This window comes from Lacerta agilis, chromosome 17 (genome assembly GCF_009819535.1).
Source record: "Lacerta agilis isolate rLacAgi1 chromosome 17, rLacAgi1.pri, whole genome shotgun sequence".
Taxonomy (NCBI): Eukaryota; Metazoa; Chordata; class Lepidosauria; order Squamata; family Lacertidae; genus Lacerta; species Lacerta agilis.
This window is the reverse complement of record NC_046328.1, coordinates 39,246,586-39,307,533: the sequence shown is the minus strand read 5'-3', so window position 1 is coordinate 39,307,533 and position 60,948 is coordinate 39,246,586. Positions and strand designations below refer to the sequence as shown.

At 50.9% G+C, this 60,948-nt stretch overlaps 1 protein-coding gene across 4 annotated transcripts; it reads right to left on the bottom strand.

Annotated features, from left to right (window-relative positions):
• Positions 1 to 320: 320 nt before the first annotated feature.
• Positions 321 to 52,726, bottom strand: ARHGEF11 (Rho guanine nucleotide exchange factor 11). 4 transcript variants are annotated; one of them, XM_033174496.1, is made up of 42 exons: positions 52,422 to 52,726; positions 35,497 to 35,529; positions 33,242 to 33,333; positions 31,804 to 31,902; positions 30,827 to 30,876; positions 30,345 to 30,402; positions 28,654 to 28,832; positions 28,474 to 28,545; positions 27,608 to 27,727; positions 26,843 to 26,894; positions 25,986 to 26,062; positions 25,730 to 25,867; positions 25,223 to 25,297; positions 24,521 to 24,622; positions 22,952 to 23,050; positions 22,755 to 22,797; positions 20,178 to 20,274; positions 19,135 to 19,257; positions 18,046 to 18,069; positions 16,725 to 16,866; positions 16,504 to 16,600; positions 16,249 to 16,278; positions 15,033 to 15,159; positions 14,734 to 14,913; positions 13,193 to 13,240; positions 12,241 to 12,428; positions 10,497 to 10,643; positions 10,058 to 10,137; positions 9,815 to 9,940; positions 9,547 to 9,664; positions 8,937 to 9,115; positions 8,764 to 8,839; positions 6,983 to 7,150; positions 6,785 to 6,872; positions 6,052 to 6,159; positions 5,584 to 5,663; positions 5,061 to 5,303; positions 3,860 to 4,246; positions 3,142 to 3,216; positions 1,723 to 2,015; positions 1,213 to 1,405; positions 321 to 1,056 (listed from the first exon to the last, which is right to left on the bottom strand). In XM_033174496.1, the coding sequence occupies exons 1-42, from the start codon at positions 52,454 to 52,456 to the stop codon at positions 1,007 to 1,009; spliced, it is 4,791 nt and encodes a 1,596-aa protein (XP_033030387.1). In that variant the 5' UTR covers positions 52,457 to 52,726; the 3' UTR covers positions 321 to 1,006. The 4 variants fall into 4 exon arrangements, with proteins under 4 accessions (XP_033030387.1, XP_033030388.1, XP_033030389.1 ...); XM_033174497.1 differs by having other exon boundaries at positions 3,142 to 3,213; XM_033174498.1 differs by lacking the exon at positions 16,249 to 16,278.
• Positions 52,727 to 60,948: the final 8,222 nt, after the last annotated feature.

Sequence of the window (60,948 nt, the reverse complement as noted above, 5' to 3'; positions counted from 1 at the left end):
GCGGCCAACCTTGGCGCCACCACAGCCCAGCCCTCTCTCGCGAAGCAAGTGCCAGAGCGGAAGACAGCGATGCTTGTGGGGTGGAGGGGGCAGACACTCCGCCCGGAGAGGGTTTGGGTGGGGGCGCCGGGGGGGGGGGAGGCTGTCGCCTGCCTGATCCCTTTGGGCTGCTCCTCGATCCATCGCTGTCATGGCCCTGAGAGTTGCAAGGGTCTTTGCTGCCCCCCACCCCCACCAAGCCAGTCTGGGCTACAGGGGTCGCGGGCCTTTTCGATCTTCTAGATATCCATCAGGGTCTGGAGGCATATCTTTTTTTTAAAAAAAAAAACCAACAACTTTCTCATATATTTACAATAACTCAATGCATATACATACATATTTATATCAAATAAGGTCTGGAAGCAGCTGGGACCTCTCCAGTGGGAGGAGCGGGATCTTCCTCACCGTGGAGAGGAAAACAAAATAAACAAAATGGAAAAAAGTGCAATTATACAGAATATATTTCCAGCTTTCATGTACATTGGAAAAGCCAGCCTGGGGGGGTGCATATGCAGGTGTGCATATGTACACGATTGATTCAGCGGGGGGGGGGGGGGGGCAAATGGAGGCTACCCCCTACCCAAAATGGAAGAGACATGCAGGCAGAGAGAGAGAAGCGGGGGCTCTCTCCACCTTAAGCACACCCCCCCCCCAAAAAAAAACCACCATCCGGGAGCTTGGCTGTCCATCCTGGGAAGCCCCTGATGGGGAGAACTCCACAGATATTCTTTTTTTCAGGGTTCAAATTAATCCAGCATGTGCTTCCCAGGGATTCCAGTTTTTCTTCTGCTCCATCGCAGGTTTTGCCGCTTCTCACGTTGGCTGCCACAGGACCCCCCCGCCCCCTCCTCAGTTCAACCCAGAGACCCCAAAGGTGGGCAGGGAAGAGGAGGGAGCGGCGATCTGCCCGTGAGCGAGTCCGCCTGCCCGCCTGCCTTCAGTCCGTCCAGTTGCAAAATGCCCCTTCCTAAAGGGTCACCTCCTGGGGGCTGCTGTCTTCAGAAAGGGAGATCTGGCCTGGAAGGGAGAGAGAAAAGTGGGGGGGGACACTTTAGAGCCGCCAAGCACAGCAGGAGTATCTCCCCCTCAGGCGGGGAGGGGTTGGGGAGCCCCCAATCTCCTGCAGGTGGAGAGAGGTGTCTGCAGCAAAAGGGGAGGGGGGGCGCTTCTTACCGAACGCGGCTGCTGCCTCCACCGGAGATTGTGGGGATGGCAGAAGATCCTCATTGCTGGCTCTGGAGACTCGGCGGCTGCCAGGCGGCGTCTGGCTCAGCTCCGGCGGCACGCAGCCCACCGGCGTGGAGCTGTCTGTGGTTGAGCCGCCACTCAGGGATTGCAGCAGCTCCTGGTGGGCCTTTTCGACATCCTACACGAGGAAGACCCCAAACAGAGAGAGGGGAAGGGGCTATTAGGGATGCCTGAGAAGAAGGGCCACTGGGCTTATTCGGTCACGTGTTCCACGCCTTTCCCCCCATTAGGGCTCTTTTTCAGTCCAAAGGTGACATGACAACAAGGCTAGAGACCACCCTCTGTGCCCGCTCTGATTCTCTCCCCGTCCCAATGCACACAGGATTCATTCTCCCAGCCCATTTCAACCCATTGCCCTGTCTCTCACAACAGAGGCCACATGCAGGTGGCTGAAAGCTTTCCTGCTGGTGATAGAGCACCAAGGGTTTCCCTCACCTTTAGCCTGGTGAGCTTCAGGGAGAGCTGCTCTATCGTCTGGAAGATGACATCCACGTCCTGGACCACTTGGCTGGAGGGGGAGAGATCTGGGGCAGCTGGCGGGCCTTCCAAGTGGCCAAGCCAGCCTGCTGCCGGGCTCTCCTTGGCACGGTGCCACTTGTGTGGGGGCCTGGCAGGAGGGGAGCTCTTTGGTGGGCTAGAAGGACGGGCTGGCTCCACGGGGCTGGGGCTCCTGGCATCCGGCTGGCATTCCTCAGCACCTGCCGGCAAGCTCACGTAGAAGTAGTTTCCTTGGGGCGGGGAGACGGAGGGGAGCGTTAGTCGGAGGGGGGCATGGAGGCACAGAGCAGATAAGAGAGGGGAAGAAAAGAGAGGGGATGCCCACACTGGGGGAGAGCCACCATGGAGGACAGGCAGAGAGCACCTGCTTTGCAGGCAGAAGGTCTCAGGTTCAATCCCTGGCAGTAACTCCGAGTATGGCAGGGAAAGATTCCCTGCCTGAAACCCTGGAGAAACATGGCGGTTCATGTGATCCGATAGCCTGACTCGGTGTAAGGCAGCTTCCTATTTAAATCACCCCCTCTGGACTGAAATCTTACATTTGTTTTAGAGAAGGAGCTGCCACAATCTGAGTTGGAAGGGGACCTGCTCAGAGTCCAGCTCCCTGGCCAATATCTCCAGGAAGAGTTGCAGGCTGTCTCCGTTCTGAAACCCTGGAGAGCCGCTGCTGCCAGCCAGTGTAGGCAACACTGAGCTAGATGGACCCCACAGGTGTGCCTTGGCCAAGAATCGCTGCCCCCCCCCATCCCATACAGAGAAGCAAAGGCCAGCGGGAAGAAGGTAGAAGGACCTTCACACACACCAGACCAGCCATAGTGCCTCTGTCTGACTTTAGAGGGGTAGGGGGCGGCTGCACTTGCAGAAATGGGGCTGGTGGGGGGGGGGAGGATAGAGGGTGTCATTGGGATGGGGGACTTAGTGGGATCTGCCTTTGGAAGGATGTAAAAGAAGTGGGAAATGGCTATGACGTTCTGCTGCTTTTGGTACGCGCAAAGTTGTGACACGCAAATACCGAAGGAACGAAGGCGTCAGTTCAATACAGGTAGTACAAGGAAAGTGTTGGGGATCCTGTCAGGCAGGGATTTGTGGGGGGGGGGGGGGGCGGGGGGAGTTTGGAGTGTTGGTGGCAAGTGAGGATTGGCTGGTGGTATGAATGTTGAGTGATGGGCGCCAGTTGGGAGTTGGTGGCAGAGAGAGGGAGAGCACATATCCTGCCGGACTGCAGTCCCACAGGGGGTGAGCAGGGCCTCCCTGCACATTGCGGCCGCCCCCGAGACACACACGCTGCCCCCAGGACCCCCTCCATCTCCCCAGGCCCTTCCCAACACCAGGCAGGGGAAGAAGGGCTTTCTTTACCATCCGCATGAGCTGCGCCTCCAGCCTGGCTGCCGTCTGTCAAATGCAAAGCACCGTTAGTTCCCTCCACCTCTGCTGCGCAAGAGGAGACACCGGGGGTGGGGGGGAGAGGGGGGAGGAGGAGAGAAGCGTGATCAAAACCTTTGAATCACACAAGTGCCCAGCACCCAACAGAGAACACGCAGGAGGAAGTGGCAAGACGGGAGGGGGGAATAAGAGAATCCTAGGAGTCAAGCGCATGCAGGTTAAAGCTAAGAGAGGTCTGAGCAAGAGCAAGCTGCACCCAGGAAGGAGAGGAGAAAGGAGGCCACGATCCGCAGGCTCCCTGATCCCGGTCCCATCACCCTCTTGCGATGCCTTCCTGCACGCTGCAGGTTCCAGAGCAGGGAGGGTGGTTAGTCTGCAGCCTCTGAGGCTCTTGGCGGATGGGTTTCCCCTAGTCTTCACTTGCACAGTGCCCAGGAGTCCCCTGGCTGTCCGAGATGGCACAAGCCGCCTCCGTCCTCCAAGGCAGCCCTGGCAATCCTAATGGGCCAGGAGCTGGCGCGGGGACAGGCTGGCGGCTCGGTGCCATGCTTGCTTGGCCCTGTTCTTCAGTCACAAATATTCACCCTGGACCTGCATCAGCTCTACCCCAGGACACCCCCACCCCTCCCGTCAACCTCTTTGCCAGGCACATGCTCACCCTCCTCCCCTGGGACAGGAGTCACAGACGTACCTTTCCGCACCACTTTGTAGCTGCTGCTGTTGCCCTGCCTGTCACTTTCTGCAGCAGCCCCTTGGCCGGAGGAGCAGGGGTCTGCCGTCCTCTCATCTCCATGTGGCTCTGTCCCTTCCCCTTCCTCGGTGCTCTGGGAGCCTCTGGCCTCCGGCCCAGCACTGCCCCCCTCTGGATCCGCTGCTGAAGATTCAAGGAGCTCCTCGGCTCCGCTGCTCTCCACAGTCTCTGGCGGCTCCTCCTGGCTGCCCGAGTCCTGGCTGGCCAGCACAGAGTCCCAAGGCTGGCTGGCCCCAACCACAGAAGGGGTGGGGGTCAGGTCTTCCTCAGGGTCAGCGTCCCGGCAGGGGAGGAAGCTGCGCAGGAGGAGATGCCGCAGGGTCTCCACTGCAAGGGGAAAGAGAAGGGAGGGAGGACCGTTGCTTAAATCCCACAAGTGGGCTGAAGCCAGCCTCTCCTTGGACCAGGGAGGGGGCCTTCATCTTCCGCTACCATCTTCAAGGACCCTTTCTGGGCTGAGAGGAAGCAGGATGGCCAAGAAGGACAGTCACAATGATACTCAAGGGTAAAGGTAAAGGGACCCCTGACCATTAGGTCCAGTCGCGGACAATTCTGGGGTTGCAGTGCTCATCACACTTTACTGGCTGAGGGAGCCAGCATACAGCTTCCGGGTCATGTGGCCAGCATGACTAAGCTGCTTCTGGCGAACCAGGGCAGCACACGGAAACGCTGTTTACCTTCCCGCCGGAGCGGGACCTATTTATCTACTTGCACTTTGACGTGCTTTCGAACTGCTAGGTTGGCAGGAGCTGGGACCGAGCAACAGGAGCTCACCCTGTCATGGGGATTCGAACCAACAACCTTCCAATAAGCAAGCCCTAGGCTCAGTGGTTTAGACCACAGCGCCACCCGCGTTGGCCAAGGGTAGGGTTGCCATAAAAACCAGGACACCCCCACAAGTTGTTGAGCTTTTTTATTTACAAAAACGTGTCTAAGATCCAGAATGAAGCGCCGCCTTTCACAACCCCCCCCCCCCAGGACGTCAGTTCCACTTTTGAAATCCAGGCATGTCCGGGAAAATCCAGGTGTATGGCACAGGATGAAATCAGGCCAAAGGCTGCCCACCCCAAGCCTCTCTCCCACCCCCACTACCAGTGCAAAGATAAGACGCATAAAGGAAGAGAAGCAAGCTGGCTCTCACCGTCCTGCAAGGCCGACTCTGCCAGGCACCCGGGGAAGGCAGCCTCCGGAAGTGGCTGTGGCTGTTCATCAGGCCCCACCAGGGTCTCCTCAGGAGGAAGCTCCATCTCCCCAGTGGGGAATGGCGACAAAGCAGGAGACAGGCCTTCCTCACCCTGCTCCTTTCCCTCACTGCCTCCAACCTCTGGCTCTTCCGCCAGTACCAGGGGCCTCTCCTCAGCCAGGGTGTCAGTTGGGGTATCGTCTGCTTGGGGGGGGGGGATGGGAGAGAGAAAGGAAGTTTTGGAGCCCTGAAACAGTCGATGCCCCACCCCACCCCATGCCCCAAAGACAAAGAAGCCCGTTTGTGTGTGAGAGGGAGGTCCTGGCAACGAACAGAGAAGTCCCCCCCCCCCAAAAAAAATATCTTCCATAGGGAGCAGCAGGTTACTCCCAGAATGCCTTGCAACCCTGCTGGACCTTGGCAGCTGAGGCTGACTGCCCCCATCACCACCTCCACCCCAGGGCAACCGCCAGACACTCACCTGAAATGTCCTCCTCCTGGGTGGACACAGAGGTGCTTGGGGCCAGGTTGGGGGAGATGTCAGCATCCTGGAGCACTAGGCTTAAGAGGAAGGACAAAGAAGTCCATCAATGCAGCAGTGGGTTGGGGAGAGGAATAGCCCATCTGCAGAATCCCCCTTTTCATATCCCAAAAGTTTGCCCAGAAAAAGCTGGAGTGAGAAAACAGCTCTTGACACCCTACTGGCTGTAACTCATAGGGCAGGTGTGTTTATTTGAGGTAGGGAAGAAGATGTGCATGTTAACTGGAGGAGGTACGACTGAAGGGCATATTTTGCTCATTTAATAAGGCTTCTGCAAAGCAGGATTCACAGACTCTTTTTTTTTTAAAGCACATGCTAAATTCATCTAACACAGCTTCCCTTTGAAGTTCTCTGCAAAAGGTCTCCTGCCTCGAGGAGCTGGGGGTGGGGGGGGGGGTCCTCCCTTACCTGGAAGGAGCCGCTGGGTGCAGGGGGAGCTCCTGGGAATTCCGCTTGGCAGGCAGGGGGGCGTTCCGGGTGGACCTCTTCACCGCCTCTTCCAATAGTTCCATCCACCTGAGAGGGGAGAAAAAGAAACAGACTTGCCAAAAGCCCCAAAAAAGAACAGAGTGCCTTTGATTTGCCATCTTGAAAGGCAGGGAGACCCCAAATTTATTTCATCAGCATCTTTTAATACAGGACAAATGTTTACTAGAGGGCGGGACGTTTACAGAAAATATCTTAAAGAGCATTGCAAAAATGTGAATTCTCTGGCTGGCTTAGAATGACCCCTGTATGAACATAGAAAACCTTATCAAAGCAAAAATTTGGGAGGAGTTTGGAGTGATAATGAAAAGTGTGCTACTCAAAAGAAACCTGGGACTCTTGATGGGGTGACTGGAAGTCATGATAGAAGTTGTATTGTAAGAAGTGAATTTAATTTTTTGTAATTTGTATTATCCTTTGGTTTTCTTTCTTTGTTGACTGTTTTCTTGGGGGTGGGGTGGGGGGTGGAGACAGTGTGTTAACTGTTCTGGACTGCTTTGGTTTCCTTTTGTTTTTAAGTTGTCTGTTTGCCACACTGGGCTCCTTGACTCCTCCTGACTCCTCATGCTGCCCACAGGCCACTTTGCATTTTAATCTCCTGCTCCTTCCCACCAAAAGGAGATCGGGGTGGGAGAATAACAGATAAAAATATTACGTGTTCTTTTCTGAAGAGCTCGAAGCTACCAGTTCGTAGATCTGGGGTCCCAATTCAGAAGTGCAAATGATGAAGAGGGCTCGCTTATCTGCAGAGAGGAGAGAGACAAGCTGGAGGGAGGGTCGACCCACCAGGGCTGGCCTGTGCAGCTTCCCACCTCTGAACGAGGGCACGTGGTTTTATGGCCTCCCTTCCTACCTGTTGCCACAGAGCGGATGAGGACCGCGTTCAGTTTGAGGACGGGGCTGAATGTTTGTTTGGTGTCCGAGGAGCCCAGGGCCATCTTGCTGTGGCACTTGAGAACCAGCTTCTCATCCTGTTTTTGCAGAAGTACCAGGAGGTCTTCAAGGAGCAAGACGTGAAGATCTAAGAGAGAGGGAGGGAGGGAGGGAGGGAGGGTTGGGGGTTGTGAACCAGCTTTACGCATCCTGATAAGGACTGTGCTTTTCTGGAAGGGATTCAGGATTGGTTTAGTTATTTGATTTACCACTCTTTATCAAAAGATCCCAGGGAGGTGTAAAACATTAAGAACACATTTTTCGGAGCATAATAATAAATACATACATAATAAAAAGCATAAAAATAGATAGCATAATAATAAAATAATCATAACAAAAGTTGTTGTGCCTCCACAGATTTAACAGCCCATAGATTATGTAATGGTCAGAGGCTTGGGTAAAGAGGAATGTTTTTGCTTGGCACCTAAAGACATGCAATGATGGCGCCAGGCGAGCCTCTTTGGGGGGAGCACTGGGCAGACAGGGAGCCACCAAAGAAAAAGTCCTGTTTTGTTGATCTGCTAATAAGTGGGTGGGTGGGTGGGACTACCACTTGGCCTATTGTTTCGAGAGTGGTACCTCTAGTTACGAACTTCATTCGTTCCGGAGGTCGTTCTTAACCTGAAACTGTTCTTAACTAGAGGCGTGCTTTTGTTAATGGGGCCTCTTGCTGCTGCTGCACCGCCAGCACACGATTTCCGTTCTTATCCTGGGGCAAAGTTCTCAACTCGAGGTAACTCTTCCAGGTTAGCGGTGTTTGTAACCCGAAGCGTTTGTAACTCGAGGTACCACTGTATTGCTAATCTTGTTCATTACTGTTTACAGGGCTTCTGTTTTTCCATAAGTTCTACATTATATGAAATTTTAACATATTATATGATCCACCGCTTCCCTCCCTGCTACAGCATTATGCAGGTGCATATACTTTTCTTTGATGTAAGTCTGACTTAAGGCGTGTCTAGACACAGGAACAAGGGAAGGTCTATCTAGCTAGCTCAGGACCGATGGGCAGCAATGGCTCTCCAGGGCCTCAGGCAGGGAGTCCTTCCCCAGAACTACCTGGAGATACTGCCAGTATGGATTAAACCTGGGACCTTCTGCATGCCAAGCAGGTGCTCTGCCATGGAGCTATGAGGGCCCTTCTGAAGGCTGCTGATCTTGGAGAACCTTTTAATTTGTAGCCTGTTGTCCTAGAACTTTAAATACTATTGTGTGTTTTTAGTTTATCAATGGTTTAAATTTTTTAAAAGACTTCTATTGTTTCTAGTCTTTTGGTAAACCACTTTGAGCTTTTTACAACCTAGCCGTGTATACATTTTATTAAATAAATAACAACACATTGACAGTTTTGATCTTTCAACAGCTAAAGCTTTGCTTGTTTTAGGGACCATGTTCCAAAATTGCCTGGCTCTGTTAAATCTTTTCGGAAGCTGTCTCTTGACCCCTTCTCTTGGTCCATCTAGTTCAGTCTTGTCTACTCGGGCTGGCAGCAATGGCTCGCCAACGCTTTCCGGCTCAGGCACCTTCCTACAACTGAGCCACGAACCCCTCCACACTTTTAATTACTGTTTTAGTAGGAAAGCGGGATATAAACAGAAAAGTCGGCTGCAGAGGAAGCGCGCACAGGCCTTCACTCTGAGAGAAGCTGTGCCACGTGCGTGTGAACGCTGAGAGGAGCTGCCGTTTCTGCCAGCTACATACCCACGGTCTTATCCTTGCTGATGCGCCAACTCAGAGGGCCCTCGTGGATCATGCGACGACTTCGGAGGTCGAGGTTCTGGACAGCAGGGGCAGAAAAAGGCAGCATTTTGAGGAGGAGACGAGAAGGATGAAGCCAGGGACCCGGGTGCAGGGCGAAGGGGTGGGGGTTGTACCTTGAATTCCGCTGCCAGCGGGTTGCTGGTCCGCTCCAGCGAAGTGGCATCCAGGCGCTTCTGATAGACCTCCAGGCGCTGCTGGTTTTCTGCCCGCTTCACCGCCTCATTCACGTACCGGAGGATCTCTCGGCACTGGTCGCGGGCCTGGCAAAGCTTCTTGTGCTCCAAGGTCTCCCCTAAGCCATGAAGGTGCAGAGTGCATGTGTGAGAGAGAGAGAGAGATGGGCTGGCAGGCTACGGGCAAAGGTTGTTTCTATTTGTGGAAAACCTGGGAGGCTGCGTTTGAAACACACGGGGAGGGGGGTCCCCAAAGTGACTTCCACTACAATCCAGAAACAATGCTTCCGCAGCTCATGGGTGAGACAGCAAGAGTCCCCTGTACTGCCAGAGGCCACATGGCAAGTGGGCCTTGCCTAGCAAGCAAGACACAGAGCTGAAGAGTTGTTGTTTTTTGTGCTGGGTAACCCCAAGCAGACCCGGCCTTGACTGGATTTAATTTGCGCAATTTCAACCAGCGAGTTGAATGCACTTAAGAGGAGGTCATGATGTGTAACATTTGAATAGGAATAGACGCAAGGAAAAAGCCCAAATACGAAGAGAGAGGTACCATCTGTGTGCTTGATGATGTTCTCCAGCAGCAAAGGGTACTTAGTCAGCCGCTGCATCTCTGAGATGATGAGGTCTTTCAGCTGAAGGCGGCGGCACTGAGGGTTGCTCTCGGCTTCCTGGGAAAGGCAGGGGGAGAGAGAAACAGGCCTGTGTTTCCCTGGCATGCAGAGACAAGAGAGGGCTGGCCATTGAAACATCCCTTCCTCCCCCCTATCTGCTTCCTTCCCCTCCATTAGCAGCCTCCCGAGGCCCCATCGTGAGGATACCTGCATGAACAGCTGGAAGCGAGTCTCCTTCCGCTGCTTGGTCTTGATCAGCTCAAGCGCCATGGACTGGTATGCGCAGAAGCGGGCAGCCATCTGCTGGAACTCCTCGCGTGCAGCCCCGTCAAACTGGGGGGGGGGGAGAAGAGAAAACACTCCTGGGTTAACCTCAGGCAGGTCAGGAGATCACCTAGTGGCCCCAAGGCAGCCGCCACCTGGCCAGCCCACGAGGTCTGGGATCCTCACCCGGGAAAGCATGAGGTCCCCAATCTCTTTGACGATGGGCCCTTCCTCTCGCAGCCTCTTCATCGATTCCGAAAGAGAATCTGGAGAAGGGACACGAGGTGGGGAAGGGAGAAAAGGTAACAGAAGGGCCTAGTTTTAAACTCCACACAGTCACTCTTCATTTTCAGTGCCAGGCTCTCAGCAGTGGGCAGACAGCCTGCCTCAAAGCCGGCCATTTAGGGTCCAGCCAACATCGCAAATGGGATCAAGACCACCGCCAGCATTTCCCTGCCCCCTCCGCCCCGTGAGATTCAGCAGCTGCGGGGCTCTTAGGCTCTGTTCCAATTCTCCTCCTGAGCAGGGGACTTGTGGAGGGGAGACCCACTCTGCCCGCTGTAGAAACCACAGAACGGGGGCCTGGTCCAAAGGGGCCCCAACTGAGCAGGAGAAGCAGCCTTACTGTGGATCTCCAAGACCTCTGGGAGGTTGGGGAAGAGGAGGGCCAGCTCCTCCCGGGAAAGAAGGCTCTCCTTCCTCATGCGCTGGTAGAAGAGAACGTCCAGGACACGCAGGATCCGCAAGTGAGAGCCCTCGGTCACAAACAGCTCTGCGGAAAGAGCAGGGGAAAGGGAGAAGTGTCAGTCAGTCAGTCAGTCAGTTTTATTACGGCAAAAGCCAGCAGTACAAAAAATCATAAATCCAAACAGAGAAAAATCGGCAACATCATCACCAGAGATAAAACAATTACACAAAGGAGCTTTACAGTGTGTTATTCAATACGAGAGATTTACACTTCTGAATAGCTAAAGTGCAGAATTTAGCCACATCATATGATACTGGACTTGAAGAATCCTCCAGAAGATATTTTCGTAAAATTTCGGGGAAGGATTCCAAATGGTGTTGTAAGGGCGTAAACTTTGTTAAAAGGGGTAAAATATATCGAGCACGTTCTTCACTATAGAATTCGCAAAATAAAAGGATGTGAGTAACGGATTCTACCTTGCTAGACATGCAGGGGCAGAGACGCGCATGCATTGGGACCTTCATAAATTTGCCATACAGCACTGCTGAAGGCATTGTCTCGAAACGGGCTCTAGAGGAGGCCCATCTATAGGCTTCATTAGTGATATTAGTTAAATAAGGGGCCGCTGCAAAGTTAGGCCAAGATTTTAAACATCTATACTTCTCCGGGAGTAAGGCAACTTCGACATCTTGAAGTCTCTGAGTAATAGTAATTTTTGCCTTATTTAAAGTTCCGTTAAGGAGATATTCTGGGTTTAGGCCAATTTGTTTGATCTCATTAGTTATTTGCATAAGCCAGGGGGGATAGGGGACTGTGGTCAGGAAGTGAGGTAACAATCCCTTTGGGTTGTAATGGAGAAGTTTCAATTTGTTCTTAAAAGATTTGGGTTGTGACGTAAACCTGCCCTCCTCCTGAACAAAACTCTGCAATCGGTGAAGTGATAGAGCTGCGCTGTTTAGTCAGACCCCTGGTCCACTTGGCCTGATGGTTCCACTCTATGCTGGCTCTCCAGGGTCTCAGGCAGACACTGTTCCCTGGGATCGAACCTGGGACCCTTCCCCAGCCCGGGCGCCAGTACAGAGCTGACGGCTCTGCTTACCAGGGCAGCACACCCACCCCTCATTTGTCTAGGGATTCCTCTTCTTCCTTGGAGACATCACAGGACCCCTCGGAGCCAGGAAGCCTCCCTCCCCATCCGCATTTGGCTGCCTTGGCCCTATGTCAGAACGTTAGAGCACACCAGGCAATCCCCCCACCCCTATTTAAGCAAGTGTATGGTGCTGGAGGAGACTTTTGAGAGTCCCATGGACTGCAAGAAGATCAAACCTCTCCATTCTGAAGGAAATCAGCCCTGAGTGCTCACTGGAAGGACAGATCCTGAAGCTGAGGCTCCAATACTTTGGCCACCTCATGAGAAGAGAAGACTCCCTAGAAAAGACCCTGATGTTGGGAAATATGGAGGGCACAATGAGAAGGAAACAACAGAGAACGAGATGGTTGGACAGTGTTTCCGAAGCTACCAATATGAGTCTGACCGAACTGTGGTAGGCAGTGGAAGACAGGAGTGCCTGGCGTGCTCTAGTCCATGGGGTCATGAAGAGTTGGACACGACTAAATGTCAACAACAGAGCCCCCCACCCCCATGTCTTTCTGATGGCGACCGCAGGGAGACCCTCCTCACCATTGATGACTTCCTGGCGGTCGATCTCCCGCTGCGTCAGGGAAGACACGACTTCACGGCCGACGGTGTGTTGCCAGTTTTGCGAGTCCAGCTCCAGCTCCAGGTCTGAGAGCTGGAAGAGGTCGTCCTCCAGCAGGTGGGGCAGGAAGGAGTCGGTGCTGAAGCCCAAGTTTGGGGACTCAATGCTTCTGCGCCGGGGGGTTGGAGAGAGACAAGAAGGGATGTCAAAAGACGGTCTCTGAGAAAGGTCCTCCAGCCTCATAAACTGGGCCTTTCTGGAAATAATGGTGCATAAGAGCTTCAGAGTTCGCCTGCTGGTGCAAACGAGAGCCTTGGGAGGCTCCTTCCCACTTCATCTTTTAGCTCCGTGTGCTTTTCAAGGCTCAAGTTAATTCTGCTGGATCTGAATTGTATGCAGAGCCTTTGGGAAAGTGAACTTTGCACATGTGTTCATTTTCTCTTGCCCTGTCTCTTGCGGCTGGGTGTTCTTACCCAGGGAAGGAACGAGTGAGGTGCCAATGGGCTCACAGCCCTAAAATGGTTGGTGACCCCTATCCTAGTTCCTTCCTTGCAGCCCACCAGTGGCAGCCATCTTGCAAGAGGGCCTCTCTCCCAACACAGGGTCTTTGTAGCCCCATTATGAGCCGGCCGGATCCAGAAGTCTCTACCATGTTGCAGGATGCCCCAACCGCGAGACAGACGGAGAGACTCAACTAAACGAGCCTCCGGTTCAATTTCAGCTCTGGGGTCTCTGCCACGATCCAGTGATGGGAGGGAGGACGCCACCCATGCATACACAGGACCACCATGACTAAGCACAAGACAGTCATGGCCTCTTCCCCCTGCTCCTTTGGGTCACCAAGAATAAGAAGAAAACACCTAGAAAACACCTTCTTCCTACCCCATGGAAGAATGCCCGTTTCTCCTCGCCCTGGCTGCAAGGGTAGCTCACCTGCGCCCCATTTTGGGAGTGTACGGCGGTGTGGGGTTTTCCAGAGACCTGGAGGCACAAGAAAAGATTATAAATGGTGAGCCCCACAAGCTCTGTGTTTAACTACCTTGCGGCTGCGGGAAGGGACCCACCCAGCAAACACTGAAGACACCGAGCGCCGACTTCCCCAACCAGGTGCCCTCCAGGTGTTTTGAACTCCAGCTTCCATCAGCCCCAGCCAGCAGGGTCAAATGGCACATGGACGATGGCTGGGCTGATGGGAGTTGCGAGTCCAAAAGACCTGGAGGGCACAGAATGAGGAGAGGAGTGACCCCTTTCCTTTGCAAACAGACAGAGGGCTCCTCAAAGGAAGAAAGGCAAGGAGGGCAGGGGGAGAAAGACACACCATGAAGACAAATGCTGCACATCTTAATTAAGGACCACCTTTCCCCATATATGCCCACTTGATCATTTTGATCTGCGGAAGTGGCACTTCTCAAAGTGCCACATAAGGCCCATTCTGCACCTTTAAAGAACTGATACCTTAGCATGGCAGCTCCTAAACTCTGGAACTCCCTGCCCATTGAAATTAGGGAGGCACTTTCACTGTATTCTTTTTGGGGCCTTCTAAAATATTTTGTTTGGGCAAAGCCTGCCAAGGCATGTAGAAGTTGAAATGTATTTTAATCAGTCATTTTAGCTTAGTATGCACACTTTTAACTTCTTGTTTCATTAAATTTGCTTTTGGTAAACTTGTTTCTAACGCTGATTGTTTTTTATGGGCCATTTTAAACGTGTATTTTATACTATTTGTAAACCACTTAGCAGCTTAATTTGAAGTTGGGCAAGATGCAATTTTTGCAAAATAAACGAAGAGCAGAAAGTTGCCTTAGCTGCCCGATCGCAGTTATTTATTTACTTTATTTATTTAGCAAAAACTGCATCCTGCCTACCTGCAAATAAAACCCTGAAGTGTTTAACAAACAATATAAAAGAGGCAGCTTAAATTGTGTCATCTTGGATGCTAACATTCTGTTAACGTTGAATGTTAATGTTGGGAGATTCAGAACAGATAAAAGAAAGTCCTTCCTCACACAGCACACAGCTAACCTATGGCCACCAACTTGGATGGCTCTAAAAGAAAGCTCAACTAATCCATGGAGGAGAGGGCTGTCGGTGGCTCCTAGCCAGGATGGCTCTGCTCTGCTCCCGAATCCCAGTTGCTGGAAACCGCAGGAGGGGAGAGTTGTTCTTGCGCTCGGATCCTGCTTACAGGTTTCCCTTTTGGGCATCTGGCTGCCCACTGTGAGAACAGGAGGCTGGACTGGATGGGTCCACTTTGGCCTGATCCAGCAGGCTGTTCTTATGTTCTTAATGCTTGTAACACTTGATACATGGCGCAGAACAGCAACCTCAAAGATGGAACAATGATAAGTTGCTTCTAAAGAGATGCCCAGCAAACAGAATTTATCTAGAAAGTGTTCAACTTTTGCAAGGTGTTGGAATACTAGGTACAGACGGTGGCATTAGACCTTAAGCAGCTCCCCCCCCCCCATTTTCACCTGGCAGAGAGGCTGGACGCAGAGGAAGAGGCCGACTGGTGGAGGCGGGTGGCCTCAGCAGCGGCGTCCATATCCACGTCGCTGCGGGAGCGAGGCACGTTCTCTGCTTTCCGCAACCTCCTGAGCTCCTCCCGGCCCTTCAGGCTTTCCGACCGGCCGAGTCTGACCTCCGACCTGGAGCTGAAGCCATGAGGGAGAGAAGGGCAGATGAGGACTTGGAGCCCTGGAGCGCCCTGTGCCCGCCACCCTTGCTGGGCGTTCTTGGCCCCAGAGGAGCTGAGTGGAGCCTGCCCTCCTACCTGTCCGACTCCAGGAGGTCCTCAGGGAAGCTGCCGGTGGAGAGGCGCTGCAGGCCAGGCTCCTGCGAGTCGTAATGCTGGTTGTTCTCAAAGTGCTGGATGATGTTCCTCACGTTGCCGGGTTTAACTGGTCAGAGTGGGAGGGAAAGTCAAGCCGTTAGAAGCCCCCAAGGTCCAAGGCAGCTGACTGGTGGCACTGTGTAGAGGGAACTGAAGCCTGGCACTTTTGTGCGGGGGGTGGGGGGTTGTATCCAATGCCAGTTCTCTTCAGAGTAGACCCACTGCAACTAATGGACATGAAAAACTTGGGTTCACTAATTTCAACTGGTCCACTCTCAGCAGACCTTGCCTGGATAAAAGCCTGGGACTCCTTCATTACACAAACACACAGCTACCCACGGGATGAGAAGGCCCTGCCTCTGCTCTCCCCTCCACCTGGTCGACTCCCTTCTCGCCATCCTGAAACTCTCTCCCCACTTGAAGAGGCTCGGCTTAGGGAGGAAACCTAGGAGTGACTATGAATTCCTGCAAGGGATTCCCACCAAGGGGGAACCCCACGGCCTCAGGCCCAGCCCAGTTCCAGGGGCCCCCAAACAAGAAATCAAAGGGGAAGAAGGGCCACTCCTGTAAGCAGAATGACATCAAGGGGACACGATCTGAACGACCAGCTCTGAAGGAGATGGGAGGGGGGGGAAGGGGACGGGCTGCCTTCAGTTCTACTCTGGTGCATCTGGGAAAGAAGGCAGCACAGTCTCCCCACGGTGAACGCATGGGGTGGTTTGCACACCTTTTCCCAGGCAGTCTCCCACCCCGCTGGGGAAGCCACGGCAGAAAGGGCCCTCTGAGGGCAGTGCCGAGGCCTGGGGGGAGGCAACTGCCCAGCCTGCCATGTTCCTCACGACTGCATGGCAGAGGAGGGGATGCAGCGACACAAAGCCAACGTGTGCTGTCCTGGGCGCAGAAGTCAGGCAAGGAAAACGGAAGTGTGGCTTTTGCATAGGGAGGGAGATCCTGAGCGATTAAGTCCAATCCATCCTCACAGAATCAGCGACCAAAACAATTTCCAAGGCCTTTTCTGAAAAAAGATACTTCCTCGCCGTTTTTTGTTTTTTATTAAGCAGAGCAGCAGCAGCAAGGTGGGATGGGGAAGGGGAATGGGCTGGGAAGGGGGTCAGGGAGAAAAACCAGCAAGGGTGTGTGTTCCTTTTGTTTTTACCTTCAACAGGGGACAAGGGGACATGAAATGCTGAAAAGAAAAACAAAAAGAATGGAATGTCAAAATCAACGTCAAAATCACACCGATGAAGAAGACAGAAAAAGGAGGAGGAGAAGCGAGGAAAGGAGGAAGGAAGGAAGGAAGGAAGGAAGGAGGATAGCCCGGCTGAATCCACCCCCAGAACACACTGCAGGAGGGGGGGGTGCTTAGCACCATCACCCCCTGCCCTCGTGTGCATCTGCCCCTGGTACTCACTGCTCTGGGAGGAGCTTTTGGGCTTCCCAATGTACTTGAGGATAGGGTTCCGCTTCTTGTCTTCCATGGCATCTTTATCCTTCTTAGTGCTGCTGCTCTGTTGACCCAGGAGAGAGAGAGAGACAGACACACACACATAAACAGAGTGTGTATTAGGAGAGGCACGGGACACCCCCCCCTTCTCTCCCTCCGTGCCCCCTCCAGCCCGACCACCAGCTCACCTTCTTGGCCTTGGGGAAGAACGGCAGCCACTTGTCCTTCTCCTGTCCCTGGGACTTCTCCACCACGCTGACTGGGCGCGCCTCTCGCGGACGGATCCCCATGTGGCCCATGTAGGCGTTCAAGGCGAAGCTCATGGGGACGCTGGGGGAAGGGAGAGCTGTCAACTGAGCCCCACAAGGGGAAGAGGGGAAGAGGCTGGTGGCATCAGGGCCAAGAAGGAAGCCAGCGGGAGGGAGGGAGGGAGGGAGAAAAGCAGAGAAAACGCAAACTAGAGGGCACTAAATGGTGCAAGACCCCCAACATCAAGAGCGTGGCAGCTTTTAAGCAAGGGGGCCTCTCAGTCCCCTTTGCTGCATCAGAGCTGTCCCTGGTCCTGGACAGGCTGGCTCTGCTCTCCCCTGACCGCCCCCCCACCCCCCACGGAAGAGAAATGCCCTTCCCAGAGAGAGGGTGCCATGTGGCACAAGGCTGGTGCTCAGCACCTCTTTCCGACATTCTGAAATGCTATGACTTTACTGAACTGTATCAACTGTTTTTGATGAATTTGCTCTTGATACCTGCTACTGTGTTTGATATTGTAGCGATTGCAGTGTTTGTTTTTTGAATGCTATTGTGGTTACTGCTGAGCTCCTTTGAGCTCAAGGGTTGCTGTTGGAAAAGAGCGCTGCAAATATTAAACCGAGTCAATGTTTTAAAAAGTGTGTGTGAGAAACAGTGTGTGTGTTGTGTGCAACTGCAGCTCCTTCCAAGGACACCAAATGCATTCTGGAAGGACACTACAGGAAATGTATGTAGAAACACTTTTCACCAGCAACAAAAAGAGCCACAGCAGCTCCATGGCAGAGTACCTGCTTTGCAGAAGCAAAGTCCCAGGTTCAGTCCCCACAGGCAGCATCACTGGCAGGTAGGGCTGGGAACTCTGCGGAGTTGCTGCCAGTTAGTGTGGACAATACAGGACCAATGGCCTGACTCAGTAGCAGGCAGCTTGCTATGTAACGGAAGGGATGCCTGAAGAGTTACTGAAGGATAAAAGGAATGAACACCAAGAGAGGCTAGGTTCCTCAGTGATCTGTGGGTACCCAGAAACCTAACTAAACTTTGTGTCTCTTGGCTGCTTTTCAGCCAAAGAAAGCCTCAAGGAAGCTGACACGACACATACATAAGATAAAAACCCAGAAATAAAGCAATATGCCGTATGAAAATTAAAGAAAGCAGGATCGCTGGCAGCCTCTCAAGGAGACCCTTGGCATTCTCCCCACCCCCCTTTGAGCAGCCTGACCTAGTAGCCCTGGGGGGCTGAGGTTCGAGGGAGACACTCACCTCCTGTCCTCTTCGTATTTGGATCTGCAGGAAGGAGACAAAGGAAGGAGGAGGGGGTTAAGATGCATCTTCACTTCCTACAGCCTCTCCTCCTCTGCTGATAGCCCAGTCGCTTCCAAGGGATGGCTCACAGGGGGTCCACGTGCCCAGGCAGGAGAGCCTCTCTTGCCCATTTAGTCTACATTGAAAACCCGCCTTCCTCCCTGCACACTGGTGCCCTCTGGATGTTGCTGGGACTCCCATCACCATCATCACCCCTGACCAGTGGGCCATCCTTGCAAGAGGCTGAGCACATCAGTTGCAAGCCACAGGGTCAACCATTCCACTCGCCATTGGCAGGCACGCTTTTTATCCCCCAGGACTGCCCTATCGTCTCCCACCTTCAGACCCACACACAGGCACATAAACCTCTGCTGGAAAGTCTCCCTGGGGGAAGATCCCTGCCCCCTGTTCCCGAGGGGCCCAGCCCCACCCTCACCCTGCAGCCGGAGAGGCTCCTTGTCCCTGTAGTTACACGGAGCCTTAAGCTTGGCAGAGCGCCACATGCACAATCCTACAGGCAGGATGGGACTCTGGTGGCAGCACATCCTATGCCCAGACATTATGGCTGTCCCAAATTGGAGCAGGCCCCTCTAGAAAACCCACTGGTGACTCCAGACCGGACAAGATTAAAGGGGTCACTCCTTCTGCCCCTTTGTGTTCTCCAGTCAGAGGAAGGCCTCGGCCACCGACCAGGGTGTGAACTGCTATCTCTCTTCTCTCTCTCAATACACCGGCCACAAAACAACCCAGCCTGGCTCTGAGCCACAACTTCCAATCACCCTTCACGATTCCCTCCCGCTTTATTGGCATTAACGCAATAAAAACGGGTCTGTAAAGAAAAGCAGAAGCCGGCCATCAAAGTCTCCAAGAGCAGATGGTGAGCAGAGCAACAGGCAAGAGTCCCAGAAAGTTTCCTATATGATATCTGGAACCTTGCAAGGTTGGGGGGGGGGGGTGGGGAGCCCTTGCCAGGGTATACACACACATTAATGCTGCAGGAAAGTAATCTCAGGTGTGTAATCTCAGATGACACACACACACACTCACAGAATGTCTCCAAGCTGTGCGATCTGCTTCTCGGCCACCTGGCGCTCCTTCTGGGGGTCTCCATCAAGGTCCATCAAGTCATTCTCCCCGTACAAGCTTCCCAGGCCCATAGTGCGTTTGGTCCTGCAAGTCCAGAGAGGAGTCCCAGGGCAGGATGAAGACACTCCTCGCTCTGATCTTTCATTCATAACTCTGTGTCCCACCTAACCTGCCCCCGACCCAATTTCCCCAGAACTCAAGGCGGCTTAGAAGATCTAGGAGTAAAGTCAAGTGACCCAGAGGAAAGCAATGCGACACCTGAGATGATGCTGTTTCATTCCATTTGGGCTCTCTTTTAAAGAGGAACATTTGCTGAACAGGTTTGCTTTTTAAAACAGCTCCAGCTGGCTGGAAGCAACAGCTGTCAACTTCCTGTCTCACAAAAGGACACTTCCTCTGGGATTCCCGCTTGCATGAAGGAGCATCGACCCCAAAACAAAACTTTCTTCCGTTCTATTGCAGGTGGAAGTGGGTACCAACTAAGGGGTTCACGTAAGACACACAGAATCCCACCAAAGCTACTCAAAACTGGAGTAGTGGATTAAACAAGTGAGCTGAAGTCTACAGATTAAATTAATCAGCACACAAATGCACTTCACAGTAATTTGTGATTTGGAAAGTAACAGGGAAAGGCATAGACAAGTGTGTGATGATAAATGGCTAGCCACCACCCTACACACACACACACACACACACACACACACACACACACGAATGCTCATTGCCTCAAAACTGCCCTGTAAACAAATCCAAACAAATGCTCAGGAAAGACGTAACCCTGAAAATCTCACCTCCGCCATGTAAGCCTTGGGCAAGCAAATCGGGCCAAACACTGAATAAACTATTTACCTGGAGGAGCCCTCTGATACAGTGCGTGTTAGTTCTGCCCTCCAGTCCTTCGACCTCGCTACCCCCAATCCCTTCACCTCTGCCATCTCCAATTTTTCCTGTCAACATACTTTCGCAGCCGTAGCCAGGCAAGGCACTGGGTGGTCTGAGCTCACCTGTAATCCTGGATCTGCTCCTGGATCTCAGGCATGACAGCCTCCTGGGCCTCTACGAAAATGCTTCGGACATCCTCCCCATTCCGCAGGCAGGAGTCTGGAGGAGCCATGGTTTGGGGGGCGGGGAGAGAAAATAATAAGTCTTTTGAAGGTGTGACAAGGGGGAGGCCTGGAGGCTTCTATAGACAGGAGGAGGAGGAGGGAGGAACATCTCTGACCCTCCAGGCACGCTGGACTCCCAATTCCCAACAGCCTTGCTGATGATGATGGGAGGTGGGAGTCCACAGGTGCTCCCCCACCTGTTCTACAGCCTCCAAGGAAATGCCTTGAAATGCCTCATACAGTGAGGAGGGAAAGTATTTGATCCCCTGCTAAATTTGCCCATTTGCCCTCTGACAAAGAAATGACCAGTCCATAATTTTAATGGTAGGTTTATTTTAGCTGTGAGAGACAGAATAACAACAGGAAAACCCCCAGAAACCCAGAAGACAAATAAAAGTCAGAGATTGATGTGCGTTATAATGAGTGAAATAAGTATTTGATCCCTTTGCAAAAGATGACTTAGTACTTGGTGGCAAAACCCTTGTTGGCATTTACAGAGGTCAGACGTTTCTTGTAGGTGGCCACCAGGTTTGCACACATCTCAGGAGGTATTTTGTCCCACTCCTCTTTGCAGATCCTCTCCAAGTCAATACAATTTCAAGGCTGATATGTAGCTACCCAAACCTTCAGCTCCCTCCACAGATTTTCGATGGGATTAAGGTCTGGAGACTGGCTAGGCCACTCTAGGACCTTAATGTGCTTCTTCCTGAGACACTCCTTTGTTGCCTTGGCTGTGTGTTTTGGGTCATGGTCATGCTGGAATACCCATCCTTGACCCATTTTCAATGCCCTGGCTGAGGGAAAGAGGTGCTCACCCAAGATTTGACGATACATGGTTCCGTCCATCGCCCCTTCGATGCGGTGAAGGTGTCCTGTCCCCTTAGCAGAAAAACACCCCCAAAGCATAGTATGTCCCCCTCCATGATTGATGGTGGGGATGGTGTTCTTGGGGTCATAGGCAGCATTCCTCCTCCTCCAAACACGGCCAGTTGAGTTGATGCCAAAGAGCTTGATTTTGGTCTCATCCGACCACAACACTTTCACCCACTTCTCCTCTGGGTCATTCAGATGTGCATTGGCAAACTCCAGACGGGCCTGTACATGTGCTGTCTTGAGCAAGGGGACCTTGCGGGCTCTGCAAGATCTCAGTCCTTCACGGCGTAGTGTGTTACCAACTGTTTTCATGGTGACTCTGGTCCCAGCTGCCCTGAGATCATCAACAAGTTCCCCCCGTGTAGTTCTGGGCTGCTTCATCACCCTTCTCATGATCATTGCAACTCCGCGAGATGAGATCTTGCATGGAGCCCCAGACCGAGGGAGGTCGACAGTTATTTTGTGAAAACAAAATAAAAAATAAAATAAATTCCTTCCAGTAGCACCTTAGAGACCAACTAAGTTTGTTCTTGGTATGAGCTTTCAGGTGCATGCACACGTCTTCGGACACTTCAGCTATTTTGTGTTTCTTCCATTTGCGAATTACTGCACCAACTGTTGTCACCTTCTCACCAAGCTGCTTGGCAATAGTCTTGTAGCCCAGTCCAGCCTTGTGCAGGTCTACAATCTTGTCCCTGACACCCTTGGACAGCTCTTTGGTCTTGGTCATGGTGGCTACTTTGGAATCTGCTGGGTTGCTTCTGTCGACAGGTGTCTTTTGTACAGGTACTGCAACGAGCTGGGACTACAGGTAAGACCTCTCCCTTACAGCAGGTGCTTCTAATCTCAGCACGTTACATACAGTGAAGATACCAGGTAGCCTGACATCTGGCTGGTTGATAGGGGATCAAATACTTATTTCACTCATTATAATGCATATCAATCTCTGACTTTTGTCTCCTGGGTTTCTGGGGGTTTTCCTGTTGTTGTTATTCTGTCTCTCACAGCTACAATAAACCTACCATTAAAATTATGGACTGGTCATTTCTTTGTCAGAGGGCAAACGGGCAAATTTAACAGGGGATCAAATACTTTCCCCCCTGTCCTGATCCCCAGGGGGCCCATCTAGTCCAGCATCCTGTCCTCACAGTGGCCAGCCAGATTCTCAGCAGGTCCTGAGCACAACAGCAGCACCTAAGAACGTAACACAAGAAGAACGCTGTTGCTGGATCAGGACAGTGGCCCATCCAGTCCTGTTCTCACAGTGGCCGACCACATGCCCCAAAGGGAAACCCTCAGCCACAACCCGAGTTTAAGAGCACCCTCTGCTCTCTCCAGCAACTGGGTATTCAGAAGCACCGCTGCCTCTGGCCCTGAAGCCAAAGCACAGTTTCTTTTCAAGGCCCTTCTGGGTACAGGCCACTGATATTTTGGACTGTTCTTGGGGCTGATCTGTTCGCCTGTGGCAAGACTGACTCAAGGGGCACACAGGAAGAGAAGGAAATTCCTTCCAAGCCATCACTACATGTCTCTGCTCCTAGATTTCTAAACCTGAAAAGGTCACAACAGCCCTTTTGCTCACGTGCAAGAGGTCAAACTCACCTATCTCAGCCAACAGTTGATCGGAGACCTTGACTCTCAGAGGCTGAGGAAGAGAAAGAAAAAGACAGCATTGACCCATCAGCACCGGCCTCCCGAGGCCTCTCAAATCCCACAACACCGGTGCAATCTGGTACGTGATATGGCTGGGGGTGGGGGAAGTGAGGAAGCCCTTGGCTGCCACCCGATCGATCGCTCACCGCAGTTTTCTCCAGGAAGATGTGCCAAATGTCCTTCCCAAGTCCCCGGGCTTCCTTGGGGCTCATCTGCTGGCAAACATCTGCGCACAAGTACAGCAGCTGCCGAGGAGAGAGAGAGGAGGAAGGAAGAGGAGAAAAAAAACACGAATCAGAGTGAGAGGGAAAGGAGAGGATGAAGAAATGCCCACAAGGGAGCCGAAAAGGGTGGGGTGAGGGAAGGAGGGAGGGAGGGAGGGAGAGAGGAAGTGGGCCTGGCAGGGCGTCCTCGGTACGGGGCTGCCGTGGGAGCCCCCAGGGAAGACACCATGCCGAGTCCAGGAGAAATGTGGGCATCTTGCCTGGCTGGAAACGGAGGTGGGATTGCGGGTGGGGAGGGTGTGTTTCGTAATTCTTGCACGAGCAGGAACTAACTGTGGCAACCACAGCAAAGCGCATTTTACAGGCTGCAAGAATTACGAAGGGGCTGCTTTCTACTGGGTCAGACCAACGGCCCATCTAGTTCAGTATTGTCGACACTGATTGCCAGCAGTGGCTCTCAGGGAGGGGTAGCCCTGACCTGCCAAAGTCAAGGATTGGGCCTGGGATGTTCTGCATGTGCCCCACCACCGAGCCTCCAGAAATGAAGGCTGCAGTCCTCATGGCTCTAAATACAGAACCGATTTGAAGGGGAAGACAGAAAGCTGCCATCTACCAAGTCTGTGGCCGGCAGGGGTTCTCTGGGGACTCCATCCACCTTTTCAGTGGGATTGAATCCTGCTCACAAGGCGCCCCATGTTTCACTTGGGTGTCTTTGTAATGTGAGAAAGAAAGTTATCTCCAAGTCTGAGGCAACAGTGAGGGCTGGGAGTATCTTAATTTGAACATACACCTTATGAACACACAGGCTTAAGGCACACAACTAGAAAACTGCTTGCCTGCCCATCAGCCCCCAATCTTCATGTCAGGAGCAGCTCCTCCGATTCAGAGCGTTTTCAAATACAGTCATGCCTCTAGATACGAACGCTGCGTGTTGCGTTCATAACGGGTTATGAATGTGCCGAACCTGGAAGTACCGGATCGCGTAACGCACATGCGCAAACGCAGTGCTTCAGGTTGCGCCCTGCTCATGTTGCGAACCGGGCTCCAGAACGGACCCTGTTCGCAACCAGAGGTATGACTGTAAACTAGCACATTCCACACACAGGTTCATTAGTCCTGTTGTACCCGGTGCCTGGCATGCAGGACACCAGGGCCTGATTTTGACTGGCTTTCCTTTGAAAGACAAGCATCTGGGTCTTCATGTCTGTGGAAAAAAGCTGGCAGAGAGCTAGCTAGCTAGCTTCTTTCCTTCCTGTTGTAGCACCTGTGCCTGGGCACACAGGTTGGGTGCAAAAAGTCTGACACCAACACCAGCAAACTCCCTCCCGCCTTCCCGGCACATCCCTGACCCCCACCCCACCCCCCAATCTCCATGCAGTGGCCCAGACTGCTCAATGGCACGTTCCCGGCATCTCTTCCCACTGGCCCTGGGCCCTTGCCTTGGGAATGATGAAGGGTAAAAGGAAGAAAGGAGCCCCCTTTGGACCGTACCAGAGGACTCGGGTCGGCCTGAGAGAAGATGTAGCGCAAGAAGACGCCCAAGTGCGCCAGCCGAGTCTTCAGCCTCCCTAAATCCTGGAAGAGGGAGTCACACTGTGGGGAGGAGAGAGAAGAAGAAACACGCTCAGCGGTTACTAGACGGCAGGCAACACTGACCCTGGCGCAGGGGCCACACTGACTGCCTATATGTTCCAGGGTCCACCTCAAAGTGCTTGTTTTGGTCCTGCAAAGCCCTTCATTGCTCAGGACCTTCAACATCTAATGGGCGGCCCAGACTCTGTGTTCATCATCATAATCTGGCTGACATCCAGAAGGTTGGCCTTTTCTGCTGCGCCCTCTCCCCTCAATCTCTGCCCAGGGAGGTCCTCCTGGCACATACCTGAACATCCTATCAGAGTCCCATTCAGACATGCAGATTCTCCGGGGCTTTTGAGGGGTTACGATCTGACATGGGGGGGGGTGGCCTTAGAGGGGTACTGTATTCTTAAAACTGATAAATAGTGTATGTAAGTTTCCTAGAGACATTTTGCACTTGGCAGCTAATAAAATTAATAATAGTAATATTTTAAAATTCTGAATAGGAGATGCCTTGCCGAACCAGCCAACCCCATCCTACCCTACTATTAGAATGCCTGTTACCACCCCCACCCCCCAACCAAGAAAGCATGAGTGAGGCAGTGATGGTGTTACTACCTCATTGTTGAAGTATCCCGGGTCGTAATCTTCCTCTGGACCAATGATGAGCGGCCTCAGCGTCCGATCCGAGCCCTGCAAAGAATCATTTATCAGGGTGAGCCACATCACAAACTGCGGAGGAAGACCCACAAGTGTTTTTTTGGGGGGGGGGGTGGGGGAAGCTGAGAATAGTTATGTCTCAGCTTCATTATCTAAAATGGAAGTTTCAGAGGGAGTTTCAGAGCTAGTGTTATTATATGTGTATTTAATGGTCTCTGATGGGCAAGGTGTGCATTCATCACTGTGGCTTTAGAAATCTGAAACAGAAAAGGAAAAAAGAACCACCCAGAATAATACGCCCCCACCCCCGAGAAATGGAAGTTCCTACCCACCTTGTGATCATTGGGTGGCTAAAGGGTTGGGAAGCTCAAGAGGCTCATCAAAGAAGGAGAGGCAGGGGTAATTTTTCAAGGGGTGCTTTTAAAAATGGGGAAGTGTGTTGGGGCAGGAAGTCCGGACCCTCACCTGTTCTGCGGAGGGGGAGAATGGCGTGTCTGAGCCCTGGCGCCGATGGTGCTGGAACATTCTGGAGGTGATGACTGGGGAGGTGTGGGGGCTGTCCAAGCCGGGGTCAGAAAGGACCGAATTCCGGTTCAGGGAGATCTGCTCCAGGAAGAGAAATTACATTACTGATACCACACACACACACACACACACACACACACAACTTTCATTACCGGCCCAAGGAAGCAGAACCCCAAGCAACCCCTTTGGCACTTGCCTCGCTGACGGAGGGGAACCGCTCTGTGCCAGAGTCCATGCCACTGTCACCGTCCTGAGAGTCCAAGGAGAGGCGCCCTGGAGAATGCAGAAGGCGGGGGGGGGGGCACACACACAGTTAAGAGCCCTGGCAGATACTAAGAAAGTTTGGGGTGGGGCCTCCGAACCGTCAGTATTTGGCAGGAGAGATTCAATAACATACCAGGACATAAGGAGAGCCTGGCCGCTGCTGAATCAGGCCAAAGGGGGTTGGACTAAATGACCCCTGGGGTCACTTCCAACTCTAGAATTCTGTGATTCTACGATATAGTCAAGCATCCTGTCAACACAGTTCCTTAAGAACCTAGAAATTGAGACAGGCTGCCTCTGCACCTGGTGCTTCCTCCACTTCCATCCCAGAAGGTCTTGAGAGGAACTTCCAACCAACAATGAGCACATGACTTTGCTTATTTCCTCCTCCCTCCTAATCCATTTTCCTTTGGTGCTGAGTCTTTTTAGATTGCAAGCCTGAAGCGGGACAGAGACAGATAGTCTTGTCTGTGAGCTGTTCTGGAGAGTTTTTTGTTTGTGTGTGTGTGTGTGTGGTTTGGGTTGAAGAGTGGGGTAAAAAATGTGTAAATAATTTTGCACACTTGTCTTCTATCCATAGGAAATTTGTTTCCCCCCCCCATTATGTTCCCTAAATGTAGAAGAACAGCAAATAAGGGAGAAAGCTCAGCTAGCCCTGACCCCCTTGACACACAAACACCATTTCTGAAAACAAGGTCCACAAATCAGTGGAAACCTCCACTGCTGCTTGGGAGGAGGTACGTACAGTGGCTGACTGGCCCTGGCATCAAGTCCCACAGACCAACTCACCATCGGTGACTCGGGAACTGCTGAAGTCACTGAATAGCCGGGTGGTGGAATCCTGAAAAGGAAAGAGGTTGAGAGCTGAGCTCCAGATTGACCCCCCCCCCCCCGCCGCCCGTAAGAATGGTGGGTGGGTGGAGAAAAGCAACACTGGGATCAACCCTAAGGGCCTGGCTTCCAAAGGGGGCCGATCCAGTCCCGCCTCCTGGTCTCACAATGGCCAAATGCCCCTAAGAACCTAGACTGCTTCTGAACATAAGAAGTCAGGCTGCTGCTGCTGGATCAGGCCAGTTGTCCTCATGGTGGCTGACCAGGTGCCCCAAAAGGAGGCCCACAAGCAAGGCCCAAGTGCAACAGTAACGCTCCCCCCAGGCATTTCAAAATTATTTTAGAATAATTACTTTAGAAGGGACATAAAACCTGATGCGGCAAGATGCACGCCCCGCTGGGGACTGAGCATATTGTTCTGTGGCTGCAGAATGCCAACTGAAATTTGGGGGAGAAAAAGAGGGCTCCAGGTGGGAAAGGAGAATGGGATGGAGGAGAGTGCGGCCAGCAGCCGCCCACAACAGGAGCACTGCATCCCGCTCTGTTTGGATGGAGCATGGCGTGCTCTGTGGGCGGCACAGGAACTCTCACGTAGTTGGCAAACGGCACCAACGGCCAGCTCAACCTGTCACAACCTTCACCCATCCTCACCGCAGCAGACGGTCCACGCTGCCCCAAGCAGCCAGCACCCCTGCCCCCTCCGCAACACAGCCACTCACTCACCAGAAACCCTCCTGTCTCTTGGCGGATCTTCAGCTGCAACTGATTGACTCTCCGGCGAGCACCTTCAATCTGATCCTCGATCAGGGAAGCCGGATTCCGATTGTAGGCCTCGTAGCAACGCTGTTCCAGGGTGGAGGGCAGATACCAAGATTAGAGGCTGCTTTTTTAAAAAGAGAGATGCAACTGGTGGCCGCCACCACCCCACCACCCCGACTGACAGGGAGCCAAGGTTGTCCAGTAGATTTTGCAAAGGGCTAGCAAAACGTAAAGCATTGGCCACGAGCATCAATTCACAAGAGTGATGGCCGCCATCCCAGTTGTTAGAATTGGCTGAGACAAAGAGGGCAAGGGCTGGCTTCTGCACAGAGGCAGAAAACCCCTCAAATTTGCGAGAGGGTGGCAGTAAGAGAAGGGAAGCGGCAACATGGGTTGGCTGCTGGCTTCAAACTGGGGGAGATCAGGCAAGCTGTGGGGCTCCAACTCCCAGCAGCAGGATGGCCAACGGTCAGGGAATCCAGCAACATCCAGAGGCCTCAATCCTGCCTGTATCCCCCCCCCCACAAGCACTTATGAAGCCCAAAAGGAAGGGCACTGTGGCTCCACAAGAGAGCCCAGTGCAGCAAACAAGGAAGGGGATCCTGTTCCACAACAATGAACTCCTCTGCTGCGGGCAAGACACCAGGCTCAGCAGGCAAGCAAAGCCACCATGATAGGTCCAGCAGAGCCCCACTGCACTCCACTGGATGGACCACCTGCTAGAGATTCTTCAGCTGTGATTCCTTCACTGCAGAGGGTTGTTTGTAGTATATGACCCCTGGGGGGGGGGGCTTTCCAACTCTTCAATTCTAAGATTCTATGATTCCTACCTGCAGCTCTGCCTCCTCCTGCCTCAGCATGTTCCGGAGAATCTGTGTTGCGTGCTTCTGGACTTCTGGATCCTAAGAGTTTTCGAAAAGCCCGGAGAGGGGAGGAATCGAGGTCAGTTAAGGCCGCCTCCAGCCTCTGCATTGTCCTCCAGCCCCACTGCACAGGACCCCCCCACATACCTGCAGTGGCTTTGGCCCTGTGATGCGCTGCGGCGGAGGCAGTGGTGGCGGAGGGGGCGGAGGGGGGCATGCCGGTGTGACCTGAGGAGCCCCTGGCTGGTGCCCATCCTGCTGGGAGCCCAGGAACCCCACGGAGGCAGGAGGGGAGCCCAAGAGGGTGAGAGCGACATAAGCACCAGCTTGGGGGTGCAGTGAGGGGGGAGGTCAGGAAGAGACAAGACAGACAGAAAGACTGTGTTAAAAACATGAGCCGTTTGGCGTTCCAAATATTTTAAATGTATTTTAATGTTTGGTGGAAGCCGCCCAGAGTATTATTATTATTATTATTCCCTGTTTCCCTGAGAGGGGGGCACACGCCCACCAGACCAAAAGAACCCAGATTTCAGTTCATTTCAAACATCTGTAGAACTGAGATACGAGGCAAAATGTGTGCAAACAAAGCGTTTCACAACAACAAGAAGAGTCTGCTGGATCAGGACAATGGCCCATCTAGTCCAGCATTCTGTTCTCACAGTGGTTGACCAGATGCCCCAAGCAGGAACTGGGCACAAGAGCAGTCTCCCCTCCCGAGGTTTCCAGCAACTAACATTCAGAAGCAATGCTGCCTCCTGCAGCAGAGAGTTCCATAGTGTAACTGCACTCATTTTTTCATGAGCCTGTTCGCCTGTTCCCCAGATTGAGGCTGAATCCTGACAAGACAGAAGTACTGTTCTTGGGGGACAGGGGGCGGGCGGGTGTGGAGGACTCCCTGGTCCTGAAAGGGGTAACTGTGGCCTTGAAGGACCAGGTGCGCAGCCTGGGAGTCATTTTGGACTCACAGCTGTCCATGGAGGCGCAGGTTAATTCTGTATCCAGGGCAGCTGCCTACCAGCTCCATCTGGTACGCAGGATGAGACCCTACCTGCCCGCGGACTGTCTTGCCAGAGTGGTGCATGCTCTAGTTATCTCTCACTTGGATTACTGCAATGCGCTCTATGTGGGGCTACCTTTGAAGGTGACCCGGAAACTACAACTAATCCAGAATGCGGCAGCTAGACTGGTGACTGGGAGCGGCCGCCGAGACCATATAACACTGGTCTTGAAAGACCTACATTGGCTCCCAGTACGTTTCCAAGCACAATTCAAAGTGTTGGTGCTGACCTTTAAAGCTCTAAACGGCCTCAGCCCAGTATACCTGAAGGAGCGTCTCCACCCCTATCCTTCTGCCCGGACGCTGAGGTCCAGCGCTGAGGGCCTTCTGGCGGCTCCCTTGGTGTGAGAAGCCAAGTTACAGGGAACCAGGCAGAGGGCCTTCTCGGTGGTGGCACCTGCCCTGTGGAACGCCCTCCCACCAGATGTCAAAGAGAAAACCAACTACCAGACTTTTAGAAGACATCTGAAGGCAGCCCTGTTTAGGGAGGCTTTTAATGTTCAATAGATTATTGCATTTTAATGTTCTGTTGGAAGCCGCCCAGAGTGGATGGGGAAACGCAGCCAGATGGGCGGGGTATAAATAATAAATTATTATATTATTATTATTTTCTGTCCCCCCAAAGAAATTCCCACAGATGCCTACAGGGGTCTTCAGAGCCCTTGCTGGGGAGCTTCTCCAACCTTCTTGCCAAGGGCACACACACGGGCTCTCCCTGCCCCCAGAGGAGGGATTCCCCAGAAGGGCTTTAATTCAGGGCCTGCCAGCATGACCCACTCACATTTTATGAGCTTCACGACTTCCAGGTGGGAGCTGTTGGTCACCATCGTCCCGTTCACCTGGCACAAGAAGAGAGGGAATCAGAGGGCGCTGGGGCAGTCATGCTGGAGAGACAACAGGCTCCCCCCCCCCACATGCCCCTGACATCTTAAGAGAGGTGGAGGTCTCCTCTTGGACACCCAAGACCAGCCAGCCTGATGCTTGCTCTGGGGAGCAACTGGTTCAAATCCCTGCTCATCCATCGCAACCCTATCTGGACGACCTTGGGCTGGCCACTCCACCTTGCAGTTTAGTTGTAAAGGGAAGGAACGGGATTAAGACAGAATAGACACCACCTTCAGCTCCTTGGAGGAAGGATGGGGAGCAAATGAGATGCAAATAATTTCCTGGGGCAGTAATTTTTAGGAAGGAATGCTTGCCCAAGCATCAGGAGCATGGCAGAAGGGGTTGTTTTTCTACTTGGGTGAGTTCAGAACTACTCACTTTGACAATCCGGTCACCCTCCTGAACGCCGGCCTTCATGGCGGCCCCCCCTGTGGAAACAGCAGCACAAAACACGACACAGGAGACAGACAGACAGACTTTTGAGATTATGCCATAAATAACCTGCAGGTATTATGTATTTTTCCCCCCACACCATTTGAGTGTTTATTTTGCTAGCCAGGATCTTAAAACCGCACCTTGATCTGAGTTAATGATCCTGGCTGTAAAATGGACATTAAACCATAGTTCCCTCTTCCAGATGAAAAAAAAGAAACTGTGATTTTAAACAGGAGAGGTTTCAAAGCACTGAAGCCACCGTGTGAAGAGAGGGCTGTGTGTACAGGTGTGGTGATGGTTCCTAGCTTATAAAACCATGGATTGTGGAGCCAGGAGTGTTATGTTCAAACCGGGCCGTTATGTTGCAGTCCTTAAAAGGTAAAGGGACCCTTGACCATTAGGTCCAGTCGCGGACGACTCTGGGGTTGTGGCACTCATCTCGCTCTATAGGCCAAGGGAGCCGGTGTTTGTCCGTAGGCATTTTCCGGGTCATGTGGCCAGCAGGACTAAGCCGCTTCTGGCGAACCAGAGCAGCGCACGGAAACACCATTTACCTTCCTGCCGGAGCGGTACCTATTTATCTACTTGCACTTGACATGCTTCTGAACTGCTAGGTTGGCAGGAGCAGGGACCGAGCAACAGGAGCTCACCCCATTACGGGGATTCGAACCACCAACCTTCTGATCGGCAAGCCCTAGGCTCAGTGGTTTAACCCACAGCGCCACCCTTACATAAGTCCTTTAAGGTACAACAACATGATTACCCCCCATGTTGTAGATGGGAACTGGCAGAGGCTGCCAGCTCACTTTCCTAGTTAAATCCAGTTCCTGTTGCTGTGGAGGGTTGAGCCAGGGGAAGGAGGCATGGGCATATGAGCAGAGGCCAGGGCCCAAAGCCCACCCCAACCCCCCATTGCTCACCTGGCCGCACAGATTGCACCAAGACGATTCTGTCCCCACTGACAGTGAAGCCAAAGCCATGCTGGTCTTTCTGGATAATGACGCAACGCTGGACCAAACCTTGGAGGAGGAAGAAGAAGGAAACAGAAGACCAAGACTTATTATGCACTTCCTGACATCATTTTACTCTCACAACAACCCTGGAAGAAAGGCTTGGCTGAATGGCAGCGACTGTTCCAAGATCAGCAAGGCAGGGCAGGTCGATGCAGACATGGAGAATGTAGGGTGCCGACATGTGTTTTAATCTGTTTTTAGCATATTGTTGATTTCAGTCATTTTAAAAATGTTTTAAATAGCTGGGGGGGGGAGGGTTAATAAGGGGTGGTTGTTGCTGCTATATTTATTTATTTACATGCTGGCTTTTTCCTTAACATGGGCTCAAGGTGGCTTACAGCTAAAAACATACTTTTTTCTTTTCTGTATTGTTAATTTGCAATGTAAAATGGTGTTATTCTTTTTAATTTCTTACAAAATTTAATAAAAATTATTTTTTTAAAAAAACATATGAGGTAAGGGGCAGGGGAACAATCATTAAAAAACAAATGACTAGAATATATCTATACCCAGTGCTTTTTTCTGGGGGGATGCAGGGGTACGCATACCCCTAAACATTTTGTGAATCTTTGTACTTTTGTCCATTTACTGCATTTATTTTTCCCGATTTGAACTACAAAATGGTGGTTTTCTTGAGTCAAAATGAGAGTACCCCTAAACATATTAATTTTTTTTTTTTAGGAAAAAAGCACTGTCTGTATCTATCGATGTACATTTTCTTAGCTCTAACTGACCAGCTGTGTCAGTTCCCAAAAGCCTACTGGAATAAGAAAGTACTCACCTGCTGCCAGTGAACTGACAACAAGGAGGGAACCAGTCTGGCTTCTGTAGGGAGGGAGTTCCAATGTCTGTGAGCAGCCACCGAGAAGGCGCCCCTACCCAGTGGGCCTGTGGGGGTGGCAGGATGGAGGGAAGGGCCTCCCCCAAAGATCTGAAAGCCCAGGCAGGTTTGTATGAAGGAATACAGTCCTTCAGATAACCTGGACCTACGGCTGTATAGGACTTCATAGGTCTTAACTAGCACTTTGAACTGTGCCCAGAAACAGGCCAATAGCCTGTGGAGCTGTTGTAACCAGGAGCTCATATGCTTCCAAAGGGGTTGCAAAGCGAGAGGGGTGTGTGTGTGTGTGTGTGTGTGTGTGCGTGCTGCCGGCAGGTGTATTCCTGTGGCCCTGCCAAGAGCCAGCCTGCTCGACAGCCATGGCACCAAGCGTGGCACTGAAAGGCTTCCCGGGGGAACAGACTTGATTTGGCGCAGCTCTGAGAAGCAGCCAAGGGAGACCAGGGAGCCCCTCGCTGCTGCTGCCCTTCTTCCTGCCTCTCCCCCAGGAGCAAAAGGGCTCACCTGTCGTTTCGCTGGAGTCAGATGGCTGGCGGCGGTGGCCAGGAGAGCGCCGTTCTGGAGCCGAGTCGCCCAAGGAAGACAGGCTGCTCAACCTGCAGAGAGAGAGAGAGAGAGAGAGAGAGAGAGAGAGAGAGAGAAGGAAGGGACTTAGAGAAGGAGCAAAGCAACTGAGAGCGGGTTCCAGCAAGCCAGCGACTGCCAACCTAGCGCCCACCAGATGTTTTGGACTGGGCTGGTGGGAGTTGCAGTCCAAAACATCTGGCTGGCCATGGTTGCCAACAGGCCACTTCTGACCCATTGTATATACCTCGGCTGAGGGATACACGAGACGAACAGGAACCTAGTACTTTGTAATAAGCGGATCCTGTTCCTGCTCCCTTAAATTCAGCACTAAGCGCTCCTCAACGCTGCAGGAAATGCACCAGCCCATGTGGGAACAGGGACTATGAGGTTTCCATCGCTGGGGCCGACGCTTCTCCTCTCACTGCTGCCCCAAGAGCAGAAGATAGAAGCGGGTATCCCAAGATGCAAGGCCCACCCTGCCCCAGCCCCTCCAGAACACAAGAGAAAAGAAGGGGTTCAAGATGCCCCCCTGGCCGGCCCACAGAGCCTTGAGATCACCAGCCAGGGCATCGCAAGGCGCCTGAGGATTCTTGGTCCTTTATGGAAGTTTCTGAGCCACTTGGAATGGCCACCAAGACAATGCAGCTGAGGGATGGTCACCTTCAACCTCTGCTTTCCCTCTGACCTCCTGTGGCCATGGCTGCCCTTCCCTGTTGTTTTCTGCCTCTGACCCGGCCCCCAGGGACAACCAGGGCCGCCCCAGCATTCATGGCCAACCCCCACAGGGAGCTGATGCAATGCAGCAGACTTCAAAGGCCAGTGGAAAGCGGAAGGGGCAACCACACACATGCACACTTCTGAGGGACGGAAGGGAGCCATTCCTGGTGGTTTTACATGGACAGCCAGTGGTGGAGGGGTCAAGGAGCCATGAACATGTAACAACATGAGCAGCAGCAGGAGGGGAAGGGCGTGCAAGCAGCCACGTTAAACACACACACACATTAACACACATAAACACACACACACACACACACACAGCAAGAGGCAGAGGAACATGTGACATCTTACCAGGCTGCAATGGGGCTGATGAAAGGACACAAGACAAAGCAGCGATGGGTGGAGAGACAGACAACAGCGGAAGAGTTAAGTCCGGCGATTGTTCCCCTCTCATCAGCTCTGTGCTGGTGGATTTAAAACCACGGCCAAAGGACCCTGCTGCTGGGCTGGGAGCAGGGTGGGACCACTGCACCTGCCCACTTCAATTGCTCCCAAAAGACCCCCAGAGCTATGATCATAAACGGCCCCCTTCCCATGTTGTTGGACTCCAGCACCCAGCATCCTCATCGCCCCCCAACTGTTGGAACAGAGGAAGCTGCCTCATGCAGAGGGGCTATTGCTCCATCAAGCTCAGGACTGTCCACCTTGACTGGCCATAGCCTCCCACCTGGGGACTGAGCCTGGGACCTTCTTCATGCAAAGCAGGTGTTCTGCCCACTGAGCTGCGGTGGCCCTCCCACCAGCCACATGGGCTGCAGGGGCTGATGGGAGTTGGGATACCAGCCGCATGGGGGCAGGGTGCCCCCGCATGGGGCAGCTTCCACAACCCTGGCCGAAAAAGAACATGGCAACCGAGATCCTCCACATCATCAAGGGCACCCCTTCTCTCTCTCCCCCCCCCCATGTTGCCATTTGTGCCTATGTTTCAAAGCCACTTCTGGCCCCAACTCCCCTCCCCATTCCAAGCTGCCAATACTTGCTGAGCTCTGAAAAAACCACACATCTAGCCAAATGAAGCCAATTGTTATATGCATGCTCTGAGATCTGCGTAACTGATGGTCAAGAGGTCCAGCTGGCAGGTCAAGGGTCACTTTAGGGAAGGGGGAGAGAGACTCACACCTCAAGTCAAGCCTTGGGCTTCCAGGGGGTTGTATGAGAGAGCCAAAAGCATCAGGCCACACACAGAGATGATTTTTAATAATAATAATAACAACAACACCCACAGTTGCTACACATCATAAAGCAGGGAGAAGGGAACATCTGTGGCCAACCCAGATGTTGCTGGAACTCCATCTCCCATCATCCTCATCCCTGGCCATTGGCAGGGGGAGGGGGGCTGATGGGAGTTGGGAGCCCAGCCCGCTCCCCCCATCCCTGCCTCAAATCGTTCTGCATCCCAGCTGCTCCCATCTTACCTGGGCAGGTGAGGGTGCTTTTTACTGGCTGGTCTGTTGTAAAGGAAGGGAAGACAGAAATTGACACCAAAGACAGGGGTTGGCAGAGAGACCAGGCAAGGCCAGAGGAGAGCGTGAGGGAAACAGAGAAAGAGAAAGAAAGGAGATGTAGACGTGAAAAGGCCACAACCACAACACAGGCTCAAAGGCCCAATCCCTTTGCTTTAAGGAAAAGCTCCTTTTCCAGCCTGAGGGCCGCATTCCTTTCTGGGCGATCTTCCAAGGGCCGTATGCCAGCAGTGGGAGGGGCCAGAGGCCAAAGTGAGCATAGCAATGCATTTAAATTGTGCCTGTGCGCAGTAGCCTATTTTCTACACACACACACACACACTCACAATCACACTCCATCAAGGCAAGCAAAAAGCATTAGGAGAGTTCAAGGCCACAATTCAGGCTAGGCAAAACACCCAAGGAGGGCGCGAAGCAGGGATAGTCAGAGGCGTGGCCTAGGGAGAGTCCTGAGGGCCAGAGAGAGAGTACCAAGGGCCACAAATGCCCCTCCAAGCCCTGCTCTAAGGGAAATGCTCCCTTTACAAAGGAATTAACAAACTACAGTGGTACCTTGCTTTACGAACTTAACCCGTTCCGAAGTCCGTTCTTAAACCAGTGTTCTTCAACCAAGGCGTGCTTTCCTATAGCAGCGGGGGACTCAATTTACAAATGGAACACACTCAACAAGAAGCGAAATGTTCTGCTTCCGAGGCAAAGTTCACAAACCAAAACACCTACGGTACTTCCAGGTTTGCAGCGTTCTAAACCCAAGTTGTTCTTAAAATAAGCTGTTCCTAAACCAAGGTACCACTGTATTTAAAAACAGACTGACAACCAAAATGCCTTTGAACATGTGCAGGTTCCTTGTTTGCACTTCTCTCTCTCTCTCTCTCTCACTCACACACACACACACACACACACACACCCCGACCCCTTACTGTTTCCCGACACTCAATTAACACAACATACAGTTAGGCCCCTGCAAAACCAAGATTCACAGCTGTTGTTTATTCCAGTGCTGAAGTAACCACACATGTCTACGGTGTAAAGATTTGTGGGTTTGTGGGGGGGATGTTTAAGGCAGCTCAACACACCATTTTTCTAATTGCTACTTCTGTCCACTGGGCAGCCCTCTGCAAGATCAGGCATGAAGTGCTGCAAAGGAGCTCAGTTTCACATTCTCCTGCACTGCAGGGAAAAAGGCGCCATGCATTGGGCTGCATCTCAAATGCTGGCAGGTAGCACGGGGTGGAGGCGATGGGAGTTGTGGTCCAAAACATCTGGAGGGCACCAGGCTGGGGAAGCCCGGGCCACAACACACAGCAACCATCAAGCACAGCACAGGAAGAGAGAGGCAGAGAGAGGCTGGTCACGGTGATTCAGGAGAACGCAAGATAAGCGCTCGTGGATCAGGCCCAAGGGGGGCAAATCTAGTTCAGCATCCTGTTCTCACAGTGGCCAACCAGGTGCCTATAGGAAGCCCGCAAGCAGGACCCGGGCACCACAGCACTCTCTGCTCCTGCAGTTTCCAGCAACTGCTAGGCAGAAGCATTGCTGCCTCAGCCATGGAGGCTTGTAGCCATTGATGGCCTTCTCCTCATCCATGAACCTGTCCAACCCTCTTCTCCTGCCATCCCTCGGGAGGGAGTCCCATAGTTTATAACTATGCGCTGCGCAGAGAAGGACTTCCTTTTATCTGTTCTGAACCTGCCAACATTCAGCTTCCCTGGTCTGCAGGTCAAAAACTAGCGCAGCCACACCTACCCTCAGCCCCAGGGCTGGCTGGGGCTTGCAAGGCCAGAACACCTGGAGGGCACTGGGTTGGGTAAGGCTTGTAGTCTCCAGCAACAAAGGCAACCTAAAAAACCTCTCTTTGGGTCTGCTCTGGTGGCGCAGGGAAGGGAATGGATCCCTTTGCCAAAAATGCCAAGGGGCACAAGAGACTTTGACAGGAGCAGGAGAGGATTTTAGCAAAAAGGAGGGCAAGACTTCCAGCAATCTGTGGTTTGAGCCTGGAGGCCAGGAATTCCTGTTTTTGCTACGTGGGCTCGACCCCAGCTTGCTGTGTGGCCTTTGCAGGGGGTGGAGGGGGAAGGGGAAAGTACCTTTGCTCTTATTGGGGGGGGCAACAACACCCCCCCCAAACATGCACCCTTACCCATCACCTCCTGTGAAAACGGGAGATAAAGACAGGCGTTTTTTTCCTGATCTCAGAAGGAAATAATTACCATCTGGAGAGAGAAGAGCCGATGCAGAGATCTCAAGCTCCAGTATAAACACAGTCTGGGTAATTCCGAGGCTTCCACAAGCCTCTCCCCCCTCCCCCCAAAATAATTATTATGATATGTAAATGAGCACAAACGGGAGCTTATTTGTGAAAACACGTGGTGGGGGGGAGGCAAGGCTGGCGAATGCAAGATCAGCAGATGGAAAAGCAAAAAAATAAGGTGGGGGGGGCGGACCCCTGCCAAAAAAAGAGAGAGAAATTAGCAGGGTTTGAGAACCCCCTCCACAAAAGGGCAGAGAACCAAATCAGAGCAAAAGGTGTTACGGAAAAACATCCAAACAACCAATAATAAGGGTCTGTGTGTGTAAGAGAGAGAATGAGAAAGAGAGAAATCTCTCTCTCACACACACACACACAAACACACACAAACAAACACACACACACACATGCCCCACCCCATGGAAAGGAAAGAGGCGCTCAACCGTCTTGCTTCAGCAAGCACATTTGCACAACACGGAATGTCTTTCCGAAACCACAATTACAGGCATGGAAGGAGGCAAAGGAAGGTAATTACATCCTCCTTCCATCAGATCAGTGTTCCCTTTGGACCACCTCCACACACACACACACACACACACACACACACACACTTCCCCCGTTTTCTTCTGTGCTTTATTTTTTCAAGTCTGCCTTTGCTAAAAAGCTGAGGCCGTAAGCCACTGCATTGCGATTTCCACTGGCTTCCCAGCCGGCAAAGATTCCCTACCAACCCGGCGGTCTGCCACCTCCTCCGCGTGCTCACAGCCCTCCCTTTCCTCTTCCCCTCCCTCCCCCGCCCCCAGAAATCACCACATTGGACCCGAAAGCACTAAAGCACCCCCAAAAAAACACCCAGGCACCCACCTATGGAGCTGTTTGGCAGGAAGGGAAAATAATAAGAGAGTTCCCCCCAAAGAGGGGCTCCTTCTTGGCACAAACACAGAACTGACTTCTGGAACTCAATGCCACAAGGTGCAGTGGTGGTCCGCTGGCCCCAATAAAGGTATTGTCCTAAATATGAAATTATCAATCTGAAGCCCCTTTTGGGCAGGGGCCTGCCCTCCCACACTTTGCACATTACTAGGACTGAAAGCATGAACTGCATCATTGTGAGGATGATGATGTTCCTTCTTTTCACTTCAGCTCCTCCTCTAGGCCTGCCCTGTATGTTTCCTTGACACCAAGGAGGCAGCTGTGTGGGTGCCTGACTGCCAGGGCGGAAACTGGCCCACAACGAAGGGCAAAAATGGAGCCTCCAGCTGCAGGGGCAGTGTGCTGCAGAGAACCTGGAGGAAGGCCAGTGGTCAGAAACAGGATGTTGCCCTCAGGCACAGCAGGACCACAGACATGTGAAGAAGGCCAGAGTCTCAACAGAGCAAGAGCCTGAAATTGAGTTGAGGGGCTGCTAATGGCAAGCAGTCGCTGCCCCCTCCCCAACTGACAGATCCTCCTCCAGCTTGTTCCCACGGAGCCTGACTCACTTTCAGTGGCAGCCCCAATCAAGGCAAATATTTTGTAGCAAGCCCTACTTCCAAATTACCCACACCCAAAAAAAGAGCCTGCTCTTGTTTGTTTGTTTGTTTGTTTGTTTGTTTGTTTGTTTGCAGCTTTTAAAAATCCTGCTCTGGCAAAAAAGGCAGGGGTCCCAAGAACAGTTTGCAAATACTAGTAGCTGGGCAGTCCGTGCCCCCATCAGGCTAACAAATCTAAAAACACACGACACAAAAGGAAAAGAGATTGGGGAAGGAAGAGGGGGAAAGCCAACTCGGGTATTCATTCTTAGTTCTTGGAGTGACCAGCCAGTATGGAACTCTGCTGAGTTCAACTGGAAATGACTGAAGGTGCAGGGATAAAACTGGCAGGTTAAAACCAGCCCAGGTAATGCAACTGCCTGGTCGTCTTCACCCCACCTCACCCAGCCCTCAATTTCCCTGCATTTCCTTCCAGGGAGACACGTCAGGATGGGGGTGGGGGAAATAGGGAGACCCACACAGAAGGACCCGGAGAACGAGAAAGAGAAAAGAAAAGAAACCCTCTCTAGCTGCTTGTATGTATGTATTAGAGAAGGCTAATAAAACGTTGCCATCTCAGAAGCCAGAGTGGAACAAAATGCTGCAATTAGGAGATTATGTGGGGGGGGGGGAGGCAGGATCAAGTCCTCAAAGTGGGTCAACTCGGGGAAAGAGAGAGAGAGAGATTGATTTGCAAGTGGCTAAGTGTAATCTTCCAGCTCACCACACCGAACTCATGCCTTGCAGAAGGGAAAAACAGGGAGAGAGAGAGAGAGAGAGAGAGAGAGAGAGAGAGAGAGAGACCAGCGCAATTTCTCTGACTAACTAACCGGGGTTGCCTCGCCAGCAGAAATAGACCAGCCTGTCAATCTCCCGACCAAGAGGAGTGTCTTACAAGGCTATTAATAGTGTTTCAAACACACAGACACACGCACCTTCCTCTGAGCTTTCTAATATTCTAATCTTGTAAACAAAATTAGCTAAAATTGGCTGCTGAGATGATTTTGGAGACTACCAGAAACACTAAGAGCACCAGAAGAGCCTGGCTGCTGTTGGATCAGTCCAAGAGCCCGTCTAGTTGAGCCTCCTGTCCTCACAGGGGCCGACCAGGTGCCCCAATGGGAAGCCCACCAGCACAACAGCAGCACTCTCCCCATTTTTGCCATAATTTCTGACTTCAAAACCAACCATTCCTATGCATGCATACACAGACAGGTGGAAGGTGAGTCCGAGAAAGCAGGAAGAGAGGAAACTGCCTTATCCAGAGTTACAGTTCTGGGTCTGTCTAGCTCAGTGGCCTGCAAAGGCTCTGGGAATAATCCAGAGCCCCTTTTAATACTATTTTAAGTTGCTGGCCATCAACACAATTCACGCAAGCAAATGCCAGTTTTAACTGTGTGCTCTAGGATGCATTTCACAGTTGTGACAACACGCAGCCAAGCCTAAGAACATAGTAGCGTAAGGAGAGCCTGGCTGCTGGATCAGGCCAGTGGCCCATCGAGTCCAGCATCCTCGCCTCACAGTGGCAAACCGTGAGCCCCTTTCGGAAAGCCCTCTAGCAGGACCTGAACGCAAGAGAAAACCCCTGCGGGTTCCAGCAACTGGTACCCAGAATCACAGGTGCCTCCAGCTGCAGAGAGGATAGACATTGTGGCTAGTAGCCATCGACAGTCCTCTCCTCCATGAATTTCCCTAGTCTTCTTCTAAAGAAATCCTGTGGGAGCAGTGTTAGAAGTTCAGATATATAAGCAAGATGCCAAACGGCTCCTTAAACCCGGGTCACAGTTGCCAAAACAGAACGCCTAGCTGCCATTTTGGGGCCAGACGGCTCAGAAGCCTTACTTTTCAATAGGACTTTTCGGTTCCTGAAATTCATTCTGATTGAGCAGATAGAATATCACGAATAGAATTCCATAGGATGTGTTGCTAGTGTGTGACCTTTAAAACCCTAAACAGCCTCGGTCCAGTATACCTAAAGGAGCGTCTCCACCCCCATCGTCCAGCCAGGACACTAAGGTCCAGCGCCGAGGACCTTCTGGTGGTTCCCTCCCTGCGAGAAGTGAGGTTACAGGGAACCAGGCAGAGGGCCTTTTCTGTGGTGGCACCTGCCCTGTGGAACACCCTCCCAGCAGATGCCAAGGCAATAAGCAGTTATTTTACTTTTAAAACACAACTGAAGGCGGCCCTGTTTAGGGAAGTTTTTAATGCTTAATGCTGTATTGTTTTTAATATTCGGTTGAAAGCCAACCAGAGTGGCTGGGGAAACCCAGCCAGATGGGCGGGGTATAAATAATAATAATAATAATAATAATAATAATAATATGCTGTGTGGGAGTGGGAGGTGTGGAGTGGAGTGGGGAAGCAGCTTGTGTGGTCCTATGGGTCCACTACTGGAAATAAAGACAAGAAGGTGAGGAAAGAGGAGCTCCTGGCCGGAGAACGCCTCTGATGGAGAGGGTTCCTCCACATGTGCCTGGGGCAATGGATAGAAAGAGGAATATTTCCACCGGAGGCTTCGGCCAGTAACTGAGAAAGAGCAGCAGCCAAGAAGCTTCTGTCCAACTCCGCTTGACATTCAGAGAGATAAAGCCGCCCCCTTCAGCACCACTGCCCTTGTCCAGACAGTTAATCTGATTTCCTGTGCGGGATGGACGTGGGCTGATTCCGCTGTGGCGGAGGCTGCTGCTTCCTGGGAAGGTTTAACTCCTGCAAGGGCAGAGCGCGCCTCAGCCCAATTGCTTGCTGTCAATCATCTGAGAGAAACTGGAGGAAGGAGGGGGGGATTCCTCTTCCTCCTCCATCATCATCCTACTGGCAGATTAAGCACCCATCGGCCACACATTGGGAGGGGATTCCGCCACCCCCTCAGTCAGAGAGCCTCTCTAAACCAGGGGTCAGCAACCTTTTTCAATCGTGGGCCGGTCTACCATCCCTCAGACCACATGGTGGGCCGGACTATATTTTTTTTGGGGGGGGGGGGAAATGAACAAATTCCTATGCCCCACAAATAACCTAGAGATGCATTTTTTTAAAAAGCACACATTCTACTCATGTAAAAACACGCCGATTCCCGGACCGCACGTGGGCCAGATTGAGAAGGCGATTGGGCCGCATCCGGACCACGGGCCTTAGGTTGCCTACCCCTGCTCTAAACCCTGCGCCAAGTTACCACAACTTTTAAACAGACAAGAGACACAGCTGTTTATTTCTCCTTCCGCACAGGGACACACTTTCTTGTTTTACAAAGAGTGCAGAACTGATCCAAGGGGCTGCTCTCCTACGGATGAGTATAAAGGAGCCACTTTCCACATTAGACAATAATTAGCTAGTTCTAGCCACTCATGATCAGGGCCAGGAAAAACTCCTGACCAGTGGCCCAATGTTATGATGCTAAATTATCTTGTTGTTTTTTTAAAGCATCAAGCCTTTCCAAATCTAGTGACCTCCAGTTGTTGTTCCTGGACTCCCAACTCCCATCCTCCTCCTCCCTGACCCCCGCTCCAGCTGTCTGGGACTGATGGGAGTAGGAGTCCCGCAACATCTGGAGGACTCCATGGGGGCTACCTGCCCACCCACCCACCCACCCCCGCATCAAATGGCTGCAGCTCCAGCCATGTCAATTTCAACCTGGTGGTCCCCAGATCTTGCAGGCCTTGCTGGCTGCTGGGGGCAAGTGCAACTTGCAGTCCAGCAACATCTGGAGGGCTAAAGATAGTCTCCTTACTCACCGAAGAAAAGAAACACCTGTAATTGCCAAGCACAAACCCTATACCCTGGCGGTTCTGGTGGTTCCCTCACTGCGAAAAGCAAAGCTACAAGGAGCCAGGCAGAGGGCCTTCTCGGTAGTGGCACCTGCCCTGTGGAACGCCCTCCCATCAGTGGTCAAAGAGATAAACACCTACCTGACATTTAGAAAATACCTGAAGGCAGCCCTGTTTAGGGAAGTTTTTAATCTGTGACATTTTAATGTATTTTAATATTTGTTGGAAGCCGCCCAGAATGGCTGGGGAAACTCAGCCAGATGGGCGGGGTACAAATTATTATTATTATTATTATTATTATTATTATTATTATTATTATTATCTGTGCAACCTTACAAGTGTGGTTTGCAGAGACCTGAGACTTTGCTTTCACCTCTTAAGCTGTTAAGATGCACATCAGGTTATGCAAATATGCACAACGCTCAGGTCACAATTCTATACCCACTAAACTGGGAATGAGTGCCACTGAACTTAATGGGGCTCACTTTTGAGCCGATCTATTTAGGATTGCATTCTTACAAGACATGGGGGGCAGGAATATAATGCAGATATATGGTAGATGCCTACTCACTGTCATGTGAATACTGGTTCATATAGTATTTTCAATTGTCATCATTCATTGCTGCTCTTCATTTGTTTATGTCTTACATGGCCTTTCCCATGAGGTCCCAGCACAAGCTACAACCACATAAAAATCACAGAATTATAGAGTTGGAAGGGACCCCAAGGGCCATCTAGTCCAACCCTCTGCAATGCAGGAATCTCAACTAAAGCATCCATGACAGATGCCCGTCCAACCTATGCTTAAAAACGTCCAAGAAAGGAAAGCCCACCACCTCCCAAGGGAGACCGTTCCACTGTCAAACAGCTCTTACTGTCAGAAGTTCTTCCTGATGTTTAGTCAGAATCTCCTTCCTTGAACTTGAATCCATCGGTTCAGATCCTATCCTCCAGAGGAGGAGAAAACAAGCTTGCTCCATCTTCCATGCCACAGCCCTTTAGATATCTGAAGGTGGCTACCATATCTCCTCTCAGTCTCCTTTTTTTCCAGGCTAAACGTACCCAACCCCTTCAACCATTCCTCATGAGGCTTGGTTTCCAGATCCTTGATCATCTTGGTGGACATGATACTCCAGGTATGGTCTGACCAAGGCAGAATAGGGTGGGACTATTCCTTCCCTTGATCTGGACGCTAGACTAATGCTGATGCAGCCTAGAATAACATTAGCTTTCCTTTGGTCATGTTAAGCTTGTGGTCCACAAAGACTCCTAGATCCTTTTCACATGTACTACTGGTAAGCCAGGTGTCCCCATCTTATATTTGTGCAGCTGGTTATTCCAGGCGAAGTGCAGACTCTTACATTTGTCCCTACTGAAATCCATTTTGTTAGTTTGGGCCCAGTTCTTCTATCTGTTAAGGTCAATTTGAATCCCAATTCTGTCTTATGTGGCATTAGCTACCACTCCGAGTTTTGTGTCATCTGCAAATTTGATTAGCATCCCAATTCCTTCATCCAAATCATTTATAAAGACGCTGAACAACAATGGCCCCAGGACAGAACCCTGCAGAAATTTTTTCCAGGATGGTGATAAGCCATTAATGAGCACTCTTTGGGTTTGGTCAGTCAACCAGCTACAAATCCGCCTAACAGTTATGGTCATACCTCGGGTTACAGACGCTTCAGGTTACGTGTTTTCGGGTTGCGCACCGCACCGAAACCAGAAGTACCAGAACAGGTTACTTCTGGGTTTCGGCGCATGCGCAGAAGCTCCAAATCACAACCCGCACGTGCGCAGACGTGGTGCTGTGGGTTGCGAATGTGCCTCCTGCACGGATCACGTTCACAACCCGAGCATCCACTGTACCTCGTCCAGCCCACATTTTACTAGCTTCTCCGCAAGAATATCATGGCGGACTTTAACCTTACTGAAATCAAGATACACTACATCCACAGCATTCCCCTGATCCACCAAGCTTGTAACTCTATCAAAAAAAGGAACGAGATTCATCTGGCATGACTTGTTGATGAGAAACTCATTCTGGGTCACAGCATCCTTTTCTAAGTGCTCACAGACCAACTGTTGAATTATCTGTTTTAGGACCTTTCCTGGGATTGATGTCTAGCTCACCAGTTGGTAGTTACCTGGGTGTTCTTCCCCCCCCCCCTTTTTGAAGATGGGAACAATATTTGCCTACCTCCAGTCTGCAGGAACCTCACCTGTTCTCCAAGAATTCTCAAAGATTATAGACGGAGGCTCTGAGATTACACCTGCCACCTCCTTTAGATTAAAATAAGTGAAAATGCTCAAAATATCAGAAGAACAGGATGGGTCAAAGGCCAGGGTAAAAAGACCATATGTTATTATTACAACGGAATAGTACAAAATGCTGCAGCAGGATTGCTGACAGGAGGAGTCACAAGTCTGCCAGGGAATGGATGACTACACCTCTGCTCTAAGATCTGCAGTCATTGATGATTCGTTACTGATATATATACTGTATATATATATTTCCCAACAAGTGGTTTATTAAATGTTCTAAATGAAAATGAACGAATGATTTCATTTCTATACCCCTCTATATTTTAAAGGGGGGGGAATCTCAAAAGTGGTTTACAACTCATTAAAACATAAAACAATCCAGAATGTAACAAAGTCAAGTACATTTTGGGTTCCCCATATTTATTCATTTACCTACTTAATTTATATAGCTGCCCCATAGCAGAAGTACTGCAGGAAGCCAGTGTGGTGTAGTAGTTAGAATAATAGAATCATAGAATCCTAGAGTTGGAAGAGACCCCAAGGGCCATCCAGTCCAACCCCCTTGCCAAGCAGGAAACACCATCAAAGCATTCCTGACAGATGGCTGTCAAGCCTCCGCTTCAAGACCTCCAAAGAAGGAGACTCCACCACACTCCTTGGCAGCAAATTCCACTGTCGGACAGCTCTTACTGTCAGGAAGTTCTTCCTAATGTTTAGGTGGAATCTTCTTTCTTGTTAGTTAAGAGTGCAGGACCAGGACTTGGGAGATCAGGGTCCAAATCCCCTCTCATGAAATATTATTATTATTATTATTATTATTATTATTATTATTATTATTATTATTATTATTTCATTATAAAAAATTGCCACCTAGACGTTCTGTTATGGCGACCGTAACCCAGGTTTAAGGTGCCATTTGGTGATCAGCATCTATATCTGCGTTTCTAACACTGCTAACTCTAAAGGAACCATCTCCATCTAAGGCCTAAGACTGGGCTGAAGAGGGCAAGCGGTATCTGCTGTTTCCAGTCTCAAAGACAGAGCAAGGAATTTGGCCAGGGTTAAGGAGGGCCACAAATAATTAAGTAGGTGGTTCCTCCACTCTCCCCGCCCCCAAGACACACACCCATAGGATGCTTCCAGTTGCTGGAAACCAAAGGCAGAGAGCTCTTGTGCTCGCATCCTGCTTGTGGCATCTTATTGGGCACAGGATGCTGGACTAGATGGGCCCCATTTAGCCTGATGAAGTAGACTCTCCTTATTTTCTTATGAACATAGGAAGCTGCTTCTTTCAAGTCCCTCAAGCTCAGCATTGTCCACACTGACTGGACTTTTACACAGCCCTCCCTGAAGATGCCATTAGGGAATGAACCTGAGACCTTCTGCTTGCAAAGAAGATGCTGTACCTACCGCTGAGTTACGACCCTTTCCACTGGAGGATAAATACTACCGGAGAATACATAATTGGGATTATCATCGCTCTTTAGGACCAGGCCTCACAGACATGTTAATCCTCAGATCAGCTACCAAAGCAGAAGGGAAGCGCAGGATGGGTCCTTCTGCCACTGGTCAAGGACTAGCAGCCCTTGGGAGACGGCACCCACTGTCTCCCAGGAAAAATGTCATAGCAAAGGGAGACCAACCTAGCCCTCTCCTTCAGCCAGAGAAGGAGTCTGCCTCCCCATTTCATGTGAGAAAAGACATGGATGGGCCACTTGTCCTCAAGACCATGGAGAAGAAAGGAAGCCTGCTGCTCTCACCATGTCCAGTGGGATGAGGATTTGGGCATAGAGGTTGTGACGTACAATCTACCTGTGCTTTTATAGGTACGAGTGTTTTACTGCAAGTTTTACAATACTGTTAAATTATTTTGTACACTGATTTGTTATGTTGTGTGAAAAAGCAATAAGTAAATCCTTCTAAAAAAGAAAACAAAATTTTAAAAATCTAGTTACAGGTCGGTAGCCGTGTTGGTCTGCCGTAGTCGAAACAAAATAAAAAAAATTCCTTCCAGTAGCACCTTAGAGACCAACTACCAGTACGTTTGTTATTGGTATGAGCTTTCGTGTGCATGCACAGGTATCTGAAGAAGTGTGCATGCACATGAAAGCTCATACCAGTAACAAATTTAGTTGGTCTCCAAGGTGCTACTGGAAGGAATTTATTTATTTTTTTATTTAAAAAATCTATTCTACAGCTGCATGGAACTCCTTCCTCAAACAGACCCATCAGGAGCGGGATGAAGGCAAGATGGGTCTCTTAGAGGGTACCGTATTTTACGCTCCATAAGACGCACTTTTTCCCTCCTAAAATGGAAGGGAAAATCGCTGTGCGTCTTATGGAGCGAAGGCTTCGCTCCCACTGCCTCCCCCCATCCCCCGTCGCGTTCGGCGGAAGGTGGGGGGAGGCAGCAGCGATGTTGCTGGATCATGCCAGCACCTCCGTTCACCGAAAGAAGCTTCTTTCGGCGAGCGGAGCTGCTAGCACAATCCAGCAACATCTCCGCTGCTTCCCCCGACCTCCCGCCGAACGCGACGGGGGATGGGGGGAGGCGGCGGGAAGCGAAGGGGATGCTGGTGGATCGTGTCAGCAGCTCCGTTCACGGAGCTGCTAGCACGATCCACCAACACCTCCGCCGCCTCCTCCCACGTCCCGCCGAACGCGACGGGGGATGGGGGGAGGCGGCGGGAAGCGAAGGGGATGTTGGTGGATCGTGCCAGCAGCTCCGTGAACGGAGCTGCTAGCACGATCCACCAACACCTCCGCCGCCTCCTCCCACGTCCCGCCGAACGCGACGGGGGATGGGGGGAGGCGGCGGGAAGCGAAGGGGATGTTGGTGGATCGTGCCAGCAGTTCCGTTCACGGAGCTGCTAGCACGATCCACCAACACCTCCGCCGCCTCCCCCCACGTCCCGCCGAACGCGACGGGGGATGGGGGGAGGCGGCAAGAAGCGAAGGGGATGTTGGTGGATCGTGCCAGCAGCTCCGTGAACGGAGCTGCTAGCACGATCCACCAACACCTCCGCCGCTTCCCCCGACCTCCCGCCGAATGCGACAGGGGATGGGGGGAGGCGGCGGGGAGCAAAGGGGATGTTGGTGGATCGTGCCAGCAGCTCCACGAACCACCAACATCTCTGCTGCCTCCCCCCATCCCCCGCCGTATTCGGCGGGAGGTGGAGGGAGGCAGCTGCGATGCCTGCTTTTGGGATCGGTGGGCGGCAGGGAGGTTGGTAGAGGATTTCCTCCACCACCCCACGTGCTGCCCGCCAATCCCAAAAGCAGGCTTTTGGGATCGGTGCAAGGCATGGGATGGTGGAGGAAACAGCGGGGATGCTGCTGCTTTCTCCACCACCCTGCGCCCCGATGCCAAAAGCAGGCTTATCCCCTGTTGCCTTAAAGGGACATGGGGAGGAGGGGAGAAACCTTCTCCCCTCGTCCCCATGTCCCTTTAAGGAAGCGGGGATGAGCCGCTGTGAAGGGAGAAGGGGCTTCCCCTCCAGCACTCCCCTCCGTGTTTTTTAGAGGAGGAAAACCAGGAAAATATTTTTTCCCTGGTTTTTCCCCTTTAAAAAACAAGTGCGTCTTGTGGTCCGGAGCGCCTTATGGACCGAAAAATACGGTACTTGGCACAGCAAAGTGCTTTCTGGTTTCAAGGAAGTCATAGTACCATGTGCGTAGCCATGGTGGGGAGGGGCAGCTGCCCCCCCCATCAAGTAAATAAACAAAAATACTTAACTGACCAATCGTGTCACAGGTAGCTCGGTTCTGCCCCCTCCCCCAACATAAGGCCTGGCTACATCCGTGCATAGTACCACTGTATCCTGCCTTGGCCAGACTCCACCTGGAGTCTTGCGTCCATTTCTGGGGCCCCCTCTTTAAGGATATTGAGAAGCTGGAGTGTGTGCAGAAGGGGGCGACCAAGATGACCAAGGGTTTGGAAACCAAGCCTTTTGAGGAACAGCTGGAGTTGGGTATGCTTAGCCTTAGAAGACTGAGAGAGGATATGATAGCCATCTTCAAATATCTGAAGGGGTGTCACGAGGAAGATGGAGCAAATTTGTTTTCTGCTGCTCCAGAGAACAGGACTCCAACCAATATATTCAAGTTACAAGAAAGACAATAGGAAGAACTTTCTGACAGTAAGAGCAGTTTGACAATGGAAGGGATGACCTAGGAAGAATGTGGACTCTCCTTCCTTGTAAGTTTTTTTAAGCAGAGGTTGAGTGGCCATCTGTCAGGGATGCTTGAGCTGCGATTCCTGCATAGCAGACGGTTGGACTAGATGATCCTTGGGGGCCCCAGAAATGGACGCCAACTCTAGAATTCTATGATTTCTTGCACCGTCCCTTTTGCTGCTGACTTCGCAGTGCTGATGTCACTTAACCACATCTTTTAACGTGACTCACTGCTGTAAAAAAAAACCCATGGAAAAGCAGGGTGCAGAATATTTGAAATAGAAGATATGGATCTGCAAACACTTCCGCCTCCCGTTTGCCAACACAGACCAACATCAGGTGGCTGTGGAAGAAGAGGAAAAAGTAGAAGGCAAACCCCCAAACCCCCTCGCCCTACTTTTAAAAAAAGCCTTCGTGCCTTCCCACCCCCAAGGCATTACAGCGTCACAGGCCAGGGGTGGGGAATTTCTGACCCACAGGTCAAGTTTGGCCCAGCTCCTCCCAGACAGCGTCCACCTGTCCCACGCCTGAGGTGAGGTGTGGCTGGATCCACGGGGAATCCAATCGCACAGCAGAAAGCAGGCCTGAAGTCACCACCCATCAGATGTCACCATGAACATCAGCGAACAAGCGGGCAGTCCGGGTGGCCCATCAAACACGGCCCACAAGGGCTGCCGGTCTGATTAAGGTCCTCACCCCGCCAAAGGCAAACAGACGTTTACAAAGGTGAACAGAAATGCGATAGAAAATTTACCACCAGCGACCATCAGAAGCACTTTATGCTTCAGAATTAGTTACAAGAACCTAAGCAGCGCCTTCTGGATCAGGCCACAGGAGGACCATCCAATCCAGCCTCCTGTCCTCACAGTGGCCAACCATCGTGGGAAGCCCACGAGCAGGACATGAGCCTTCCTTTCCCCTTCAGTTATTCAATTGTGGGGGCTCTTTCGGTCATGGTGGCGGGGGCGGGATTTATATACTCATTGCCCTCATATCCTGATCTTCCTCTTGGCAAGGTCCAGGGAAGCCAAGAACCGCCTTGAAACACAATGCAACTATCACAAAACAACAGCTAACATTATTACAAATCAGTTTGTTAAGAATATTCATCACTAGCTGCTAAAAGCCTGATGGAATAAATACGCTTTAATATCCTGAACGTTGACAAAACGGGAGAGGGGGACAACTGAACCTCAGCCGGAAGCGAGTTCCACAAGTGGGGGGCCTCCACAGAGAAAGCCCTGCCCCACACCACAAGCCTCACCCATGGGCAGGACCTCCACTATGGATCAAAAAGCAATGACAGGAAGGTATTGGGGGAGGCGTCCCAGGAAGTATGTGGGTCCCAGCTCCTATGGCTTTTGTACCAACACCTTAAGTTAGGCCAGGCGGTTAACTTGCCACAGGCTTTGTGGAGGAGCTTTGTGCTGCTGCATCAGGCCAGTGCTGTCAAGTCCAGCATCCTGCTTCTCACAGGTGTCTCCAGGAAGCCAGCAAGGAGGGGGTGAGGGAAAACACCAGGCGGGCTTCAGAAGTAGACTGCCCTGGATGTGGATGTTTCAACACAGCCATCACACTTAGGAGCAATTGACGGACCCGTCTTCTGTGAATTGCCCATTTTGTAAACTCAAGCCCATTAACTCTGGCGGCTGATGGAATCAGACGTTGTTTGGTCGTGGTTCATGGGTTCACACCACCGGCCACGCGCTGATATTTAGGGTGGTGACAGCCAGGCTGTTGCAACTCCTCCAGCGCATACGTGGGATCACACCAGGGCGCTGCTTCGTCAATGAGGTTTATCACAAAGTGGGCCCTACGTGGGATGTTTGGGCGTTCCAGACGCTCCACCTCCAGGCTGGATAGTTCCCAAGCCACTGACCTACCTGCCAGGGAATTGTATTGTGTGTATTGTTAAGGATTCTGGGGGATGCTCTATGGAGCACGCTTAGTCCATGCAGAGCCCTGGCCACCTGGATCTCAACATAACAGGGCACCCCAGAACACACTCTGTGCTCAGCTATGGCACCCACGTTATGCAGCAGGGGGTGCCCTCCAAGGTGTTGGAACTACAACTCTCATCACCCCTGACCATTGGCCATGCTGGCTGGGGCTGATGGGAGTTGCAGCCTGGAGGGATACCACCAACACCCCTCAGCATAGAGCAGGGGTCAGCAACCTTTTCCAGCCATAGGCCGGTCCACCGTCCCTCAGATCAGATGGTGGGCCAGACTATATATTTTAAAAAAATAAAAAATGAACGAATTCCTATGCCCACAAATAACCCAGAGATGCATTTTAAATAAAAGGACACATTCTATTCATGTAAAGACACGCTGATTCCTGGACCGTCTGCGGGCTGGATTGAGAAGGCAATTGGGCCACATCTGGCCCCCGGTCCTTAGGTTGCCTACCCCTGGCATAGAGGGTTGATAGGTTGCACAATAAGGCTCTTCTTGTCCCCCGTGATTGATCTGCCCATCTCCAGACACCTCCCAGAATTCCCTGGCACGAAGTTTGAAAACCACCATAGCCTCCAAGGACCAAACAAACACGAGGAAACTGGAAGGCAAGTGTGTGTGGGGGACGGACAACTCGAATAAAGTTCAGCTGCTTAAAGGCACTGAAGGATCAACCCAAGAGAATCTGCAATAGAGGCAGAGGGAGAAAGCCAGACAGGGCATTCCCCCCTCGGCAGGGCCAAGTCGCATGACCATTACCAGCGTCTTGAGCGAAGGCCAACCCACCAGCCATCTGGGCTGGGGCCATCCTTCCTTCCTTCCCCCGCACAAGCTTACGCTCGCCCATTCATAAATTGACCAGCGGCCACCAAACCTCCTCAACCACAAGGAAAGGCAACTTGGAGCAAGACCAGCCCCACCACGAACCCACCCCCAGAAAACAACCACCGCCCGTCACCTACCTGTCCAGTGCAGTCTGAGGTGGCCTCATGTTCATGGCTTGCGGTCAAATCCAGCACACCAGGGGGGTCACCCTGGGTCTTTGGCTACCTGCGTGCGGGAGGTGGGAGGCGTCGTTTTCTTCCTGGCGAAAATGATTTCCGCTGCAAATCTTCCTTCCCGCTCCCCACAAAGAGAGAGACAAGAAGGCAAAAAGTGATTTCTCCTCCTGCAGTCAAGAGCCTGGGTTCTGCCAGTCCATCACCTCCCTGGGTTTATATTCTGCAGGCATCGTCCCCCAGCCCTTTCGGGACCTGGCTCCTTCCTCTTCTTCTTCTTTCTCCTTCTCCTCCTCTTCTTCTTGACAACTCTCCTTTTCAAATTAACTCTCCCACTCTACCCCCCCCCCAAAAAAAAACTTTTTCCAAGGTTATGAACGGGATCGGAAGAGCCAACTGGAATAGAGGCAGAGATTCCCATCCAAATATTAAAGTCTTAACTGCAAAACACAGATCAAAACATCCTTATAATCCAGTTTTACCAGCTGTTCTTCTGTTTGCAGTGAGAGAGAGACACACACACAAAACACAGACGAAATAAAATATCGGGTTTTTACGCTGTGGCCTTTTCTCTTTAAAGAGAGAGAGAGAGAAAGAGAGATTTAACCAACTTATCTCCTCAAATCAGTTGCTTTTCTCTTTCCTGAGCTTAGGTTTCCTCGCTCCTCAGAATCTTGAATAAATAAATTAAAAATGTGCAGTGCCAATGTCCAGTTCGATCATTTAAATAAAAAAGGGGGCTCTTAATTATTTCTTGGGGGGAAACACATAATCAAGAAGCCGGGGATATATGCATGTATGTATGTATATGTATACACATATACACACACATATATCCCATAACACAATGCTGTCGTGCAGAGAGGGGAAGACAGAGAGGGGAATAAATTAAGTAAAAAACACACACACAAACACAGAATGTGGCATGGGGGAGGGGGTGTTGAAAGGAGGGAAGGGGAAGGGGTGGGGTAGGGAAGGGGAGCTTTTGGGTCCTTGTTGTGAAGAAGCCTTCTTGCAAAAAAAAGGGGGGGGGGAAGGAAAATGTCCTCCGAAGTTGTTTTCCTCCTCCTCTCCTCTCTACCTCTCGCCCAGCTTTCCTTGGAAGGGGAGCAGCAGCCTCGTTGTTTTGCAGCTCCTGAAATGCAGCTCCTGAAATGAATGAGGAAAGAAGGGACCCTCCATGGAAGAGGCGGGCGGGCGGGCGCGTCCCTTTGCACTCTCCTTCTTCTTCTTCTTTCCTCCTTTTCCTCCTCCTCCTCCTCCTCAGTCCTCTGGATCTTTGCAGGGCAAGAGGAAGGACAAACACATCAGCCCAGAGGGAGGAGGCGGCGGCGGCAGCGAGCAAAGCCCCCCTCCTGCACCAGCCACCATCTCTGCTGCTGGCTGCTGCTGCAGCGCCTCCTTTTTTCCTACCCCTGGAGGGGGGTTCTCTCCCTTCTCTGTCTCTCTCTCTCTCTGCAGTGGCCTATAACCCCCCCTCCCTTTGCAAGCTCTTCCTGCCTTCCAAGGATTTTATTATTGCTGCTGCTGCTACTACTTTAAAACAATAAAAAAGAAAAACCACCCCCCCCCCGTTGGCTGTCCTTGCTCTCCCTCCTCCGGCGAGGTTTTTTTTTTTCTCCTCCCTTTTCCCAGGGAAGGCGAGGCCTAGTTGCAGACCTCCAAGCCCCAGCCTTTCCCAGCCCAGCTTCCCCACCCCTCTGCCTTCCCTCTCTGGAGGCGGCCCTGCCCCACTCCCCCTTCCTCCCCTTGCCCTAAACAGGAGGGAGGGGGCGCCAGGGAAGGAGGGAGGGAGGGAGGAGGGTGCACAGAGCAAAAGGGAAAGCAATGGGGACGCAGCAGCAGCAGCAGCAGCAGCCAAGGCGCCTCCCTCCCTCCCTCCCTCGAGCTCCTTGCCTCGCCTTCCTCTCCTTCCTCTTCCTCCTCCTGCTTCTCCTGCTTCTCCTTCCAGCTCAAGGCTGCTGCAGGAGGGCGGCCGGGGGGGGGAAGGCTCCCTGGCTTAAGCTTCGCCCTCCCTTCGCCTCCTTCCCAGCTAATCCCTCCCCTCTCTGCCTTCTTCTCTCCTGCAGGACGGAGGGATCCTTCTGCAGCAGGTGGGAGGCAGGGAGGGGAGGAGGGAGGGGGCAGGAGGAGGAGAGACCCCCCCTTCATCATCATCACCACCACCGTCAATAACAACATTATGATCAATGCAACAGCGTTTCTGTCCATGCACGTCGTCTCTCCCGGGGAGCCCTTTGTGCTGCTTTTTGCAAAGCCTTCCGTGGAGCGACGGCGGGTTATTAATTCGTCGCTTAATGGTTAATCGTTAATAGTAGTCCCTGTCTCTTTCCTGCAGGAGGGATCCCACCGCCAGCATCGTCATCAAGGCTGATATTTATTGCGTTAATTAATAGGTCATGGACCTGGAGATTTGGAAGAGCTCCAAAGGGGCGCCTGAATCCCACAGGAACAATCCCGACCCCGGCACTCTGCCTACACTAAGGTTAACAACAACAGCAACAACAACAACAGCAGCAACAACAACAACAACAACTGTTTTCGTTGTTGTCACTGCATTTATTAGGGGTGGATCTGGCCTGATATCAGCACACAGGATCAGATTCCCAAATGTCAGTTCCTCTCCAAGGAGGGGAGGCAAGGGATGGATGGCTGGACTCAAAAGTGGCTGCCCTGGTACTATTATGAATAATAACTGTTTTTTATTATTATTATTATTATTATTATTATTATTATTATTATTATTAATTAGCTTCCCTTCACTAACAGGTCCCAGGGCAGGTTACAACCATTTAAAATTCAGAACAGAAAACGGTTAAGCAGCCACAGTGATAACACTCAATCTGTGTCTACTCAGAAGTAAGCGGGGAATGTGATTGCAGCCTAATACTAGTGCATTTTTTTCTTTGGGGGACGTAGGGGGACACATACCCCTAAACATTTTGTGAGTCTTTGTACTTTTGTCCATTTACTGTATTTATTTCCCCCGATCTGAACTATAAAATGGTGGCCTAATTGAGTTGAAACAAGAGTACCCCTAAACATTTTAGTAATAGCCTAACACTATTACTCCTCCATCACCACATATACATAGAGAAAAGTGCTTGATGTGACTATTACATAGATATCTGCCTTTTTGTGAATCGTCCATAAAAAAATGTTGTTGCCACCTTTACAATTACTGCAAGGATGTCACCTCAGACTCCTGCAATGTGGTAAAGCATCCGTAAATAAAACTGTATTATTACTAATGTTCCTATTATTTCAAGGTTATTGCCTCAGTCTCCTGTTATTTTGTAAAGCATCCATAAATGAAATTTTCTTCTTCTTCTTCTTCTTATTCCATGTCCAGAGATCCATGGGCCAGAGCCCCCTTTCCAAAAAAAGGTTCCCTGCCTTCATGAGCTTACAGTTTTGCTGTGTGACAGGGAGGAGAAAACAGAGGGAAGAGTTTGAGGTGGATGAAATGCCCTTTATTCCTCTTATTTCCGCAGGCCTGTCAGTTTCCCTCCCAAGTGAGGGGTGGTCTGCCTTTATCCCTCTCTGTCCTCCTGGGAATCCCTGAGGGAAGAACGAAGGAGGCCACTCTCCCTCTGAGCATGCACAGAGTGCCTCTCTTGCCCGTCCCTGCTCCGGCCTGTTATATTGTTCACCTATGTTCATATATTTTCACCTGAGTCCAGAGACTTCAGGCTCTCAGCATCATCCGCAGCAACTCATTTTTACTTTTTGAAAGTCTTAAATGGTTATTCATTCTTCTTATTCGTAATTTTAATTTTTTTAAAATCTTTTTTTTCCTGTAAACTGCTTTCAGGGTTTGGGTTTTGTTTTCGATCAAGCAGCGTATAAATCTTATGAAATAAGAATACCATAAGACAGGAATAATTCAGTTGACCCCTCACCACCCCCCCAAAAAAAACCATGAGCGCTGAGGTGACTGAATTGAGGGGGGTGGGCAGGAAGTGAAGCCAACCCCAAATATTCCTCACAAAGTTTTTGTCAAAAAAAAAAAGGTCACCCATTTACCCCTCCAGTATAGCATTATTCTTGTTATATTACATTTCTCACGCGCCCTTCACCATGAGCTCTGGAAAGGGCGGGTCAGATTTTAAAATACAATATTAAAATAAAATATTCAAGAGAATAGAGAAGACCCTAAAATATCTGTTATGGGGTTTCAAATGTCTGGGTAAGGAAAAAAAAGTGGGTCTCTTCAGCAAGGCTGTTTCTGCCCCCCACAAATGCCACAATCCTGCTCCAACCCCATTTCCCAGCATGATGGCAGCCCCCCCAATCCCCTCAGAGGCGGCCTAAGGACAGGGCCGGCCCCAAGACATTTTGGGTTGCCCAAAGCAAAGGAAAATATACCCCCCCCCAAAAAAACCCACCCCCAGCATTCCCTTCTGCTCTTACTGTGATATTTTCATTTCCTTGTGAATCGTTCACCGCCTATTATTATTAATATTATATTTATTAATATTGTGACAGGGACACAAGGTGGCTTACAGCTGAAATAGAAACAGCTCAAAACATAAGGGAGGGTGATAAGCAATCGTTTTTTTAAAAAATAAATAAATAAATTAACAATTGTAGTGATGTGAGGTGAGAATATTCTCCGAAGAATATTCTCGAGAATGAAAATCATCTCGAGAATAGAATAGAATAGAATAGAATAGAATAATAATTTATTGGCCAAGTACATTTTTCAATATACTCGGAATTTGCTTTGGCTACATTACAATGTAATATACAATATTCTCTGCTATAAAATTCTCTGGGGAATGTTCTCCACAAACTGTTACTTAAAGCCCATTTTTTAAAAATAAATGTCTTTCTTGTGACAATTTATCAGTTATAATTTAAATATGTTGTGTGTTGCCTTACATGTCTAAACAGATAGTAATCGGCATTTCTGATGTTATGTAACTTGTCATTACTGATTATTTGTGTTTTATTTTCTGGAAATGATAGGATTTGTTTTAAACTTTATGTTGATTTTATTAGTGTTGCACTGAAAATACTGTACCATGCAGATATGCTTATTAAAGCACATACTCTTGTAGCGGACCTGAGGGTTTTTTATATTCCTTTTACTTTAAAAGCTAAATTTCATACATACGCAACTTAATTAGAATTCAAGTTGATGGTAAATATACGGTTAGTGGCAGGCTTAATGGTTAATGTGAGTCATTCACAATTAATTTTCAAGTTTGGTGCAAAAAAAATCAAAGAATGTGAATTCACTGCATTTGCCCCATTGAAGGAAAGTATCTGTACAGTTTTGGGTTGCCATCTGAACAAGTTTACCCATGAACAAACATGTATCTTAACTAATTCTGAAGATGTGTGCATGAACACGAAAGCTCATACCAAGAACAAACTTAGTTGGTCTCTAAGGTGCTACTGGAAGGAATTTTTTATTCTTTATTTTGTTTTAACTAATTATATCATTTTCAAGGCATTAAAATGAATATTCTCCTATTTTAAATGAAAATTCTCTAATATTCTCATTAATCAAGAATATTCTCGAGGATATTCTCCAAAAGATTATTCTCGAGAATTTTACATCACTAGTCCCCCGACACCTGGCCGCCCCAGCCTGCCTGACCCCTCTGTGTCCGCCGCCTGAGGCAGTCACCTCACTCTGCTGCCTAATGGCTGGGCCGGCCCATGAGGAGAAAACTTGAGGGACTTCCATTGCTCTTCCACCCAATATCTTCTCTGGGTTGATGGGGTTCACACCTCGGGTTTTCTTAATGTGAGTCGCTAGGGATGTAATTCTTTGGGTAAAGGACCACTTATAAACGCCATCTCCAACTCCTTGAAAGATTCCATCAACGGCGTCTCCGAAAAATTTTACACATCACTTGGGGAGACAGGTGAACTAATATCAGTGTACTGGAAGAAGCAAAGATCACCAGTGTTGAAGCAATGATTCTTCAACGTCAACTTCGTTGGCCTGGTCATGTTGTGCGGATGCCTGATGATCGTCTTCCAAAGCAACTCCACTACTCTGAACTTAAAAATGGAAAGCGTAGTGCTGGTGGTCAACAAAAGAGGTTTAAAGACTCTCTCAAGGCAAATCTTTTAAAAAAAAGAAATATAAACACCAACAATTGGGAAACACATGCCTGCAAGTGCTCCAATTGGAGAACAGCATTTACCAAAGGTGTCATGGGCTTTGAAGACACTCGAACTCAGGACGCAAGGGAGAAACGTGCTAAGAGGAAGGCACGCTTGGCAAATCCACACCGTGATCAACTCCTGCCCAGGAAACAATGTCCCCACGGTGGAAGGACGTGTGGGTCCAGAATTGGCCTCCACAGTCTCTTACGGACTCATTGTTAAAACTGTGTTCATGGAAGGCAATCATACTCGGCTACGAGGGATCGCCAGAGAAGAAGAAGAATTCTTTGGGGTTCAGCTCCTCACCCACGACGCCCTAGTCTCTTAAAAAAAACCAACAACACCTAATTTATTTATTATTTGTTGTTGTTGTTTAGTCGTGTCCGACTCTTCGTGGCCCCATGGACCAGAGCATGCCAGGCCCTCCTGTCTTCCACTGCCTCCCTCATGTTGGTGGCTTCGAGAACACTGTCCAACCATCTCATCCTCTGTCGTCCCCTTCTCCTTGTGCCCTCCATCTTTCCCAACATCAGGGTCTTTTCCAGGGAGTCTTCTCTTCTCATGAGGTGGCCAAAGTACTGGAGCCTCAACTTCAGGATCTGTCCTTCCAGTGAGCACTCAGGGCTGATTTCTTTAAGGATGGATAAGTTTGATCTTCTTGCAGCCCATGGGACTCTCAAGAGTCTCCTCCAGCACCATAATTCAAAAGCATCAATTCTTCGGCGACCCACAATCTTTATGGTCCAGCTCTCACTTCCATACATCACGACTGGGAAAACCATAGCTTTAACTACCGGTATACAGTCTCAGGGTGGGTTACCACACAAAAAATATAATAAAATAAAATAAAATCTTCCTTGGGGCCGGCCTTCCCATTTGGCAGCCCCAGGCAGCCACCTCAGGAGTCTTCTAGAGGCAGTGTGGCATAGTGGTGAGAGTATTGGACTAGGACCTGGAAGAGAGCTGGGTTCAAATCCCCACTTGGCCATGAAGCTCACTAAGAGACCTTGGGCCAGTCACCCACTCTCCGCCTAGCCTACCTCACAGGGTTGCTGTGGGGATTAAATGAGGAGGGGGCCAGGTATGTATTAAATGCTGTGGGGATTAAATGAGGAGGGGGCCAGGTATGTATGCCACCTTGAACTCATTGGAGGGAGGGGAAACAGGATATAAAGGCAATAAAAAAATAAAATAACTCATTAGGGTGTAATGAAAGGCTGTTGTAATTTTATTCCCAGAGAGAGGCGACTGAGGTACAGTTTGGTTTCTTGCTTTGTTACCTCAGGCAAAAAAATGTCCTGGGTAGATGGGCGTCTGAGCAGACACATCCAGACTCTTAACACACAGTGTGGTATAATAACAATAATTTATTATTATTTATACCCCGCCCATCTGGTTAGTGTGCCAGACTAGGACCTGGGAGACCAGGGTTCGAATCTCCCCTCTCAGGCACATGGATGACCTTGGGCCAGCTGCTGTCTCTCATCCTGGCCTACATCACAGGGTTGTTGCGGGGATAAAATGAGGAAGGGGGAAGAACCATGTAAGCTGCCTTCAGCAGCTTAAGAGGAAAGGTGGGAGGTAAATGTAACAATAAATAAATATACACAGGACCTGTCTACACCCACTGCCATTTCCCACGCGTTATACAGTGAAAGAGATTTTTTTCGAGCTGCCCGTCTTGGAGAGTCTTAGGTGGCAATTTTGGGGTGAGTCAATTGGGGGTGTTACAATGCCATCACCACCACTTCACCTGTGGAAATATTGGGAGTTTCCAGGTAGGGAACACAGGAAAGTCAGATGTTGCAGCAGGTGTCCCATTCCCCCCCCCCCAACTTCCAGTACTGGATTTTCTCCAGGAATAGTAAATCTGTATTAAATGGGAGAGAAATGTGGGCTGGCATTTTGATGCCAGTAATGTTGTGTAGATGCTGCAAAAACGAAACAAAAACAAAATAAAAAGATGGCATGCGTAAGAAGCAACCATCCCATAATAAACCCCGATCTGGAAGCCCCCTCAGTTCCTGGCTGAAGTTGGTATGCTACCATCTGCACAGGCTCTCAAACTGGTCTAGTAGCTCTTCACTCTTGCTGTGAACTGAAATCTATTTATTAAGAAAATTTACAAACCAATAAACAGCTCAAATCCACAAACCAATTAAAAATGAATATACATGAAACCATCATCATTAAAACAAAGATAAAATCAATGAAAGCAAATATAGATAACCAGAAGCATGTGCCTGGGTAGTTTTGTGATAGGTGAGACTGTATGGGTCTCTGATACCCAAACTACAACTCCCAGGATTCAGGGCGGGGGCAGGAGAGCTGTGGCAGTTTTTGTTATTCATTTAAATTAAGTTTT

What these genes read in the sequence shown, in the direction of transcription:
- ARHGEF11 (XM_033174496.1), bottom strand. Translation starts at nt 52,456, where the DNA reads ATGAACATGAGGCCACCTCAGACTGCACTGGACAG. An exon ending in TCTTCCCCAAGGCCAAGAAG is followed by an intron (nt 16,601 to 16,724) that starts GTGAGCTGGTGG and finishes CTGGGTCAACAG; the next exon opens with AGCAGCAGCACTAAGAAGGA. An exon ending in CTACAAAGTGGTGCGGAAAG is followed by an intron (nt 3,217 to 3,859) that starts GTACGTCTGTGA and finishes CCTCTTGCGCAG; the next exon opens with CAGAGGTGGAGGGAACTAAC.